This window comes from Callithrix jacchus, chromosome 3 (genome assembly GCF_049354715.1).
Source record: "Callithrix jacchus isolate 240 chromosome 3, calJac240_pri, whole genome shotgun sequence".
NCBI classification, from domain to species: Eukaryota; Metazoa; Chordata; class Mammalia; order Primates; family Cebidae; genus Callithrix; species Callithrix jacchus.
The window spans coordinates 59,363,609-59,435,697 of NC_133504.1; positions in this window are offsets into that span (position 1 = coordinate 59,363,609).

Below are 72,089 nucleotides of genomic sequence, written 5' to 3' on the forward strand. Positions count from 1 at the left end.
GGCAAGAGAATAGCTTAAGCCCAGGAGATGGAGGCTGCAATGAGCCCAAACGGCACTACTGCACTCTAGCCTGGGCAACCGAGCAAAATTCTGTCTCAACAAAATAAATAAATAAAATAAAAATAAACTTTATTGATTTTTGATCCAAGATGGCTGAATAGGAACAGCTCTGGAGTGCAGTTCCAAGCAAAAATGCAGATAGTAAGTTATCACCGCATTTCCAAATGAATTTTTACTGCCCACAGACCAGGAGATTCCTGGGAGGAAAAGTACCACGAGTCTCCAGCATGGCTGTTTCAGCTAGTGCAGCGGGTCTCCACACAAAAACTCACACAAATCAGGGCACTATTTCAACTGGCACCTGGAAAGCCTGGGAGACAGAGTCGCCCATTCAATTAAAAAATAGGGGGCTAAAACAGGGAGCCAGCTGATCTGGCTTGGTGGGACCCACTCACACAAAGACAAGCAATCTGAAATGCTCTGGATTGAGAGTTTCACAGCAAGCACAGCTGGACTCAGGATGGTCTAGCTCTGTGGGGGGAGGGCATCTGCCTTACTGAGGCAGTCCACCACTACTGAGGCAGTCCACCATTACAGAGGCAGTCTGCCATTACTGAGGCAGATCCCCTTTACCAAGGCAGTTCTAACTATACCTCTATAAACAAAACTGCAGGGAAGTTCACAGAGCCTACAGCAGCTCAGCAACTGTGCAGAGCCTACGGCAGCTCAGCAACACCTCTGCTGGCAGACTGTGACTAGGCTACCTCCCCATTGGGCAGGGCATCTCTGAAAAAAGGTAGCAGCACATCAGGAACTTATAAATAAAGCCCCACATTCCCAGGACACAGCACCTGGGAAAAAAGGTGGTTATGAGTTCCACTGCAGCAGACTTAAATGTACCTGCCCAGCAGCTCTGAATGGAATGATGGAGCTCACAGCTCATCATTTCATCTCCTATAAGGGACAGACTGTCTCCTCAAGCAGCTCCCCAACCCCGATACATGCAAAGAGACTCCTCATAAAGGACAGTTCAGGCTGACATGTGGTGGGTATTTTTCTGGAACAAAGATAACAGAAGAAGAAATTGACAGCAACCATTACTGTTCTGCAGCCACTGCAGGTGATCCTCAGGCACACAGGGACTGGAGTGGAACTCCAGCAGTACTAAAGCAGAGGAGCCTGACTGTTAGAAGGAAAATTTTTAAAAAGAACCAAATAACTTCATCATCAACAAAAACGATGTCCACTCAGAGACCCCATTTAAAAGTCACCAACTACAATGACCACAGGTAGACAAATCCACAAAGATGGGAAGAAACCAGCACAAAAAGTATGAAAACACCAAAAACCAGAAAAATCATAGATTGAAGATCAAGTTAATGAAATAAAACAAGAAGGCAAGACTAGAGAAAAAAGAGTGAAAACAAATGAACAAAGCCTCCAAGAAATATGGGATTATGTGAAAAGACCTAATCTACACTGGATAGGTGTACCTGAATGTGTTGGAGAGAATGAATCCAAACTGGAAAATGCTCTTCAGGATATTATCCAGGAGAACTTCCCCACCCTAGCAAGGCAACCAATATTCAAGTCCAGGAAATACAGAGAACGCTACAGATATTTCCCAAGAAGAGCAACCCCAAAGCACATAGTTGTCAGATTCACCAGGGTTGAAATGAAAGAAAAAATGGTAAGGGCAGCCAGCCAGACAGAAAGGTTGGGTTACCCACAAAGGGAAGCCCATCAGACACACAACAGATCTCTCAGGAGAAACCCTGAAAGTCAGAAGAGAGTGGGGGGCGATATTCAACATCCTTAAAGAAAAGAACTTTCAACCTAGAATTTCATATCCAGCCAAACTAAGCTTCATAAGTGAAGGAGAAATAAAATCCTTTATAAACAAGCAGTGGCTGAGAGATTTTGTCATGACCAGGCCTGCTTTGTAAGAGCTCCTGAAAGTAGCACTAAACAAAGAAAGGAGCAATCAGTACCAGCCACTCCAAAAACATACCAAATGGTAAACAGCACTGACACAATGAAGAAACTGCATCAACTAATGGGAAAAACATCAGCTAGCATCAAAATGGCATGATCAAATTCACATATAACAATATTAACCTTAAATGTAAATGGGCTCAAAGCCCCACTCAAAACACACAGACTGGTAAATTGGATAAAAAGTCAAAACCCATAAGTGTGCTGTATCCAGGAAACCCATCTCACACGCAAAGATACACATAGGCTCAAAATAAAATGATGGAGGGATATTTACCAATCAAGCAGAGAGCACAAAAAAAAGCAGGAGTTGCAATCCTAGTCTCTGATAAAATAGACTTTAAACCAACAAAGATCAAAAGAGACAAAGAAGGACATTGCATAATGGTAAAAGGATTGATGCAGTAAGAAGAGCTAGTGATCCTAAATATATACACACCCAATACAGGAGCACCCAGATATATAAGGCAAGTTCTTAATGACTTACAAAGAGACTTAGACTCCCACAAAATAATAGTGGGAGACTTTAACACTCCACTGTCAATATTAGACAGATCAATGAGACAGAAAATTATCAAGTATATCCAGTCCTTGAACTCAGATCTGGATCAAGCAAACCCTATAGACATTTACAGAACTGTCCACCCCAAATCCACAGAATTTACATTTTTCTCAGCACCACATCACATCTACTCTAAAATTGACCACATAATTGGAAGTAAATCACTCCTTAGCAAATGCAAAAGAACAAAAATTATAACAAACAATATCTCAGACCACGGTGCAATCAAATTAGAACTCAGGATTAAGAAATTAACTCAAAACTGCACAACTTCATGGAAAAAGAACAATGGACTCTTGAATGTTGACTGGATAAACAATGAAATGAAGGCAGAAATAAAGATGTTCTTCGAAACCAATGAGAATGAAGACACAATGTACCTGGAGAGGAAACATTTAAAGCAGTGTCTAGAGGCAAATATATAGCAATAAATGCCCACACAAAAAGTAAGAAAAGATCTAAAATTGACACCCTATTATCAAAATTGAAAGAGCTAGAGGAGCAAGATCAAAAAAACTGAAAAGCTAGCAGAAGACAAGAAATAACTAAGATCAGAGCAGAATTGAAGGAGATAGAGACACAAAAAAACCCTTCAAAAAATTAATAAGTTCAGAAGTTTGTTTTTTAAAAAGATTGACAAAATAGACTACTAGCCAGATTAATAAAAAATAAAAGAGAGAAAAATCAAATAGATGCAATAAAAAACGATAAATGGGATATCACCAATGATTCCACATAATTACAAACTACCACCAGAGATTACTACAAACAATTCTACCCACATAAACCAGTAAACCTGGAAGAAATTGATAAATTCCTGGGCACTTGCACCCTCCCAAGCCTAAATCAGGAAGAAGTTCAAAACCCTGAATAGACCAATAACAAGGACTGAAGTTGAGGCAGCAATTAATAGCCTACCAACAAAAAATGCCCAGGTCCAGAGGGGTTCACAGCCGAATTCTACCAGACATGCAAAGAGGAGCTGGTACCACTCCTTCTGAAACTATTCCAAAGAATCCAAAAGGAGGGACTCCTTCCCAAATCATTTGATGAGACCAACATCATCCTGATACCAAAACCCAGCAGAGACTCAACAACAACAAAAAAGCCTTTAGGCCAATATCCATGATGAACATAGATGCAAAAATCATCAATAAAATACTGGCATCAATAAAACCGAATGCAACAGCACATAAAAGAACTTACCCATCACAATCAAGTAGGCTTCATCCTGGGGATGCAAGGCTGGTTCAACATGCACAAGTCTATAAGCATAATCCACCACATAAACAGAACCAAAGACAAAAACCACATGATTATCTCAATAGATGTAGAAAAGGCCTTTGACAAAATTCAACAGCCCTTTATGCTAAAAACTCTGAATAAACTAGGTATTATTGGAACATATCCCAAAATAATAAAAGCTATTTATGACAAACCCACAGCCAATATCAAACTGAATGGGCAAAAACTGGAAACATTCCCTTTGAAATCTGGCACTAGGCAAGGATGCCCTCTCTCACCACTCCTATTCGGTATAGTATTGGAAGTTCTAGCCAGAGCAATCAGGCAAGAAAAAGAAATAAAGCATATTCAAATAGTAAATGAGGAAGTCAAATTGTCTCTATTTGCAGATGACATGATTACATATTTAGAAGACCACATCTTCTCAGCCCAAAATCTCCTTAAACTGATAAGCAACTTTAGCAAAGTCTCAGGATACAAAATCAATGTTCAGAAATCACAAGCATTCCTATACACCAATAACGGACTTAAAGAGAGCCAAATCAAGAACAAACTGCCATTCGCAATTGCTACAAAGGGAATAAAATACCTAGGAATACAACTGACAAAGGATGTAAAGGACCTCATCAAGGAGAACTACAAACCACTGCTCAACAAAATAAGAGAGGACACAAACAGATGGAGAAACATTCCATGTTCATGATTAGGAAGAATCAATATTATGAAAATGACCATACTGCTCAAAGTAATTTATAGATTCAATGCTATCCCCATCAAAGTACCTATGACCCTCTTCACAGAACTGGAAAAAAACACCTTAAACTTCACATGGAACCAAAAGGGAGCCCACATAGCCAAGTCAATTCTAAGCAAAAAGAACAAAGCAGTACCTGACTTCAAACTATACTAGAAGCCTATAGTAATCAAGACAGCATGGTACTGGTACCAAAACAGAGATATACACCAAAATGGAACATAACAGAGGCCTCATAGACAATGCCACACATCTACAATCATCTAATCTTTGACAAACATGACAATAACAAGCAATGGGGAAAGGATTCCCTGTTTAATAAATGGTGTTGAGAAAATTGGCTAGCCATGTGCAAAAAGCAGAAACTGGTCCCCTTCCTGACACCTTACACGAAAATTAACTCCAGGTGGATTAAAGACTTAAACATAAGACTTAACACCATAAAAACTCTAGAAGAAAACCTAGGCAAAAACATTCAGGACATAGGCATAGGCAAGAACTTCATGATTAAAACACCAACGGCATTGGCAACAAAAGGAAAAATAGACAAATGAGACCTAATTAAACTCCAGAGCTTCTGTACAGCAAAAGAAACAATCGTTAGAGTGAATAGGCAACCAACAGAATGGGAAAAAATTTTTGCAGTCTACCCATTTTACAAAGGGCTAATATCCAGAATCTACAAAGAATTGAAACAGACTTACAAGAAAAAAAACAAACAAACCCATTCAAAAGGGGGTGAAGGATATGGACAGACATTTTTCAAAGGAAGACATATATGAGGCCAACAAACATATGAAAAAAATGTTCGTTATCACTGGTCATTAGAGAAATGCAAATCAAAACCACATTGAGATACTGTCTCACGCCAGTTAGAATGGCGATCATTAAATAATCTAGAGACAACAGATGCTGGAGAGAAATAGGAACACTTTTACACTGTTGGTGGGAGTGTAAGTTTGTTCAACCGTTGTTGAAGACAGTGTGGTGCTTCCTCAAGAATCTAGAAATAGAAATTCCATTTGACCCAGCAATCCCATTACTGGGTATATATTCAGAGGATTATAAATCGTTCTATTATAAAGACATATGCACACAGATGTTCATTGTGGCACTGTTTACAATAGCAAAGACCTTCCAACCCAAAAGCCCATCGATGATAGACTGGACAGAGAAAATGTGACACATATACACCGTGGAATACTTTGCAGCCATAAAAAACGAGTTTGTGTCCTTTGTAGGGACATGGATGAACCTGGAAACCATCATTCTCAGCAAACTGACACAAGAACAGAAAATCAAACACTGCATGTTCTCACTCATAGATGGGTGTAGAACAATGAGAACACATGGACACAGGGAGGGGAGCATCACACACTAGGGTCTGTTTGGGGGGACTAGAGGAGGGACAGCAGGGTTAGGGATTTGGGGAGGGATAACATGGAGAGGAATTCCAGATATAAGTAATGTGGAGGCAGCAAACCACATTGCCATGTATGTCCCTAGGCAACAATCCTGCATGTTCTTCACATGTACCCCAGAACCTAAAGTGCAATAAAATATATCTATTTAAAGATAAAATAAAAATAAATAAATAAGGAAATAAACTTTATTAGAACATTTCGCTAACTTTTCAGTATTGATAGAATCAAACAATAATTATCCAAATGGTACTAACCTATTCTAGGAATAGGGTTTTAAAAGTGTTTCAACCATTAATGATACCACATTCTGTCATTTTGATAAAATGTGCTTCTCTAATTTCTTCCATAGATAAAGAACTAATTCACTTGAAAGGATCAGACCCAATACCATGCACAAGACTAGAAATGTTTTCTGTGTGATTTCCAACATACTGAATTTTTGTTTAGCTTTTATAACTAAAGGGCTATTTTATTTAATACAATTTTCACTTGCAGGTTATTAACAATCACTTAACCTCTTTAAAGTTTTAGCTGTTCTAAAACTAAAGAATAACTAAGATTCCAGCTATGATATTCTATAATCTGTAAAGCTCAGTACAACTCTGAAAGTTAAAAAAGCCCTTCAATCATCAACCAAATCTTTCATCATGCAACGGAAGTATGAACATTAATGATCTATTTAAGATTCACTATCAGAAATATTTTAGGTTGACAGAAAATCATCTAATATTTTATGTTGGTATATCATAGTAATAGATGATGACACAATTTCAACTGATGTGTCAAGCACAATATTTAATATTCTTCTGGGAAGTTTATTTCAAATTATAAATCAAAATCAAAATAAAAAACAGTGCTTCACTTGAAAATCATAAATATATGCCAAATATCAATGAATGGTTTATTATACAGAAGTCAAATATTGATAGATGGAGTGACTTGTACATTTGTTATAGCAATTTTCAAATCCATCCATTCTTAGAAGCCCCTCAATGTGATCAATAAGCATATTATTAGGGCAGCCAAGAACTGTAGGAAAGCTTTTTTTTTCTTTTTTCACCTCCACTATGCTCTTCTACATTTTTTGTTAGAAAGTTTTCTGTTTCCTATTTGTAATATATTTCAAACAGAGACATACATTTCTTGTAGCCTAAAGGAAAAACAAAAACTTTTGGAATAGCTATAGTTGTACATCTAGGGTACAAGGGGGAAAACACTTGCTTGCTTATCTTTTTCCCTAAACATTAAGGCAAGACCCTGTTCATATGGATGAGGTCAGAACAGCTTGAGCCTCTTGGCATCTCTATGCTGTCATTACATCTTTTTGCAAAGCAGACAATATTTATGCTTACATTCTGAAAAAAAAAAAAAAAAGACTACCTTTGATAAAAGATCTCTGCATTAGAATTACTGAATTGTCCAATCTGTGTCCTGTTGATCTTCATCACCTCATTCTGATTTACTTTTACCCTATGATTGAACAAATCAAACCGTTACCAGTACCTCTCCCACTTTTTTAATCTGGTGAAAGAGAAATGGATGCTCTGCACCTCTTAACTTACAAACATAAAAATTATAGGGTATTAAATTACATTAATTTTTAAACTGTTAATAATGCCACATGGTTCATATAATTTAAGAGGCTAAGAGATCACATTGTTGGTAACATGAAAAAGTTAATGTTATTGTTGGGGTCAAATAGAACTTCCACTTGAAAGTAACTTTATCCAACTGATCTGGAATATTAGTCTGGAAGTCATTCCGATGCTCTCCCTATCCACTAATTCTCTTTATTCTCTCTATGTACAAAAATGGAAATAATTAATTTGCACGTATGCTTTAGGCAACAGTAGAGTATATTTCAATATATAATTTTCATAGCATTGATGGATGAGAAATATAGAGGTAAAATGCCAATAGTGTATAGGAAAAGTACCTTTATTACAGAACAAAATTTCACATAAATCTTGTGAATGGGGAATTCAGTGTGTATGTCTATACATGTGCATGTGTCTCTGAAAATGATTTTTGAATGAACCATAAAGAATAACACAAAGTAGACACATAGCATGCATATAAAACATTCCACCCCACCTCTCCCATGCTGAAGAGCAAATGCATGTTGTATCTACCTGTCTACGTTAAATTTTTAGTTTTGTGCCGTGCACAGTGGCTCACAACTGTAATCTTAACACTTTGGGAGGCTGAGGCACGTGGATTGCCTGAGCTCAGGAGTTCGAGACCAGCCTGGGCAACATGGTGAAACCCCGTCTCTACTAAAAAATATGCCAGGCATGGCAGCGTGTGCCTGTAATCCCAACTACTCGGGAGGCTGAGGCAGGAGAATTGCTTGAACCCAGAAGAAGGCAGAGGTTGCAGTGAGCTGACATCACACCACTGCACTCCAGCCTGGGCAACAGAATGAGACTCTGTCTCTGAAAAAAAAAATTATTTTGGTTTTGGTTTTACCTGAGTCATCATGAACAGTTTTGAGTGCACACTAGTATAGTGGACCATCATTATTCAGGTTAATAAATTTTTCACTCACATTAGTTGGGTAGGGATGGTGGTAGAAACTTAGCTAGCCAAACTTCATTCTAAGTCTCAGGGTTACTCCTGACAGTGGATGATTCTTCTTAGAAAGAAAAAAAAAAAAAAAAAAAAAAAGAGAAAGGCTAGTGCTTGAGTAAACTTCCACAGATATTATTTTTCTAGTTTTTCTTTGAGACTCTGTATATGGATCTGTTTTGTGCTATCTGTATGCCCTCTTTCCTCTCTACATGAGGAAGCACACAATTACCTGCAGGCTGTTTATTGAAGGAAGGGGGCTTTTGTAGTACATCCAAAAAAATTACATGTATGAGGAGGAAATGTGGAGAGTTAGGAGTGGACAGCGAGAGCATCAGAATAGGCTTCCAGACTAATATTTAGTATGAATAACCCTCAGTATGGGAAAGTATTTGATATTATTAAGCACCAGTAAGAGCTACTTCTTGCAACTTTGATCTCTGTTATGTGTTTGGCCAGCAGAATGAATGGCCGGTTAAACATTTCCCTAGTGCAAAAAAGCCTTCTAATTCTAGGAAATTTCTGTCTTCAGGCTAGCTCCAATAGAAAGCCACACCAGGGGAGCTATTAAGGGGATTTTCCCCTAGAACAACCACCAAAAAATAAAATAAAATTAAAAAAATCCATTAATAAGAATTAACTTGCTTCTGAGCCAATCCCAGGATGGACTGTTTCATTTTAATACATGAAAATGTGCTTAAACATAACCTGAGATTTCAAGAGTCGGGCTTCTAGTTTTAACCATTGCCCTACAGACCAAGAGCTATGTTGGTAATGAAGATATTTCCGTGAAAAGAAAGAGGAGGAGATGTGATCATTGTGTTTCTAATTGAATAGAGAATTAATTGCCCTTTGGCTGGTGGAAATCTTAGCAAACATGATATTAGCATTTCCCTTCATAGACAACCTATGTTCCAGTCCTTTAAACACAAAGAGTGTCAAGACAGGTGGACCACAGGTACAATTCCACACCAGTTAAGTTGGAGGAAGTGGGCTTATCTGTTCATTCTAGGGAAAGAGTATTGAGATGAAAAAAATGTAAATGCAATCTGTTCAACATAAGTGCTTTAGAACTCTTTTATGTTATAAATGGAACAGGGATCTTTGCTTTCACCTGGATTCAGCAGCTGAAGTAAAAAATCTTGATTCAGTAATTAAGCAATAGCTTACAACTAAATGTCTATGAGTTGCTTTGCATTCTCTTTTTATGTGAAATGGTATTTTTTGGTCCTTTCTTCTCTTATTCTGACTCTTCTTAGTTATCCTTTTTCCTTTTCTTGAGCCTCTGCTGTCCCTGACCCTTCACTTTCTCTCCCTCCCTTTTCCTTTTTGTTGAATATCAGTGGAAAGATGGGTAGGAGGGAGATTACATACACAGTGCCTACAGTAAAACTGAAACACCAGTATTAGTTAGAGAGTCTATTAGTTTCTAGGGCTGCTGTGACAAATTACTACACACTTGACAGCTTAAAATAACATTCATTTATTAACTCATTGTTTTTGCATGCCATGGGTTTCTGTAGGCAGATTTATCACAATTTCAGAAGCCAAGCGTGCTGGGCTAATTCCTCTCATTAGTCTCACAGGACAAAAATCTAGGTGTCAGTGAGCCATGCTCTCTTCTGTAGACTCTAGGTGAGCATCCATTTTCTGATACATGCAGGTAATTGGCAAAATTCAGTTCTGGGCAGTTGGTAGGAGCATGGACATTATGGCTTGTTCTCAGCTTCTGGAGCTACCTGTGCTTGTTGGCTTACGGCCTGCATCACCAAAGACAGCAACGGTGTCCCTCACCTCTTCTCTCCTGCCTCTTCTCTTGCTACATCTCTCTCATCTATTTGCCTTCTTCTTCTTTTTTTTTCTTTAAACCATCCATTCGCCAGAAAGGAGAAGGATGTAAAGTGGGTCTGGAGGAACAAATGGAAGACATCTAGCATACAATATTCTCTCCTTTAAATAATTATTGTTAGGATAGGCATGGTGACTCAAGCCTGTAATCTTAGCACTTTGGTAGGCCATAGCGGGATCACCTGAGGTCAGGAGTTCAAGACCAGCCTGACCAACATACAGAAACCCTGTCTGTACTAAAGATACAAAATTAGCTGGGCATGGTGTTGCATGTCTGTAATCCCAGGTACTCAGGAGGCTGAGGCAGGAGAATCACTTGAACCCAAGAGGCAGAGGTTTTGGTGAGTGAGATCATACCATTGCACTCCTGGGCAACAAGAGTGAAACTCTGTCTCAAAAACAAGCAAATAAGGCCGGGCGCGGTGGCTCAAGCCTGTAATCCCAGCACTTTGGGAGGCCGAGGCGGGTGGATCACTAGGTCAGCAGATCAGGACCATCCTGGTCAACATGGTGAAACCCCGTCTCTACTAAAAAAAAAATACAAAAAATTAGCTGGGCACGGTGGTGCGTGCCTGTAATCCCAGCTACTCGGGAGGCTGAGGCAGAAGAATTGCCTGAACCCAGGAGGTGGAGGTTGCAGTGAGCCGAGATTGTGCCATTGCACTCCAGCCTCAAAAAAAAAAAAACAAAAAAAAAACCAAAAAAAAAAAACAAGCAAATAAATAAATATTATAAGGAAAAAAATTTTTAAATTTATATAAACCACGTTCATTTATAAAGGCACATGTGATTACTTACATTGGGGTCCTACTGACAGCTCAGGATAATGTCCCTAATTTAAAGTCGGCCGTTAAGTAGCTTTAATTCCATATGCAAAATCCCCTTGTCAGGTAAACTAACACATTCACCAGCATATTACCAGGAGAAAAAGGTCATCTGGACCAAAACCCTGGCTACTATACTGTGTTAATCTGTTTTCATGCTGCCGATAAAGATATACTTGAGACTGGGAAGAAAGAGAGATTTAATTAGACTTACAGTTCCACCTGGGTGGAGAGGCCTCAGAATCATGGCGGAGTTGAAAGGCATTTCTTTGTCATGGTGGCAAGAGAAAAATGAGGAAGAATCAAAGGGTAAACCCCTCATAAATCCACTAGATCTCATGAGACTTACTCAATATCATGAGAAGAGCAGGGGAAAGACCAACCCTCATGATTTAGTTACCTCCCCCGAGGTCCCTCCCACAACATGCAGTAATTCTGGGAGATACAATTCAAGTTGAGATTTGGGTGGGGACACAGCCAAACCATATCATACACTAATCTTGTTTTGTTGACTTAATGATACAGCATAGATTTAGGAAGCTGACAAGTAGGAAATGAATTTGTAAATGTTCAGGGAAAATTAAAAAGTTTAATCTGGTCTCCTTTACAAGTGTGTAGCTAATAGAATGCCTGAAAGCAAAGCTAGGTTTTCTTTTTCAAGACTCTCGTATGTGTATGTGAGTGTGTATCCAATTCAACATATTAATAATTGCTTGAGCTCCTCAAATTTTACTCAGTGGTGCATGACTCATTTGGCTTGTGCCTGAAAATAAATTTAAGGTCTTGTTTCTGGTTAATCATTACAACCCTAGAAGAGCCTTAATGATACTTTCAAGAATGGTCAATTTGGGGTAACGTGACTTTCCATATGCTCAGATCAGTTGAACTTCAGAAAAAAGTAGCTGTAAAACTTAGACATGTAATTATTTAGAATAATCAATATTAAGCTTAATTTTCTTACTAAACATTTTTATAGTGACTTTTTAATAAAGGCATTATTGCATTGGTTCGTATTCTTTGAAAGTAGTTTAATGACCACATAAATCTCTTCAACAATGTGATATTATTTTCTTATCCAGCTCTTTACTCTTGTATATGTTATGGAATTTTTTTTTTTTTTTAGTTTTCTTTAAAAATGATGAAAGGTATGCTATGTTAAATCTCATTTGCAGGCATTGAGGTTTGTTTTCCTTTAAAATATTTTTTATTCTTTACTTATGATACATTTTAATATATGAGATTATTTGTGGAGGAATTATATATACTTTCTAATTTTCTTCCAAAAGTAATTAATCAGCATTATTGCCAGTAATGTAGAAGAATATCAATTTCATTATATCTTACCAACATATGATTATCATTTTTTGAAGTTTTACCTGTTTTGGAAAGAGCCCCTTTATTTTAAGTATGGTAAACTTTACATTAGATAAGTTACTGCTCTTTAATATGATTTTCATGAGTTTTTTTTTTTGTTTGTTTTTTGTGTTTTTTTTTTAAAATCAGGATTCTGGGAGCAGAGACAAGAGTAGATGGTTTCCTTGGGGAATTTTATATAAATATCTGCCCTGGGCTAAAAATAGTTATACATCCCAAAGGAAGCTGGTTAATTCAGGCTTAGAAATGACTAAATTGAACAATGTTAGTCACAGCCTGAATTATTAAAGTACTATCCTTTATATAAAAAAAGATGTGCTTGACATTTTTTCAGCCTTAATCTGCAAAATGATTTTGGAAGAAATGAGATAATGTTTCTAAAATGTTTTTGATTTATGATGGAAAGAATCACAGAAAACTATGCTATTTTTATTTTGTTTTAAATTTAGCTAAAATGAAATGTTACATAGGGATTTGTTCCTCTGTTTGATATGAAATTAATAAGCCTAAATTCTTTTTTATTTGTTCTCCTCTCAAAAGTATAAAAAAGTAAGAAAGTAATTTTTTAAATTAGCAAACCATTAGCTAAAATAAAATATTACCTTTTTAATCAATTAACTTTTTTATATATTAAGCATTTATTCTACACCTACCCATAAACACATTTTAATCAGAAACATTTATTTATATTTAGAATATTATTCTCTACCGAATTTAGTCTCTACCAAAAATTTGGTCTCTTCCAAAAAGTTTAAAAATTAGCCAGGTATAGTGGCATGTGCCTGTGATTCCAGCTACTTGGAGGCTGAGGCAGGAGGATCATTTGAGCCCAGAAGGTTTAGGCTGCAGTGAGCCATGATCATGTCACTGCAGTTCAGCCTCAGTGACAGAGCAAGAACTTGTCTCAAAAAAAAAAAAAAAAAATTCTGACAGTAGTTAGAGTGTTAATCTTTGCTTTTACAAAGTGTTTTAGCAAGTACTTTGGACAGGGTGCTTCAGGGGGTGTTAACTTGGTACCTTTTAAACAGGAGAGTCCCCATGATGTCACTTCTATGTTAAAAGATATAAATCTGTTTCTCCCCACTCGCCAGCTCCCACAACACCTTCAGGCTTTTTTATTTAGAATATTTAATATTCTAAATAAAAGTGTTAATATTTAATATTTGGAATAAATGTGTCTGAAGTGTATTTAAATCTTCCCTCACAGCAAACTTATCATTTGTCTATCTCAATAGTCAAAGTGTGGATCGTTGTCCTAAAGTTTTCTTTTTAACTAACAGTAATTTTAGAATAGTTTTATCTTAACAGAACAGTTGCAAAGACAACACAGAGAGTTCCCATATACCCAATGATAGATTCAGGATAGCAGATAAGGGGGGTACCTGGAGAATCTCCACCCCGCCCAAGTGTTTACATCAGATCCATTTGTGTAGATAAAGGAACCACCAGAGTCTTGTCTGCAAGTGTTCACAATGGATTGGAAATCTGACTGCACACTGGGATGATGGACTGCAGCCACGGGAAGTTCACACTTTGTGCAAGGGAGAGGAGCCTGGACTCTTCGGCTCATGTGTGGTGGCCTGGTGTTCAATCTGTGAGGTGGTGGGAACCCATTGGCAGGCTTCCCTCTTGCTTTGCTGAGTACTTCCTTTCTTTTTTCCTTTCATCCAATCAGTTATATTCTCCTCACCCCTCAATGTGTCCATGTGCCTAATTTCTTCTGGTCTGACACAAGAACCCAGATTTAGCTGAACTAAGGAGCAAAAATCCTGCATTACCAATGCACAATCTCTCCAATTGTTAATAATTTATATTAGGATGGTATGTTTATAACAACCAATAAACCAGTGTTGATCAATTACTAACTGAAGTTCATATTTTACATTTATTTTGTTTTTGTCTAGTGTCCCTTTTCTGTTCCAAGATCCCACCCAGGTTACCACTGTACTTTTAGTCACCTTATCTTATTGGGCTTCCCTTAACTGAGACAGTTTCTTAGACTGTTCTTATTTCTGATAACCTTAACAGTTTTGATGAGTACCAATCAGGTATTTTGTAGAATGTCTATCAGTTGGGATTTGTCTCATGTTTTTCTCTTGATCAGACTGGAGTTATGAGTTTTGGGAAGGGAGACCACAGAGGCACAGTCATTTTTATCATGTCATGTCAGTGGTATAGACTAGAATGTAATTTACCACTGCTGATGTTAATCTTGATCACCCAGTCAAGGGTCAGGTTTCTCCAGTGTAATGTCATTCTTTTTTTTTTTTTTTTTTTTTGATGGAGTCTCACTCTGTTGCCAGGTTGGAATGCAGTGGCGCGATATCCGCTCACTGCAACCTTCCACTCCCTGGTTCAGGCAATTCTCATTCTCCTGGCTCCGCCTCCCAAGTAGCTGGAATTACAGGCATGTGCCACCACGCCCAACTAAATTTTGTACTTTTATTAGAGACACAGGGTTTCACCATGTTAGCCAGGATGGTCCCGATCTCCTGACCTTGTGATCTGCCCACCTCAACCTCCCAAAGTCCTGGGATTAGAGGCGTTAGCCACTGCGCCTCGCCAAAGTTATTCTTTTCTTCCTTTTTCCATACCATACTCTTTCAAAGGAAGTCACCATGAATATCCCACACCCTAAAGAATGAGACTTATGTTCCACCTCCTTAAGAGTAGAATAGCTACATAAATTATTTGGAATTATCCTGATTTGTCACTTCCGCCCCATTCATTTATTTATTCAATTATCTCTTTATATTAGTATAAATTCATGGATACTTTATACTTCATGTTATAATCCAATACTACTTTTTTTTTTTTTTTTTTTGCTCAAATTGTTCTCTGACCCTTGAGAACTCTTTTCTGTTGTCTCTTGTATACTTCTGGCATATCTCCATCATTGTGAGGTATTTGTGTTATTTGAACACTTTCTTACTTTTGCCTGCTGTGAGATGCTCCAGCTCATCTTGTATAGTCTCTGCCTCAGCCCTAGACTTTGCCATTTCTTCAAGCAACCCTAGAACCTTTAAACTGGAGAATAATATTAGAAACCAAGAGCTAGGGGTTTGGTACCCTGGAATATTTTCAAGATCTAAGTGTGTGCTACAGGCAGAAATTCTTGAGACCATTATCCCATGTGTATCTCTGATTAAGTCCCAAGAGTCTCCCTCTGATAGATGTTTCCAAGTTTGTACAAATACAGTTCACAAGAGTGTGATGGTGGTTTTATGATCTCTTGACACTGCTAGCCATAAATGTATACTAATAAGTCATACATGTACCATGTCCTAACTTTGTCATCTTCCTTTTCTGAACCAGAACATAGATTGTGAAAGGTAAGATTGATTAGAAGAATGAAGGACTAAGATTGCTGAATAAATATCTTAGTCTCTCAGCTGTCCCCCCAGCACTTCTCTCTGGTGCCACATACCAGAATATTCACAACTTCCAGTGTTGGCCAAACCCACAAAAGAATCACTTAGATAGCCACAGTCTACACCATTTATTTTATTAAACAAAAATTGATTGAGTATTTACCATGTGACAGGCCCTATTCTAAGCACTGTGATTACATTGCAGAAAACAGCAGAATGATGGGCCTCTATACCCACAAAAATGACATTTTTATGGGGAAGATAGGCAACAAACGAGTACACAAAGAAACATGTAAGAGACTTTCAACTAATGAGAAATATCATGAAAAGATAAGGCAATGGGGTATTCAGATGTTCAGGAAAGGTGATTTCTACAGAGATGGAAGTGACAGGAGATTTCAAGCAAATAAAAATTTTCCAGATGAGAATTTTGGGAAATAAGAAGAGCAAGTACAAATATCTTGAGGCAGAAGCAAGCTTGGTGTGTGAAAGAAATAGATTAAAAGTCACTGTGACCAGAGAAATAAAGAAACATGAAAAGTGGCACAAAAGTGAGGCAGTAGAGTAAGATAGGGCAACTGCATATGTGGGAATTTTGAAATCTATTTAAGGGTGGTTAGGAGCTAGTGGATGGTATTAAACGGCACGTGATCAAGTTTGAGCTGGCTGCTATATGGTGAGGCGATTATAAGTGGGCAAATTTGTAGCTATCATAATTTACCTATCACTTATACTGTCTGCTCTCTTAAAAACTTGTAAACCGAAAAGGGACTGAGGCACATCTCAATAGACTAAAGGCTTATTTTGCCAAGGCTGAGGATGCACTTGACAAAAATAAACATGAGACACTGTAGGATCTGTGACCTGTGCTTTTTCCAATGAGGGTATGGGGAACTTCAATATTTAAAGAGGGAAAAGCAAGCAGGAGGGAAAGAAAAGAAAAAGAGGGTAGGTAAGCAATGATGTCAGTGGTTACATTCTTGTGAGGCTCTGAGTAGTGCTCAGCAAATCTACATTTTACATGTGAGAAGAGAGTGGGGGAAAGTCAATTATTCATTTCTTTGGCCCAGTAAATCTACATTTTACATAAGATAAAGTAAGCATGTGAAATTAAAGCTCTCTGTTTCAGAACAACTGGAGGGCAGTTTTTGCAAGACTCAGTTCCCAAGCTTAACCTTCCCTTTGGCATTGTTTGGGGTCCTAAAATTCTATTTTTTTTTCGACAAACTTTACAAGTATCATTTTAATTATTACTTGAAATAATACTATGAGGTAGATATGAATTATCTCCACTTACATTCTAGGAAATTGAGGCTCAAAGACATTGGAAAGGTAAATAAAAACCACCTAGCTAGTAAGTAGACCCAATATTTCAACCATACTAAATTTCAGAGGTTCAAATTTAAAACAGAACAAAAAATGTAGTTATGCTAGTTTAGAATTGTTATATACTGTTAAATACTGAATAAAGAATGTATTTAAGTTGTGATCTAAAATAATTTTGACATATTTAACCAGTGATACCCACAATATTTTAATTGTACCTTCATTCAAAACTGATTTTACTCATAAAGCTCTAAGACAGATACATGCAGGAAGGAGACAAACTAGCAAATTGGTTTTGTTTTTTTTTTGGTGAGAGAGGGGATTGAGATGGAGTCTCGCTCTGTCACCCAGAGCTGGGATTACAGGCACGTGCCACCACACCCACCTAATTTTTGCATTTTTAGTAGAGATGGGGTTTTATCATATTGACCAGGCTGGTCTTGAACACCTGACCTCGTGATCCGCCTGCCTCACCCTCCCAAAGTGCTGGTTTTACAGGAGTGAGCCACTGTGCCCAGTCACAAATTGTTATTAACTAGAGTGTTTTCTGAAATCCTAATGAATAACTTGAGTAAGTTAGATTGAGCCATATAGAGTCCAGAACCAAGTATCAGAGGTAATCTCACCCTTCTGTATAGAGAAAGAAAGAGGAATCATTTTCTTGTTGGAGTTCCTTCTACCTGCCTATACTATGCTCTTTCAGGTGGGAAAAATCATTCTTGGAATAACTCATCTTAATCAGGATTTACTGCTCACCACCTAATGGTAAACATTTCAGAGCGGGCTTTATAGACTTTATAGGAGGAAGACAGAGGATAGAGACAATGCTCTTGAATAATGTGGACAAGTCCATGTGGCATCTTTCAGCAGGAAGACAGTTGTCTTTCCACTGACTCATAGGATTGGGGCTTATGTTAAATACATGAAACTTAGACTTTCCATACAGTTCAATACATTTTGCAGACTGACGCTGCACGTTAATGTATTAAAGACTCCAAGATCCTTGATGTAAAGTTACTCACTTTCACTTTCCTTCTTCAACCCATCCCTTTACACACACACACACACACACACACATGCACGCACAGACACGCACACACTGAATATTTTATTTTCCACATGACGCCTATTAACATACTACTGGAAGGGAATGTTGTGTACTCACCTTGAGAAATCTTGCCTTACATCACCTTATATCACTGAGGGCACAACCCCAAATCTGTCCTTTGGAGTTAAAGGTAATTCCCATTAAAGAATGCCTTCTCTAGCCAGTGCCTATTTTGGACAGTAAGATAGAGTTTATGGTTTTGCAATCCCAGCACAAACTTAGAATTTGTTAATGTTGATTGAGAAATTGTTGCATGCAGCATGAAAATTGATTAAACTGTCAGAATTTCCTAACTGTCTTGAGTAAGAAAGGGAAGAAAGTTGAGAGTGTGATCACTGTAAGACTGGCACAACAGGGCCAGAATAGACATTTGCTCTGGATGTGAAGTGACCTCAGAGAGAGTGGGAGAAAAGCAATTTCAGGCCTAGACAAGGTAGAGAGTAGTGATTCTTCCAAATTTACTGTTGAGTTTTCTCAGTTTCATAAAGTGCAAAGAATTTTCCTTTAATTTCTAAAGATAAAAGGAACGTTAACAAATAACTGAGCAAGATTCTCTGTATATATAGAATGCATATATATTTTGCATATATATATTTTAAGAGTCAAGCAAATTAAAACAATAAACATATAATGTTGTTAGGAAGAGTAGAAATGGAGCAAGAATTGTAGCCATTTTCAGTTTGGTAAATAAGAATAATGGATGCTAATGAAAACAAGATATGTGACATTCCAACGAAGTACAATAAATTAAATTGTCATGACACCATGAAAAAGATGACTATCTGAAACAAATTTTTATAATCTTGTAAACAGATATCTAATTCTTGAATTTTCTTTGTAAGGTTAAATAAACTACATTGAACTTTTCTGAGACCTAAGAAATCTCCTAATTTTTAACAGCCGGTAATTTGAGAATGGAAAGTTCCATGTCCTCTTACATTACCTAAACAACCTAAATGAAATATTTATATCCAAAGTTATTATTTGAATTTCTTAAATAAAATAGTGCATTTTCTGTTTTTCTTAATATAAAAGAGAATGTAAAGAAGACTATAGAGTTTTACTACAATCTCAGAATTTCTTTTATTTTTCTTCTTTCTACTCTGTTTATTTTTCTTTTCCTTTTTTCTTTTTGAGACAGAATCTCACTCTGTTGCCCAGGCTGGAGGGCAGTGGCATGCTCTTGGCTCACTGCAACCTCCACCTTGGGTTCAAGTGATTCCCTTGCCTCAGCCTCCTGAGTAGCTGGCATTACAGGCGCATGCCACGACGCCCAGCTAATTTTTGTATTTTTAGTAGAGATGAGGTTTCACCATGTTGGAGAGGCTGGTCTCGAACTCCTGACCTCATGATCTGCCTGAGTCAGTCTCCCAAAGTGCTGAGATTACAGGCATGAGTCATTGCGCCCGGCTATTAATTTTCTTTCTATCTAAACATAGTGAATTTGAAAGACTCTAAATAAAGATAAAAATAAAATTTCCATGCGGAATGATAATTCTATAAAAAAACTAAAAAGTATATATATATCTATATATACAGTACTCTCAGAAATATTTCTCTGTTCATCCTTCCTCCATCCTCACATTCTATTTTTCTAGCCTTTATTTTCTGAGACGGAGTTTCGCTCTTGTTACCCAGGCTGGAGTGCAATGGTGTGATCTCGGCTCACCGCAACCTCCGCCTCCTCGGTTCTGGCAATTCTCCTGCCTCAGCCTCCTGAGTAGCTGGGATTACAGGCACGCGCCACCATGCCCAGCTAATTTTTTGCGTTTTTAATAGAGACGGGGTTTCACCATGTTGACCAGGATGGTCTCAATCTCTTGACCTCGTGATCCACCCGCCTCCGCCTCCCAGAGTGCTGGGATTACAGGCGTGAGCCACCGTGCCTGGCTGGCCTTTTTTTTTTTTTCTTAAGATTCGAGGAGTTGATGGAAAGGTCTGTTATATCTGCACATGTACCCCCAAATCTAAAATTAGGAAAAGAATGAGTATATTGTAATAGGTATATTGTGTGATATTGTAATAGGTATATTGTGTGATGTCTCTAGCCTTTTCTTTGTTAATATAGTATTATGACAAGTAAAATCTTCTTACACCAAAGTATATGATGAAGTTCTCTGATTACAATCCGTTAACAGTTTATGTTGAAATAGAAGGTGAGTGACTTTCAACCTTGCCTTCTCCTGCACGGAAGTTGAAGCTTAATGCTATTTATTGACCTTTTTTCCAAAACACTGTGGTAGTCCTAAGCTTATGACATACACCGTCTTAGAATACTATTTGACAGTTTTAATTCAGTATATTTTATTTAGATCTTCTAGATTCAATAAGACTACCTGGAAAAATAAGGGACTAATATAGTATATATAAACAAACTGTAGCACGCACATGCCTTTCATAAAACCTCTACTATAGCATATGCTATAGGTTACACTATAATAATATATATATATGTATCTTTATACTTATATACATGCATATAAATATAAATATAATTTTTTGGAAAATAAGTGAATTTAATTTTTAAGATTATTTGTTCAACATATAGTTATAGGACAATTGTTAAGCAATAAGTATACACAGGTGTTGTTTGAAGTACTGAATGTCAATGAAGGAAACAAGAAACCGAGTCAGGGAAACTGATCTTTAAGAAAACACAAAATTAAGTGATGTATGCATGAGAAAAAAGATCAGTCCTAAAATCAAGAATTTTGGCTGCAATCAAGTAAGAAAAATGAAAAGTGAGAGTGGAAGAGCCAGAGTAACAGTAGCAATAGATTTATAAAAGAAGACAGAAATAATTTGTCTTTATATCCTTTTGTAAACATTGGAGAGCTGTCTACATTAAAATGAGGTTCCAGGGTGGTCCAAAGGAACATAACCAAGTGAAGCAGAATGTAATCAAAACGGAAGGCATATCTATTCTATATTAGGAAACGGCCTTGAACATATGCTTATACTAAGAAATTGGATATGATTTAGAGGTTCCATATTATTCAACAAGAAAGTTAAGGAATTTCCATCTTGCAACTGCATGGAAAAGCAGAGTGCAATGATGAGCTGTAAAGGATGTTGTGTGAGAAAAGAAACAGACCCCAAATCCTTGCTGCTTTGCCCCACTGGGATCAGCCTTGAACCAACACAGGGAAAGCCAGAGTTTCATGCCTGTGGGGGTCTGTTAATTTTTGTATATTTCATGGATACAAATTTTGCCCCTTTCCCTAGCCGGTCATTTTACAAACTCATACTTATGTGTTACACAATAGGGACCAGCCAAGTAAAGGTATGTTTACTTAGAATAATGACGTGTCTGCAGTTTTACTATTTTACGTACAAGGCATAAGCATATCATTTTTCTATCTCACTTTTTTTGTTAATCAAATAATATCAGGATAGAATCTGGACAAATATTGCTAATATCTGAAATTCTGAATTTTAAAAAATATTTTTAAGTGTAATATACACTATTTTCTATGGTACAAACAGCTTTTTTAAAAATTATTTTTCCAATAAAAATATGCAAATTTTTATAAAGAAATCCTTGGTTTAATATTTCTAGATATTAAAAGCAAATAGGTATTTGGTGTATTTTATGGTTGTATGGTATGCTATATGATTTAATCACAGTTTCTACTTTGAAAGCAATATTGAAAACATATTAATTCTTTAAACTGGTAGTTTTGGGGTTATTCCAATTGCAGAGAGTGAAGTGGTTCTTAATTAGATTTAGTAATAAATCAAAGCAGACAGGGACCCTGACTTCAAAGAACTTACAGTCTAAATGATAAGAAAGCTCCTAATTAACAAGTTTGTAAAAACTCTATAAATAGTGTCATAATAAAAAATAGTAGAAAACACAGCAAAGGAAAGAAACTAGGTGATGTATGTTAGTGACATAGAATGTTTTGATATGTAGTTATTCTCCTTATACATAATCTATTTCTTTGCATCTGGCCAAGTACATGTATAGGAAAATAATGAACACTTAAGAAGATGCATGTGCATCTTGATTGTTTCAAAATTAAGACTTTTTAAATATTAAAGATGATCAAATACTAATATGATGCTGGCATCTATGCTGAAGTTTCTAAAGGTACAGAATAATGCACATGCCTACTTAATCTAAATTTCATTTTACAGCAGAGAACTGCATCAACTTCCTGTTCATATTCAAATGCAATTAAGGTGGTGTTGGCAATCTGTAAAGCTTCATGTCGGAGTCTTACTTACCTTGGGGACCACTTATCTACATTTCACAAAGCAAACTTTGGAGTGTTTCTACTGACAGTTCTCCTGCCTGGATCTGAGGGACTGATGAGGCAGCACCACTCCCGGCAAACTGCTTGAGTTCTGGCACTTCTGTTACTCTGTCTTCAAGACCTAATCAAATCTCAAATGTGAGGAGACACGCACTGCTGCTTAAATAGCACTTGTAAACAACAAAAAAGTTTTTTTAGTTAGTTTTGTTTTTCATAAATGGTGTGAAAATATGATCTCTCATGCATCTGTAAATATTGGCATGCAATAAATATATCCAATATTATGTATTAAAATATGTTATTTCTTAAATAAAGAAGCTTTAAATTAGTTATTTCTAAAAATTACAAAACACATAATAGAAAAAATTGCCAATAATCAATACATTCCAGTCCTAGGAAAATCAATGTGCAATGCTAACCATCTCTCAGAAATGATTGTTTTTTGAGAATGTACTTGAAGTGTCATTTTAAAATAAACTCATATAATTAATTCTCTTGAGTAGGTAACTTTTTGCAATATTTTTGCTTCAATGTCTAAAAATACTGATAGTAACTAAACAACATTATTATAATTAATCTGGAAAATTGGACAAGGAATTTGAAAATTATAGATTATAGATCATATTATTTTATTTGGTAAAATTGCCCCAAGCATTTTATGTCAAGTCTACTAATAAGAAAGTCGGCCAGGTGCAGTGGCTCATGCCTGCAATCCCAGCACTTTGGGATGTGGAGGCAGGCAATCACTTGAAGCCAGGAGTCCGAGACCAGCCTGGGTAACATTGCAAACCCACCGCTTTACTAAAAATATAAAAATTAGCCAGGCATGATGGCTCATGTTTATAATCCCAACTACTTGAAAGGCTGAGGCATGATAATTGCTTGAACCTCGGGGCAAAGGTTGCAGTGAGCTGAGATGCTGTGTTGCACTCCAGCCTGGACAACAGAGCAAGATTCCCTCTCAAAAAAAAAAAATCAATATTCTTTTTAAAAGTGATACAGAAATTGATATAGTTGTGTTACTCTTAGTATGATTTGTTTCTATGTAGTCATTGTGTCTCCCTGCGTTTCTGTTTATTATATATAAAGTCTTGGGAATACTCAACACTACTTTGAACTTTAAACTTTGAACTTACTACTTTAGATTTAAAAAAAATACACCATATAGAGTGCCCAAAATGAACAGAAAAAGACTTATTTCTACATCCTTTAGAATACTTAGTGTAGTATGGTACATCTGGATATTCTAAAAGACTGTTTAATTAACTTTATTATTTTTTCTACAACTACAATGGCTCTCAGGACACTAATTCATGATTATCCTGAGTGCCTAATTTTAGAACTCACATTACTGTAATACATACTAGGCTGTCGTCTTTTTTCCCCTTAAGCAAATATCATCTTCAAAGTGGAGTAACAAAAGTTTTAAGATGATAGAAAGAAAATATCAATTTTGGTTTTGCGGGAAGATTTACCTCTATACTTAATTACCTCCTCTATCTACTCTATCTCTGTTGAACACAATCAATTTATTTCACTTCCATAGTTATTGTTGCAGTACAGTGAAGCATGACAGTGTAAAATGAAACACCAGGAAAAAAATGTAAAAGAGGTCAGACAAATAAAGAATACAAATGATAGGTGGCCATGCATAGATGTTGTGTGATATTTGCATTTTAAGTTTTCTGCCTCAGTATGACTTGGCTGGCCCTACAAAAATTATTAGATCTCATGTTGATCTTGCCTATTTATTCAAATGTAGCTTAAGAAATAGTTACACATAAATTTTTGTTAAAGGGAAAATAATTCTATTACCAAAAAGCTGGATATATGGGAGCATAATTGCTGGTTGAAAGTTGAAGGAAAGGCTGGGCGCAGTGGCTCACGCCTGTAATCCCAGCACTTTGGGAGGCCGAGGCGGGTGGATCACGAGGTCAAGAGATCGAGACCATCCTGGTCAACATGGTGAAACCCCGTCTCTACTAAAAATACAAAAAATTAGCTGGGCATGGTGGTACGCGCCTGTAGTCCCAGCTACTCAGGAGGCTGAGGCAGGAGAATTGCTTGAACCCAGGAGGCAGAGGTTGTGGTGAGCTGAAATCCCACCATTGCACTCCCGTCTGAGTAACAAGAGCAAAACTCCGTCTCAAAAAAAAAGAAAGTCGAAGGAGAATGTGATGTACTCCATTCTCTTCTGTGTCAGTGGATTAGGCTCAAGAGTTTGGCAAGAATAATATCATATAGAATGTGGCTCATCAAGATTATATTGGGAAATTAATGGGAGCATATCCAGAATGTTATGCATCAGAAAGATTATATAACATTTTAGGAAGATCAATCTGACTGTTTTGCAGATCAATTATACAACAGCCAAGACCGCACAGAAACCCGTTAGTGGATTGTTACAACTGAGATTTTAAAATGATGATAAGGCCTTGCATGGTGTCTCATGCCTATAATCCCAACACTTTGGCTGCTTGATGTCAGGAGTTGGAAAACAGCCTGAGCAACATAGGAAGACACTGTCTCTACAGAAATAAAATAAAATAATTTTCTGGATGTGTTGGCGACTGCCTGTCATCCCAGTTATGTGGGAGGCTGAAGTGAAAGGATCACTTGAGCCCAGGAGTTTGCGGCTGCAGTGATCCATGATAGCACCACTACAGTCCAGCCTGGATGACAGAGCAAGACATCTCTCTAATTTAAAAAACAAAAAGTTTTTAAAAAGACAGTGAAATTAACTATAGTAATGGTAATAACATCAGCATAACCTGTGAGTAAGTTACTCTTCCCATCTTCATTTTACTGGTGTGTAAGATGAGGGACAGAGGGGTTAAATAACTTACTCACCATTACACAGGTAGCAAGAAGCAGAGTCAGGACTGGCACAGAGGAAGTTTGAGTCCAGAGCTCTTTATACTGTTTCTCTGATGGAGAATAGAGAGAGATCATAGATCCAAGTGAGATTTGTAGGTAAGACTGGTAGGAACTGGTCACTAAAAGGATACAAAAAATGAGAGAAAACCACGGGCTAGGTATGTAGATTTGGGAATCATCAGAAAACCAAGGAAGAGAAGTGGAGAACACGTGCAGATTAGAAAGAAAACTACATCTAAGAATGATATCCTAGAAAACTACATCTAAAAATGGTATCCTAGAAACCCCAAGATTTAAAGTCTGATGGAAGAAGTGGAGCCCATGGTGATGATTAGCACAGAAACAATAATGTCATAGAGACTGAGGAAGGATAAGGTTTCAAGGAGAGTGCTGCAAACAGATCCAAATTCTACAGAAAGCATAATAAATACATCATTAAAACTGCCCATTGTTCTTCCACTTAATAACAGGTAGGTCATCAATGACCTTGCAAAATACAACTTCTGGGTGGTAGTTGAAGTTTGAGTTAATTAAGTCTAATAAGATCTAGTCATAGGCTTGAAACTGAACCTTATGAATTACATCTTGGTGAGTAGCAGGCTGGAATAGGAGGAGTATAATTATGGACCTAGAGTATTATCTAAAAAATACATATCACTGAGGAAAAAGAGATTTGTTGGGAGGGAGAATGAAATACCAGGATAAAGTAGGTAAGGAAGTATTGAGTAATATTTTGTAAAAGAAGAGAGCTGTAGAAGATCTAGAAAGTGGAAAGTAACTGATAAAAGGACAATACACTGAAGAAGCCAAAGGAATCATGACACCTGAATTATCTGAGAAACTTGTACTTCTGAAATTTATACCATATGGGATTGGTCACACACTGTGTCTTCTCTCAGGGATTTATCACTTTTGAAAAATAAATTCCATTCCTTTTCTGTCTTTGTACTGTCTCTTTGGTGTCTCCAAACAAGGTCTATCCTAAAATAGCACTGATTCTCTCTCTCTCTCTGCATGTGTGTGTGAGTGTGTGCTGAAAATGTGTGTGGTTACATGAGAAGAATTTAAACTGTGAGTGTTAGAATGAGAGGATGCATTTTATAGCATATCCTTTAAAAATAATAATTATTTGAAGTCTGTTTCCAGAGTTATAATGGTTTGAGCCACACTGTTTTCTAAATACTCAAATTTGGTATGCAGCTTTATGACAGGAAGTTGGCTTTCAGAGCAGGAATGTATGTAAACAAAGAAATGTGACTCACAGGAAGGTTTAGTTAAATCAGATCCCGAAGGCTGCCTCCATTCTGAGCTTCTTTCTGTCTTGATTATTTGCAGATGCTTTACGTGAAGCTAGAGATGAAACCCAATAGTTAACCTCCCTAAAACTCCCAAGGCAGTTCACAGTTAGCCCTGAGTGTTGACCAGCTAAACCAAACAATGAGAAGGAAGTAGGAAATTTAATGCCACCCTGTTTCAAGATGCATGAAGTACTGTTTTCTCTCTCAGGAATCAAACCTCAAGACTAAACTTTTTTTTTTATAAAAGACTAAAAAATCAATTAATACAACTGCCTGGAATCATCACTATAAACGTGAAGAGTTGAAAGCTATTTGTTCCTTTGACATTATTATAAAATCACATGCTGTTGAGCCTCAAATACTATTGTCTTGTGAGAAGTACACATCTCTGCCTTTCTTGGCTGTAAAAATACTAAGATACCAAGAGTTACAAATTGTCTTATAATAAGTCATGGAAATTTTACAGGATAAAGTAGATACAAAAAGAAAAGAAAGGCATTTTTGTTTGCTTGAAAACTCTGTCTTTATGAATGAAAACAAAAAAAAAAATCTAATTTCTGGAATGCTTCTCAATACAAAGATGGAACTCTTTTCTCCTGAAATCTGGTAGCTGCTTTATTTTTCCCAAGCTAAGTCATTGGAGGGAAGGCCCAGGAAAGTAAACCTGTTACTATGTTACATTTTTAGAACTCTGGTTGTAAGCATCCTTGTGCTAATGGAAGAGTAGAGAAGCAAACTGTGGGAGAGCATGCTGGGAGAGGCCCACCCAGCAGAGGGGCCAGGGGCAAAGCCCACACTCCCACTTCTCAAGCAGTGTGGGATAGGATCCTGCAGGTGCCCACCCTAGAATTGACCTTAGGATGGAAGCAATCAGAACCAAGTTTTGCTGAGATTGCTGCAGTGAGAAATTTCCACTTGAGACCATACATATCCTGGAGTTCTGCTAGGAGAACGTAGGTAAACTCTCAAGAAACTACCAATGCCCAAGGCCACTGCTCAGAGTGAGCTGCCATATCTCTACATTGAGTCTGTAAACAAAATACTAGAACAGTGGGGATGGTCAGTGGGTGGGGTGAGAGAGTGGGATGTTGCAGCTTGCAGATAAGAAAGGATCTGTGTTTTCCTTCTCCTTCTCCCCTCATCAATAACTGAGAAGCTGATACCAAGAAAAGAAGATAGGAAGAAGGATGAGCACCACATCAAATCCATCCTATGGGTTTGATTAGAACTTCAGCTCATACTTAACTGAAGGAAAAATAATATATTTTAGAATATAAAATAAAGTTTTAAAATGAATACGGATGAGGAAAAACTAAGATGAGACTGAATAATTGAAAATGGATGAAAGTAATCAGATTAGGCCAAAGAGTTATTAACAAAAACAGTTTTTATCCACCAAGAACATTAGCTTCAATTTTGCTTAGATGTGGGCAGTTAGTGAAAAAAAAAAGTTTTGTGTTTATAACCAGTGACTTGAGATTAAGTAAATTCATAACATAAGACAGCTCAGTTTTGGAAGCAATGGCTAAAATTCCTATGGCATCTTATTTTTCTTTTTGTTTTCTGTTGATTGAAATTGAAAATAATGACTTCTTTATTCCCAGATAGGTAATGTCTATGTCTAGACAATTCCTGAATCTTTTGGGATGATCAATATGGATATTATCTCTTTAAAGAAAATGTACTGCATTTTTTAGTGCTAGTGTTGCAGCCTTTTCACTCCTGCTGTTCAGCGAGTGGAAGGGAGTGTTACAGCTCTTTTTCTCCTACCACCAGCAAGTTCCGCTCCAGGTTCTTGTCCCACGACAAGAAGATTAAAGGCAGGCAGACATGGGACAGTGAACAAGGCAGAGTCAGAGTCATTACAGAAAAGCTCTCAGCAAAGAGAGGGGACCCAAAACAGGGTTGCCAGCTATGAAACTGAGTCCAGGGGTTTTTATGGACTGGGAAGGAGAAGAAGTGTGCTGATTGGTCTGACAGCCATCTTGGAGAAAGCACCACTCAGAAAGAGGTATGATAGTAAAAAGGAGCAGTTGGAAGCAGAGGTAAAGGGTTGGCCCAAGACTTTGGCCTGGGACCAATCAGGGGCTGAAGTGAAAGCTTGGCCTGGACCCTTGGCCCAGGATCCATCAGGGGCCAAAGTGATGATTCACCCCATATAAATGAAGACTTCTCCAGCAGCTAATCTCAGAAAGGTAGGCATGTATAAAATAGGTGAAAAGCAGAAGACTAAGACAGGCCAAGGAGTCAGAAATGTGTCCAAAAGAAAGTGGAATTTGTTCATCTGGGTTCACAGAGTAAGTGTTTCCTTTCAAGGACACAGGCTCCTTCTTATCTGGGGCCCACAGTTTGATTTTCAGGCTGTTCTTGGTTTTAAGGAGTTTTACCCTAACTGACTGCTTGACCAATTTCTTCCTTCCATCTCTCTCACTAACATTTTCAGAACTCTCAAAGCCTTTGAGTTTATTGACAGTTAAGACCTCATACTCCACTCACTCTGCCAACCATGAATTTATTTCTAGTTCCATATACATATGAATAGAATAACATGAATACACACATCTACACAAATGCACACGTATTCGCTTTCTTCCTCTCCCTCATACGCACACACACACACAGTTTTAATTCCAGCTCTTCTCTACAGTGTCTCTGTAGTGTCTCTACAGTGACAGTCCTTAACAGTACAAGGGGGTCGATATATGTGGTATCATGTAACCTAACCACAATGAGCAGTGGCCTGGCCTGACCTTAGGTGTGCTTTTTCTATCAGGAGAAAACTCTACCACAAGAAGACAAATAGCTTCCTTACTGAAAAGAGGCCTTTACTATCTGAGCCAAATTTTATAAAATTAGGTAATTTTTCATTCCTAGGAGATATTTTTCATAGAAACAACTGGAATATTTAAGATTGTATAATTATCAATCAAATCTGAGGAAAGTGATCACATACTTATCAGCAGTGGCTAGATATGTGAGCCAACAAAGCTTAGCCTCAAATGTTTGTTTCAGTTTAAATGACAACAATGTCAAAACAACATTTGTTATTTTAATAGTTTTCTAGAAGAAAATATTTCATTTCTAGATTTAAGTTTCATTTCTAGGTTTAAGTTTACTAAGCCTGTAATTATCTAAAAACCATTTTAGTTTTTTTATGTGATGGATAGATTTTTATTTTTGGTAAACATATAAAGTCTTTTAATTTAGCTTGAGCATTTGTAGGTGAGTTCTTAATAGTAAGAATGTCATAATCACGTAGACTTTCATTGTGAGTATTTCCATCTCCACTAGTGAAACCTATGGAGAATAGGCAAATTGCTAAGCTTGGGAAATAGTAAGATTGTACATAGAGTGTAATGGGGGAAAAGTTTATATTCAGATGAAAAAGAGATAATAAAATTGAACATGAACACATGATTAACTCCCACAATACCTCGTGCTGTTAAAACTAAGACCTGGGCCGGGCACGGTGGCTCACGCCTATAATCCCAGCACTTTGGGAGGCCGAGGCAGGTGGATCACGAGGTCAAGAGATCAAAACCATCCTGGTCAACAAGGTGAAACCCTGTCTCTACTAAAAATACAAAAATTAGCTGGGCATGGTGGTGCACGCCTGTAATCCCAGCTACTCAGGAGGCTGAGGCAGGAGAATTGCTTGAACTCAGAAGGTGGAGGTTGTGGTGAGCCAAGATCATGCCATTGCACTCCAGTCTGGGTAACAACAGCAAAACTCCATCTCAAAAAAAAAAAAATCTAAGACCTGGGGAGAAGTTATTTTCCTGGGGTCACCCAGTAAAATAGAAAACCAATTCTCCTCCTTCCATGCTCAATGTTCTGTTTTTTGGTTTTCTTTTTCCCTGGCTTAAACAGCAAATCATCCATTCAACCCGGCATTTAAAAAGTCTGCTGGATTTGTGTATTTAGTGAAGAGCGGGAGGTTTTCTGAGAAGGAAAATTAGCTTTATGAAACCTTGGATATGACTGTGGAGAAGGTGTTGAAAGTAATGATAAGTCAGGGTTTGTACTGGGAAAAACAAGTAAAGAAACACGCTGTAAATTCTCAGCACTCTTGTGTAAATAGCACTTAGGGGGCAAAGTGGACTCACTGCAAATTCCTGAAAAACTTTTTTTTTTTTGAATCAGAAATTTGGCAGCAGGATTTTTGACTCTTGGAACTAAAGCATTGTTGAATAGTGAAGACTGGAAATGCTATTTGAGTCATCAGCATAGAGGAAATATTTAAAGCTATGAAAATGGATGAACTCTCTGGGAAAGTGAACTTAAAGTGTCATGGGTAACTACATGGCCATAGAGAGTCTTAGACATATGGGATAGTAGGAGGGAGAGAAGAAATCAAAAGAGATAGAGTAGGAAGAAAACAGAAACTGAAAAGGGACTCAGGTTTGTGCAGTGTCAGAATAACAAATGAAGAGATTATTTCAAGGAGGCATCTATTAGGTTGAAATGATGGAGAATTAAAATAGCCTCTTGGATTTTGTGGAAAAAAAAAATTGTGTGCTTCCAGACTCAGTATTTTCAATAAACTACAAATGTTTGAAAGCGGAAAAGTGAGTTGTATTCTGTTTTTTCATTTGACAAGTATTTATTGAGCAGCTACTCTATGCTAGGCATATTCTATTGATGCTTTCATGTTATATATGACTCATTCCTTGGAAAATCTCCCTCATCCTTGAGTTTTACAGCATGTTTATGTCTAACAAGTATATAAACACTCCCTGCCATGCTTTTCAATGATGCCGTGATATCTTTGGATTATTTAGTGCAAGAAACCTCCAGACAAAATGATCTTAGATGCTTTCTATTTTTGGAATGTATTTTGGCCCCAGTTGGGAAAACAATACTTAAGCATCTTTATTAAATTTCTGTTAAATTAGTTGGAAGAAAAATGATTCTGGCTTATAGGTGAGAAAGTTTCCATTTATATTCGTACATTTAGAGTAAGAATTTTAGAATGAGGGCTTGGCTGTATGTCTTTTATAATCTCCTTTTTTGGTTTGGTAAAATATGACAGGCTAGTAGCATAAGAAGCAAAGCTCAATTTGCATGAATATCCCTTTAATCCCTGGAACAAATACCTTTATGCAATGGATGCTTCTTAACCTCCAGGTCAGTGTTCTCAAGAGACACTAAAATTCTTTTGAAAAGGAATGAATAAGAAGGCACGGTGTGTGATCATAAGCAATGGGTAATTTTTAATCTATCCAAGATGATTTTACTCACTTGTCTTTTGGTCCAGACTCTTCAGAGACTTAGGCTGGGCTTTTATGCCAAAGAATGTTCAAGTTATTTCCTCGTTCCACAACTATTTATTGAGCACATACTAGATGAATGGGGCTAAAGAAGTGACTTGGAGACACAAGCTTATTTTTTAATGGCCCTCATTTTCTAATGTGTAGAGTTACACAACAAATGACTACTTTTGGGTATTTGAAGTACTATTAAGAAATATAAGGAGATAAAAGTAAAGAAGCGTGTATGGGACTAGGTAATGACTTATTACATATACAGTGTGATAAGCAAAAGAATCTCTGAAGCAGTATTAGCGAGCCCGGACTTGAATGAGGAGAGCAAATGAGCAATGAAAAAAATCTGGAGAAAAATGTTTCATAAACAGCCCAGCCTGGTCAACATGGTGACACTCTGTCTCTACTAAAAATACAGAAATTTTCTGGGCATGGTGGTACATGTTTCCCAGCTCCTTGTGAGGCTAAGGAGAATCCCTTGAACCTGGGTGGCAGAGGTTTTAGTGAGCCGAGATCGTGCCACTGAACTCCAGCTTGGGTGACAGAATGAGACCCCATCTCAAAAAAAGAAAAGAAACAGCAACATCAGTGCCCTGCAGAGGGGATGAACTAGGGGCACAGTGGAGAAACAAGAGACGGTATGAGGAGGGAGTGATAGAAATCAAGTTAAGAAGTACTAAAGTCTCAATTATTAGGGCTTGGTCATTCATTGGAATTTTACGCTCAGGGTGATCAGAGGCCACTAGAAGGTTTTGAATAAGGAAGCGATACTGCCTGATTTTATTTTTCAAATATTGGAGAGTTACTTCGTGTAAAGTAAATTTGAAGTGGAATAACAGTCAAAGGAGAGGAATCAGTTACGAGGCCATTACAACTGGATCAGAGACAGTCAATTGGAAAAAGGTGGTAGCCATCAAGGGCTTCGGTGATTCAAGTCAAGATGGCCATTATAATCAGTAGCAGTAAATTGAGAGCACAAGCCTTTACTAAGGGTCGGGGGCATAGATTTTATTTCAAATAATAGAAGAGTAGTTTTTCTTACTTCAGTGGGGTGGAGATTAGGCCAAAGCAGAAAAAGAACCATAATGTGAACACGGGTTATAAAGTAAAACAGTGATGGAATGTTGATCATGGGAGAGGCTATATGGACATTTCCTAACTTAAACAATCGTTACGGGTTTTCAACTTTAGGATGGTGTGAAAGCAATATGCATTTAGCACTGTCCTCGATTTACAGTGGAGTTAAGTCCAGATAAACCCAGACTAAATTAAAAATATAAGAAGTTGAAAATGCACTTTGGACTTACTGTTTTCAACTTAGGAGAGGTTTATCGGGTTGTAGTACTATCCTTAATCAAGGAGCATCAGAGCATGTGTAGGGCAGAAGTTACATGGGAAATCTCTGTACCTGCCACTAAATTTTTCTGTGACTCTTAGACTGCTATAAAATATAAAGTGTGGGTATGCATGTGTTCAACAAAGTTCTCTTATTTTAATGCTAACAGACACAAAACAATATGACTTCAGATGATGAAAAAACAGCAGTAGAATCGAGTAGTACTATGACTTCTTGATTTTACAGACTTGAAAAATAAGGACCATTTTGTAATGTTGTCTTTTTTATTTCATCAACTAAGGATATTTTAAAACAATAAGAAGATATTGTTTCTTCTAAAGTTTACTTATTCAATTGAATTTTTCTACTTCTGTTACAAACTTAACCCATTATCTTTATTTTCCTTGCTGTTCATTGGAAAAATAAAAGCTTCATCTTCTTGCCTGCAAACACTGATTACTTGGTTCGAAGATTACTTGATATATTAGTTTTGAAGTCAATTTAGTACTTGCAGAGTTACCCACAGCGTTGCTTTTACATTATTTTTTATAGTACAATTAGGGTTGACAGATAATATATGGAACATCCAGTTGAATTTCAGACAAACAAGAGTTTAGTATTGTAAGTGTGTGTTCCAAATAGTCGTACAACTACTTGTATTTTAAAAATTTTCTAATTTACACAGAATTGAAATTTAACTGTATTCTGTATTTTTACTTGCCAAATATGGCTATCCTAACCTGAGTTCTTTCAAGAAGCTCATATGTGCATTTTCCTTTGTGGTTACTCTGAATTGCTTACTGTCAAAATGTATCTATACTGTCACGAAGAGTATCTGTATGCATTAGAATTTTCAGACTTCTACAAAGATGTTTATCCTTTTTCTTCAACCAATCTCAGTTTCCTTATCAGCATTTTCTGGTTTAAAAGTTCTGCAGTGTATTTACTGGAGTGGAAGCATGTTAACTTCTAACCCCTGTCAGAGACACGTACAATGGTGCATATGAATTGATGCATCTGAAGCCTGTAAGTCAAGTGCTACAAGGAAAGGCATCCTTAATTCTTTTTTAATAGGAATATATTAGTAGTTTGAGCAAGCTAGCACTTGGAATAATACATTCTCTTTCTTCTTGGATTCTGTGTCCACATCATACACCCCCTGCAAGGCATGAAATGACTAGCTGCATGGTTTTAAATAATTGGGATGGAGTGAGTTTTCTTAACTCATGTATGCATGATTATTGTTCTGTTGCTTTTGGTATTGCTTTGAATATTTTTCTACCTTACATTAAATGCAAATACAATAGACCCCTTGGAGATATTTCCAGCTAGTGAATAGCACAAGACTTATAATTCTTGAAAGGAAATGCTTCTAATCCAAACCCACTTCTGCATTTTTATGTCTGATTCTATTTTCTGTTTTAAAATGGCATCGTAAATGATCTTCATACAGAAGCAATCTTTATCCCTATTCAAAGCTGCTGTTTTTGCTGCAAAGGAGAAGAAAGGCTATTCTTTAAATTATACCTTTCATCAACCTGAAATAAACACAAGTAGTAAGTCTGGAAGTCTTTGAAAAGAGGGACAGAGACACAGAGCAAAAGAAAGAGAGAAATTTTATTTCCTTGCAGTTTGCCGAAGTTAATTACCCTGAATATTATAAAGGAAGCTGAAGCAGCTGGCATGGATTTTTGACAACCACATTTAAATTGTTTATAAGAAACTCTGTCTGGTAAACACGGATGTTTTAGATGCAAGAAGAGATTATGGCATCTGAAATCTGAGAAAGAAAATCAGAAACATTGGGTATGCTCAGAGAGTATGCAGTAGGATGCCAGGTCATTTATAAACAGAATGAAAATCAGACAGGTCAAGGCCAGGCCTCTTGAACAAACATTAAATATTTGCACCATGTTCAATGTGTGCAAATCTTAGATGAAACTCATTATAGTGATCTATAGCGAGAAAGGCCCAGATATATCATCCTAAAAAGAATATATTAATATAAATTTCTAATATCCTTATTTGGAAATGCATAATAAAGAAAAAAAAATTATGGAAGATATTCACCACCAACAAGAAAGTCATAATTCCAGTCCTCCAGAATAGGTTACTTCTGATTTGAAAAATAAATATTATAACATCTCATTTAATAGTTTATGAGAAATTCCTTATATTGATATACCATTTTCACCATTTGGGGGAACTTTCGCTTTTTCAATTCAGATTTTCCTAAAGAAATAGAACACCGTGAGAAGATGCAATCTACTATGACACAAGATTGTGCCATAGAGTAGACAGAACTTGGGTTTCCAGGCACCCATTTATACATGTCTTATGTGTGTTGAGTGTCTGCACTTACGTATGTTGAGTGCGGAAGAGGTAATGGAGAAGGTTAAACAAGTTCCTACCCGATTGTGTAGAGTTCTTGGTCTGAAGGCCGATCAAGTGTGAATTTAGTACACTGACTGTGACCTTGTGTAAATTATTCAAGTTCGACCTCAGTCTGTTCTTCTAAAAAGAAAAAAAAAAAAAGATAGATTTATAACATTTATCTCAAGTGATTTAATTCTCAAAATCAACTTTATTGCTATATACATCTTAAAAAATAAAATTTAGGTCTTTTTGTGATGACTTTTGATATATGTATGCAGTAGCATAACTCCCAACCTAAGCATGATACAAAATATTTTCTTTTCCATAAAAAATTCCCAGTTGCTACTTTGTAGTCCTTTCCTCCTGAAAACCCAGCCCCTGGTAAATGCTGATCTTCTTGTCACTGGAGTTTTCATCTTTTAAGAATTCACAGGAAGGCAATTATACATTACATACACGTTGGTGTCCAGCTTCCTTCACTTAGAAAGCTTTTAAAATTTACCTTTGTTGTTTTGTGTGATGTCATTATTCCATCATATGGATATTCAGGTGTGGTTTTGATAATTAAGTAGGAAAGTTTAGGTAAAGGCTAGTGAGCAGTTTCTGATTGGAAGAAATTACTGAAAGACTATTAAATAATAAATGGTTATCTGGCTTTATTTTCTCTTGAGATTTAAGGAGTTATATCATATTTAAGAAGTAAAATTTCGGGCTAATGCACAAAGGCTTCTTTATAAATAAAGTGAGAAATTTGAAAGTTTAGATATGATCCAGAAAATTTGAGACTGCCCTTGATTGAAATAGCAGGCATGTTCTTTAGACTGATTATCCAGTCACATGTCTTGTCTCAGTTCTATTTTCACTCTGTGTGTGTAGATAATACCACATTTAGAAATATATAATCTCCCAGGGTCAGGTTTTATTGTCACAGACATGACAATTTACGCTGTTGCAATGTCAGCAATCAAAGACTCTGTTAATGGCATTGTAAAACTTGGCACACCATTTTTTTTTCTACAGGGAAGAAAATTAGGAAGCTTAATTTCAATATATAAATAGAACTCAGAAAAGTGACCACAGATAAATCTAGAAGCTATATTCAGAAAGAGGTTTCATTTTCTATGTCTTATTCACAAAGAGTATATGTCTCTGAAATTAACTCATTTTTTATGTGTGATCAAAATCCAAAGCAATATTCATATTACAGTTTTCATAATCCCCAAATTATAGTTTCTTCGGTGCCTAGAACTGGAAGGATAAATTTGGAGGGAGCTTGATCTGTAATGTTTTCCTTATTGAAAGAGAATGTATACTAACTGAGAGTTTAGAATTTGGATTTGGATTTTGCTTCTGAGCACTGGTGATCAGGATTTGCAGTTTGCAACCTCAACTCTCAAATAAATCCAGGATTTATTATTGAGATCAGTAGACTGCCTGCAATGCAACCCTTAGGCCTGCTACTTACACTTAATTCTACTTAGCTGAAAACAGCTTAATCAGAACTTGTGGGAATGCCATTGCCTTTTGTATGTTAGAAATGTACTCCATCATCTATTGCATTTGTGCCCCAAGCATTGTTTCTCATGTTAGTTTTACTATTACTGTTATTATCAGAAGTTTTAGTCCCAAATTTTGATTTTTAACACTTAGTATACTACCCCTCTGTCGGAGACAGTGATCATTATTGTGTACCAGCTCAGCATTAGTGGAGGACCTGCATTAGAACACGTGTCCTCTTTTAATCCCATCTCCTCAGTGTATAAAAGAGAAGAGGAACATCAGTAGGCTGAGCAATGGCTGTCATTTGCATCAAGGAATAGAGCCAGCATTCATTTTTTATTTCAAGATAGATCCATTTCATCTATTTGAAAAGCTGCTATTAAAAGGCTTGTAATCCAATGCTTGCAGCTGAGAATAATATAAAATAAAATCATCTTTTCACTCTTTCAACACCAGCATGAAGAAGTGCCAAGAACTCTTCTCTCGTTATTGACACTATCATCAGTAACTAATGGGAAGTTGTTGGTGATATTTATTTCATATACTTTATGATTTTATAATTTTCCTTTGGCTCGGTTTGTGGACAATGGAGGTGAGTTGTGAACAAACTGTAAGCTTCAAAGAGGCGTAATTACTATGAAAAAACCGATGAGGAGAGATCTTGTCTCTGTAACATGAACTATCTTCATAATATAAAGCTCTTTGAGATGGCTTGCCATGATCTGTTGATTAGCAAAGTAGTCTTTCTATTATTTCATTTCCAAAGACATTTTCTATGAATACATATTGTATTTTACTATCATTGGATTTCTTTCAACTCATCATCACACTTTGTTTTCTTATTTTCGTTCTACTTCACATAGGACAAATTTCTTAGGGAAATCAGTGGTAAGTGGCTTTGAAACTATTTTAGTTTCATTTTACTATGACGATAGTAAAATTTATATTTTACATTACAATTGGCTACACAGATATATGCTTAAATTAAGTAAAATTAAACATACAAGTTAAATGAAAGTTAGGAAATAGTTTTACAAAACAAAACTTACCCTAAGTGTGAATAATGCACTCTGTTATTTTATATTCCATTCTATTTAGTTTTTTCAAAACGGCTCTTTATGACCCACTGTATTGATCCCACAACTCACTAATGTTTTGCAAACCATTTATTGCAAAACACTGATATAAGTGATATATTTGTATCATTGAACAGATTTGTGGAATCTATGTAGACTTGTAAAATTTGAATTCAGACTTTTAAAATATAGCCCCCCCATAATATATACTCTGTCCTTCTTTTAGTAGGAAATAAAAATTGTTAATTTTATTTTACTGTTGTCACATTGATATGTATATGTGAATACACGTGCATACATATAATGTAAATTATATATGTATGTGTGTGTTTGATTTCATCTGGATGTTTTTATCATGTACTTGTGTTATGCCTATAAAAGTATAAATAAAAGTGAATAACTTGAGCTGGATTACTTGTAAACTTCTGTTTAGTTTAAAAACCAGTCATTCTGTTACTTATCTTCAGTAAATTATAACCATGTAGTTATCTCTCTAGTAGAGGTAGCAGAATTGCCCAGCTCCACGGGCTGCTTTTTTTTGATGGGGGGTTGGGAGTGGGGGGAAAGAGTCTTACTATGTCATCCAAGCTGGCATGCAATGGTGCGATCACAGCTCTCACTGCAACTTCTGCCCCTGTCACTCAAGCAATTCTGCCACCTCAACCTCCCGAATAGCTGAAACCACAGGTATGCACCACCATGCCTAGCTATTTTTAGTAGAGACAGGGTCTCACCATGTTACCCAGGCTGGTCTTAAACTCCTGAGCCTAAGTGATCTGCCTTCCTTGGCCTCCCAAAGTGCTGAGCTGAAATTATAGGTGTGAGCCATTGCACTTAGCCTCCATGGGCTTCTTGATTGACTGTCATGAGATGTTTAGGGTTTATATATATATAAATATTTTTTTTTTTTTCCTTGTTGAGACGGAGTTTCACTCTTGTTACCCAGGCTGGAGTTCAATGGCGCGATCTCAGCTCACCACAACCTCCGCCTTCTGGGTTCAGGCAATTCTCCTGCCTCAGCCTCCTGAGTAGCTGGGATTACAGGCACGCGCCACCATGCCCAGCTAATTTTTTGTATTTTTAGTAGAGATGGGGTTTCACCATGTTGGCTGGGATGGTCTCGATCTGTTGACCTCGTGATCCACCCGCCTCTGCCTCCCAAAGTGCTGGGATTACAGGCTTGAGCCACTGCACCTGGCCCAGGGTTTATATTTTTTAAATATCCAATCAGAGCCAATTTGTGGTACAGGTGATGGTTTGGAAAAGTGCAAGCTTTGCTAGAATCCAACACATAATCTCTACTTAATGTCTAGCTAGTAGCCTCCAACTATTGCCTTAACATTATTTTTTTAAATTTCTTTCTTTTTTTTTCAGTAAAGAGACCCATGTTTCTATTACTTGAGTCTGAACCTTCTTTATATTTGAAAGTGAAATGTGAACCATTATACACAGTACTTTCCTCGACTGAATTATTTTCTTTTTTTATGTCTGTATTTAGAGATTTTATAGGAAGATGCAGAGATTTCCCAAATTCCTCTTGCCCTCACAAATGGATAGTCTCCCCTATTATCAACATTCCCCACAAAGGTAATACATTTGTTATAATCAGTGAACTCACATTGACACATCATGATCACCCAAAGTTTAGAGTTTACTTTCAAAGTTTATAGTTTATAGTTTCAAGTACATTCTTGATGTACATTCTATGGGTTTGGACAAATGTATAGTGATATGTACCCATTAATATACTATCATACAGAATATTTTCATTGCTCTGAAAATCCTCTGTATTGTATCTATTCAACCCACCCCCAACTCCACCTCATCAATCACTGATCATTTTGGTGTTTCCATTATTTTGCCATTTCCAGAATGTCATCTAGTTGGAATTATATAGTATACAGTGTTTACAGATTGACTTATTTCACTGAGGAATGTGCATTTAAATAATGTTTCTGGATATCTTTTTATGATGTAATTGCTTATATCTTTTTGGCTCTGAATAGTATTTCATTGTCTGAATGTACTACAGTTTATTCATTCATTCATCTACTAAAGACATGTGGTTATTTCCAACTTGTGGCAATTATGACTAAAACTGTTTCAGACATCTATGTGTAGATTTTTTATGGACATGTTTTTTTCAATACCTTTGGGTAAATACCAAGGAGCACAATTGCTGGATCGTATAGTGAGATGTTTAGTTTTATAGAAAGCCACTACTGTCTTTCTGTGTTGCCGTACCATTGCGCATTTCCACCAGTAATGATTGGGAGTTCCTATTGCTCCATGTCGTTGCTACCATGTGGTGTTGTCAGCATTTTGATTCAGCCATTCTAACAGTTATTTTAATTTATGTTTCGCTGATGACATATGATGTGGATCATTATTTAAAATGCCTATTTCCTATCTTCTTTGATGAGGTGTCTGTGAAGGTTTTTGGTCCATTTTTTATTCTGGCTATTTATTTTTTAATTGTTGAATTTTAAGAATCTTTGCATATTTTGTATAATAGTCCTTTATCAAATATGTCTGTTGCAAATAATTCTTACCAGTCTTTAGGTTTTTGTTGTTCTCTTGACATTGTCTTTTGCAGAGAAAAATTACAGTACATTAAATTTTCAAGAACAAGTATTAGTTAAGAGATACAAAAATGTGGTTTACCCTTAATAATAATTCCAATACATGGATAAATTTCCCTTGTATGTCCTTTTAAATATCCTTTTCAGTAAGTGATATGTAATTGAAAGTAATGAGAAGCATCATAAATGTAAACCTCCCCTTAATCTGTCACTGCAAACTCTTAACATTCTGTTCCCAGAAGTTTTGATGCAAAAACTTTCAGGTTTTCTTATAAATTATGCTTTAGACATGATGGATAAGATGTCTCTATTAAATTGACTGATCCCTATTCAAGGCCTAGAATTTATTGTTTGACCAAATGCATATACACATACAGCAATATGAACTTTGGGTTTCTGTGCTGTATTTAAGCCTGCTTTAGACATCAGAGATTCTCATTATACTGTTGTGAGAATTACAGAGCTGAATTACTGAATTACAGAGCTAAAGAATAGCCTTTTGTTGGGAGAAATGGAGCTTAAAAGAAATAGCTAAGTGGTTATGCTTTGCACTGTGAGACACCAGATTTCATATTCAGTACCATGAGATGGTCTTTCAAAAGCCTTCATTTCATGTGCCTGTGCAGTGAGATAGCCTGTCTCACACAGGCTAGAAATGTCCTGGGAAGCTGTGAGACTGTCAATGTACATACTTATACCTCTCAGTCTGTGAGATCAGAGAAATCAAGTTCAAATAGAAATGTATATTGAATATTTGTTCATGTAGATGACTTGAGGGTAAAGTTTTGAATCGTTGTTTTTATAGCATTGGGCCCATGAAAACTGTGTGACACGCTTGGGAGTCTAAAACAGTAGGAGAGAGGCTGAGCACCCACATATTGTGATTAAGTGATGTGTTATTACTCATAACTCTGTAAACTGCACCAAGATAAAGAATAACCAAAAAATAAAATAAGCCAATAAGCTGCCTTATTGGACAAGTAAATGCCTAAGAGCTAAAGTTTATTTTCATCATGAACAATTCACCTACAATGGCGACTCTGTCCAAAGTGAAGGGGATGTGTGAAGTAAGTTGCAACAAGAATTCTAAATTGAGCTACTTTAACTTTTGAACACATTCCAGAATTTGCTTAACTACCTTTTCCTTTCCAAAACATTCCTGCAGATGCGAAAGCATAAATAAGCAATAAAATTTGAAACTCCATAAGTGTATTATGAAATCAGGAAGTGTCAAGGTGGATTCAAGTGTTAAAAAACATGGAATTGTGTGATTTCACTTATGACTATAAAATCTAATAAAATAACTGCTGTCATCTAATTAATTATCTAATTAGTTAATTAAAATAATGTTAATTCAAACAGAAAAAGATTTAATTCAAAAATCTGGGGACTTAGAAAAATCAGTAAAAGGCTTAAGGGAGTGAAAGTTGGGGTGTGAGTGGGATGTCACAAGGTGTCGGTTTGGATGCCTCACTTTTGTCATAAGAGTCAGAAATGTGTTGCTTCCACCCCAACTTAGAATACTGTAGGAAACAGATTCCAATGACAAAACTGACCAGTAATCTCAAAACTGGGTATTGGACAGGGGAAGCGGAGTTCTTCTGACTGTGATAAAACTTCAAATCTGGCCAGGAGTGGTGGCTCAAGCTTGTAATCCCAGCACTTTAGGAGGCCAAGGCAGGCTGATCATGAGGTTAGTAGTTCAAGACAAGCCTGGCCAATATGGTGAAACCTCATCTGCATGAAAAATACAAAAATTACCTGGCCATGGTGCACGCACCTGTAGTCCCAGCTACTCGGGAGACCGAGGCAGGAGAATCGCTCGAACCCAGAAGGCAGAGGTTGCAGTGAGCCAAGATCACGCCACTGCACTTTAGCCTGGGTAACAGACTAAAAACAAAACAAAACAAAAACAAAAACAAACAAACAAAATCTCCACATCTACCAAGCCCATGTGCCCACTGATCTCTGCAGCTAGAACAAATGCCATCAGGTGGCAGCATGGTTGGCATATTTGTGCTTGGTATAAGAAATATACCAACTAAAGCAACTACTCTTAGAACCACCCTAGAAGAAAATTCTCTAAAGCATTATCTATCTTATCTATGTTTTAAGAATAAATATCCTGGTCAATAATGTATGAGAAAAGTATCTTATTTATGTTATAAGAGTAAATATTTTGGTCTATAATCTATGTTAGTTATTTTAATTGGATGGAAAAACTCTTAAAAGAGTTTTTTATTACTGTATAAAAAATTACCACAAACTTAATAGCTTAAAATAACTCACATGCTATCTCACAGTTTCCATGAGTCAGGAAGGAGTCTGGGCACAACTGAACTGTATCCTCTGCCCAGGATCTCACACGACTGCACATAAGGTGTCAGCCATCATTGAGGGCTAATCTGGAGACCTGACTGGGGAAGAATCTACTTCTAAGCTTATTAGATTGTTGGTAGAATTAATTTTCTTGTAGATGTAGAACTCATGAGAGCTTGCTTCTTTTTTTTTTTTTTTTACTTTAATTTTTGGAGTTTGCTTCTGTTTTTATAGTTTTTTTTATTAATGTTATACTTTTTTATAGTCTTTTTATTATTATTATACTTTAAGGTCTGGGGTACATGTGTAGAACATGCAGGTTTGTTACATGCCATGGTGGTTTGCTGCATCCATCACCCCATCTTCTACATTAGGTATTTCTCCTAATGCTATCCCTCCCCTGGTCCCCCACCTCCCTGCTCTCCCTCCCCTAGCCCCCCACCCTTTGGCAGGCCCCAGTGTGTGATGTTCCCTTCTCTATGTCCATGTGTTTTCATTGCTTAACACTCATTATGAGTGAGAACTTGTGGTGTTTGGTTCTACCTTCTTGTGTCAGTTTGCTTCTTTAAGGCTTGTGTCAACTCAGAGAAAGCCTATCCTTGCTTTTAAATGGCTTACCTGATTAAGTCAGACCGACCCAGGATTAAGGTTCTTAATTACATTATTTATCCTTTGCCATATGAAGTAATAAATATGGGAATTATATACCATGATTCAGCTCATGATTCATATTCTTAGGTTCTACTCACATGTAAGGAGAAGAGATTATAAAAGGGCATGAGTCATTGTGGAGAATTCTTCCTACCATAACTTTAAAAGAGAGATTTTACTTTACTTGGATTTTCTGTCTCATACTGAAGGACACAACCTTTCCAGGGTTATTTTTCTACTCATTGGCTTTATTGGATTACTAGTATAATAAATTTCTGAATGAGAGGTATAAGAAATACATTTCTCCAAAGCAGAGTGATCATTTAGATTGGTATAATTTAATTCCATGATCTTAGATTACATTATTCTAGAACTAGAAGTTGTTGTAAAATGCACCTTGCCATTTTCTGTCATTAAAAAAAAAATAAGCTGAGAACCAGAATATGAATTGTACATTGACATAGCTAAAATGTAGGCATCTCCCTGGGTAAAACTTGTTGGAAGTATTTATTTGTTATAAAAATAAGGAGAAAATTCAAGTGGTTACAAAAATTGGATGGCCTAGGATTTTAGACTCACTGCTTTAGATAACATAAAGTTGTCACTTGACTCTCTATCCTGATGAGGACTTTGGAATATAGGTTGAATATACCTTATCTGAAATGCTTAGGACAAAAATTACTTTCGATTTTGGAATTCTTGGATTTTGGACTATTTGCATATATATATATATATATATGGATATCTTGGGGATGAGACCCAAGTTTAAACACAAAACTCACATATGTCCGATATATATATTATATAAATAGTGAAGATACAATTTTCTACAATATTGTAAATAATTTTGAACATGAGACAATGTTTTAAGCATGAAACAAAATATTTGTTAAAACAAATAATTTTAACAAAATTTTACTGATTTTGAGCGTGTGTATATTGAATCATCATAAAGCAGAGGTATCACTATCTCAGCCCCCCATAGGGACAATCTGTGGTTCTTTGGCATCACCATCAGTCCTGACTCTGAATTGATATGCTACTGATGAGCAATCATTTTTGTACACTTATACATACATAAGCCCTTAAAAGCAAAAAATATGACATATCATGAATACAGTGAAAAAATAATGTGTTCAGGATAAGTAAGCAGCACAGTCACATCACCAGATGCCAGCATCAGCTGTTAAACAATAGCAGCAAGAAACAGCAGGATTTCAATCTCTACATATGCTGTGTTTTGATTAAAAGGTTAGTGTGCACTGTATGTGTTCAGGTGAGAAGAAACATCAGAAGCAGTTGAGAGACCAGGTTGTGGGTCCTCAAGGGATGAACAGAAGTTCTTTTGGATAACATTTTAAAATGGTTCCTGCAAAGATATCTACCTCATTAACAGTGGTTTGCATATCAAGAGTCTCTTCGATTTTACAAACTAACATGATTTGTTGTTCTGTTATAAATGCATGCTGCTCTTGTTCTTCAGTAAGCCCACAATATGTTTTCACCATGTTGCCTACAGGCACGTTTTCTGCAGGGTTAATGACGTCATCATCATCATCTCTATTATTATAATCACCTGGATTCAAAACCATTTCAGCCATTTCACCATCAGTCAATAAATGAACACTGGAGCCTCATGATCCATCTTAAAAACTTGAACACACACTTCTTTCAGCTTAATAATAGACTCTAAATCAGGGGTGTCCAATCTTTTGGCTTCCCTGGGCCACCATTGGAAGATGAATTGTCTTGGGCCATGCGTAATATACACTAACAATAATGACAGCTGATGAGCTTAAAAAAAATGCAAAAAGACCTCGTAACACTTTAAGAAAGTTTATAAATTTGAGTTGGGCTGCATTCAAAGCCATCCTGGGTCTGTGGGCTGGAGAATGCACAAGCTTGCTCTACAGGTGTATTTTTTGCATATATAAGGTCAGACATCATTATTTTTTCTCACTTGGCATACAAAATCCTTCAAAGTCACCACCTTGGTTATCATTATCACTGAACATAGTCACACCCCAGAGGTTGTGCCAGGCATACACAACTGTCTTTATTCACTGTGTTCCAAGTATTGGGAACAGTATAGATGGCATCTTTCTTGCTAAACTCCTTTTGAAAGCCTTCCACACCCTCACCTCTGTTCACTGGAACTAGCCTGCTGTTTAAGAAAATGTTTTTATATTTTCTCTTCATTGATCTAAGCATACCCTAGTCGCATGGATGAATTATGAAGTCACATTTGGGAGAAAGTACATGCCATAACCATTATTTTTATGGTTATGCTGAATGTATGAGAATTTATTATGAGAATTTTAGCTGTAGGATGAGAAGAACAGCTGCTAAGGAATAACAAAATCTTTCATTTATCATCCAGTCCAGCTTTTCTGCATGAGACCATGAGTCACTGGTAAAAATGTTCATGAAACCAATTAGAAAGATATCCCTGGTGATTCATGCCTTTTTGCTATCATAATAATGGACTGGTAAAAAAACTTACTCCTTGAAAACAATGAGATTGAAAACTTTTCCCTATTACAGCAAGTTTACAGTAATACTAATACATGGGTGCTGCATTAATATATTCTAGCACAGTTTTTTGGTTGTTGCCATTTTTAATTACTGTAGGGGCTCTTTTATCAACTATAGTCCATGTTTTTCTGGAACAATAATCCCCAAACAGCAATATTTTATCAGCCTAATAGCCTTGTTCTGGCATCAGATTTTCATCAGCACAACCTTGGCAAACTTATCAGTGAATTTCTCAGCCACTCTGATCAACAGCTGCTTTATTGTCACAAATCTTTAAAAATGTAATGCTGTGTGTTTTCTTAAATTTCTTCAACCATCCTGTTGAATGTTCACAGTTCTCTTCAATTTTCAGTTGACTGTGATAGATCTTGGCTGTTTTCATGATCAGCATACCATTATATCATATGTTCACCATTTTGCTGATGGAGCCACGCTTTTAATACATGATTGAGATCTTCATTCTTAGCATTCAGCAGTGCTGTTCTGTTTTTCACTAACTTCTCTTCATCACTTTTAACATAGAACATCAATGGTTTATCCTTCCATTTCTTTGGGTCATACCTGGTGGACATTCCAACACCATACTCTTCTGTAAGATGTTTCAGGCTTATACTGCTATCTAGTGTTTTCCCTGCAGCTTGACTTTCTGTGCTGTAAATAAACATAAATACTTCCTTTTTTCTATCACTGTTACCCACAGGGGTATCTTCAAGACCCACAGGGATATCTGCAAAATGTATTCAGCATTATAACACAGAGATGAAAATAATCATGAAACAAAAACAAGAAACAATGAGTAATGCATGTACGTCTTGGCACCATATGAAGTATCATGGGGAACCTGCCACTGAGGCATCTGGCCTACACAATGGGTGTGCTTATGTGGGAAATCTGGGCATGCATGGAAAAGATATATCACAGCTGAAGAGGGCTGAGAGGATCTTTTTTTCCTTGGGGATGATGAATTAAATGTGTGTCGTGTGCCTGAATTTGGACTGTGATCTGTTACATGAGGTTAGGTGTGGAATTTTCCACTTGTTAAGTCATTTTGGCACTTGAAAAGATTCAGACTTTGGAATATGTTGGATTTCTGATTTTCAGATTAGCGATACACTACCTTTACAGAGCAGTAAAGCTTTTAGTAGGACCCTTGGCCAAATGATTAATCTCTAACTCTGCTATCCAGGTCCTATTAAATGTCTAGCAGAGAGAAATCATTGTTATAGGATGATATCTTAAAGAGACATGTTGCCTATTTACTTAATATTATTTTAGACATACAACTCTTTCATTAGCTTGTTAGGTAACTACAAAATTATTTTTACTTAATTACTTTCACCTATCCTCTGTCTTACCAGGTTTAGGTCTTTCTGTTTCCACAGATCAATGTAAGGACCAGCCCTTTAGGTCCTATTTCTGTAATTTATTTTTAAGAAATTGACAGAGTTATGCATATTACTTAGTGCCTCCTGGATAATACTTACCCTAACTTTTTTTTCAAATTTATAAGATGGCAAACACACATATACACGCACCCCTGACACCCCAATTTCCATAGGAGAACCAGCGTATTTTATTGCTCATAATGAGTTATGATAAACAGCAATTTTTCATCTTTGCCTTGGTTGCCAGAATAGTTAGAACTATCATTACCTTCCTAGGTTGAGCCACTGCTCTGATGTGCCTGGGATTGTTGGTTTTCTTGGGGCTTGAGACTCACTAGTAAAACCAGACAGTTTCAGGCTAATTGGGATGGTTGTTTACTTCTTCTAAGAGTAATGTATGTTTGTCTTTGAAATCTTAAAAACTATACAAAAATAGAAAAAAAATTGTAAATAAACAATCTTAGAGGGAAATTCTATTTGACTGATTGGATTAAGGAACCAGAACTGAGGATGAGAGAGAATGACTAAAGGAAAGAGTTTGAAAGTCATTGATGTGGATGGGGCAGCTGAACAACAGATGGTCCCTTTATGTGCCATATAGAGAAACGAAGGAGACATAGAATAAAGTAGTAGAAAAATAAAAGAAAATAGTTTAGGAAATAGGAAGGAAATGTTCCATTTTCATGAGTGGCTAAAGCTCTTCTATTTCTTTTTAATTTTTTTATCAATATTTTGTGTTTCTTGATAAATTTTTTATTTTTTAAATTTATTTTTATTATTTAATGAGACTGTCCATTTTAAATGGTGTTAAAAATTAATCAATTATGTAGGTGATTTGTTAGGAGAAAAAGTCTACACTAAGATATTAATCTACAAAATTTTGGCTTGAGTATTGTCACACTAAAGTGACAAAGCTCTGAGTAGAGATGTTTTGGTTGGAAATAGTGCAGAAAGAATTCCAGCCACTGCCACATATTGCAGAGTACTCCCTGGTGCCCCTGCATCACCACTTTCTCAGCCTGTACTATGCCAACATATTGTTTTTCTGTCCAAGTAATTTTCAGTAACACCCACAGAATCCCCAGGGGTGATTGCATCTAACATAACACCTGGCAAAAATTCAACTTAATGTGAGCAAAATGGCATCATAGAATACATGCTTCTGAATAAACCTCTTGCTTCAAATTCAGAAAGAGAAGAAAGGAAATAAAGAAGTCCATGACTATGAGATTAAGATGTCTTTAGCCACTAATTTTAAGACAAAATAAATAAAGACAACATGCATATTTTATAACATGGTTTCAGCATCACTAAGAAAAACAAAATTATACAATTCTACCCAGAGAGCAGTGTGATAGCAGCCGATTAATAATTAAAACCAAGTCTTTTTAAAAATGAGCTTGTTCTATCAAATTCAAGAAGCATTTAAGAAGTCTGTCTTAGGTTTCAGGAACTGTGCTAGCTCCTTTCATTTACATTATTATTTTTAATCAGATGAATTTCACCAAACACAAATGTCTTATAAGTTTTAAATTTCCCTTTGTATCATAACATTATTTATACACTGTAAGTTCACCATTCCACTTAGTTTATCATTCAGTGAATGCACCGTTTTTTTGATAGAGATATGAGAGAAAGGGAGCTGAAAGTTGTCAGAACAGTTATACCATTTTGCTCAGTTTCTGATTCAATAAATTGCTCTGTCACATGGAAAATTGGTCACCTAAATGTAGATTTTTTTATGCACAAGACTTGATGCTCACAAATCCCATTACTACATAATAGGATCAATGAGGCCTCATTTGAAAATGTGCCCCCTGTGGTCTGAGCTGAATCTTGTCATGTGCATTGTCAAATGAATAGTCCCACTGTTGGCTCCATCTCCACAAGCTGACAGCTCAGCCTTGGCTCTGGCATAATGTGGCTTTTTCTTTTGTTTTTGTTTTAGGTAGAGTTCTTAATCACATTAAAAGCTATTATAATTCCCTGGCCAATCAGACAGCTTGCACTTGGTGTGGCCATTCTTCCTGAGTAATAATGCTTTATGAGTAATAGCTTTCCATGACATTGATGAGATGACATTATCCTGGCAACATAGTGCCTTTTGTCCAACAGTTGATGCGGCCTTCTTCACCATATATAAATCTGGAACACATAGGAAAGTGGTCAGAGTTAGAAACAAGAAAACTTTTTCTCCACCTGTTATTACTTACGATGTTGTTCTATTTATCCTATGCTTTGTGAAGGCCACCCTTAGTATCAACCCACTTTTCTATTTCTTATTTTAGAATGGAAAACAAAAGCACTTTAAAAGAGTAAAATCTGCATTCATATTATGCTAAAGTTTCATGTCTAGTATAATGATTAAGAAAATGGCCTGTGACATTAGGTGACTGGTTTTGAAACCAGCTCTTTCTTTCATTACCTGTATGACCTTTAGAAAGCCACGCAAACTCTCCAAATAGGAGTTACCCATCTACACTGTATAAATAATAATAAATATCTACATCCTAACATGTTTCAAGAAGTCAAGGAAATAATGCAAGATGACTTACTATGCCTGTCACATATTAAGTGCTGGTCAAATGATTGCCATTATTTTTATTAGAAGGCATAGAAAAGTAATTTAGTTTTCTATGCATCTAGAAAATTATTAAAAGTGTTATTCATTATTCAATTATTAATTGAATTACTCTTAATAGTTATTACCTTTAATAAAGGTAATATTAATATCTTTATTGAAGGTATGAATTGTTATTTTAAAACAATTTAAAATAAATTATTCTGTGATAAAGTGCATTTTTTAAAGAAAGGTCACACAAAAACACTTGCAAAGGAAATGTAGAATCTTACATTATTAAAAATATTTTCATTTTAGCACATTTATTCTTGTAACATACACTTATTTTGTTTCCATGGATTTTTCTTAAACTCTTGTAGTAACTGAAACTTTAAAAAATTAATATTCCTGAAGTAAACTATGTAATGACATATTATTCAGAGATACTTATTTACTCTAGGCACACATAGATACATACCTAAGGGTCCTCTATAAAAGTAACATATGGAAAGATAAGGAAATAATTCCTCCCAAAATTTCCCAGGGGAACTCAAATTATATCCATCAGGAATGAAATAGAAGTCTTAGAAGCACACAGAAAACACCTGCAGGATTATGAAACATAGGTCATTTTTGTTTTCTATGACAATGTAAAAATCACACATTTTTCAGAGTTCTAACAAAACATATGAAAGAAACTGATACTGAGCACCAATTCTGACACACTAGACCTGTGGTAGTTTCAGACACAGGTTGATATATGTATCTTAGAAAGCACTCCAATTCTCACAGCAGCACCAGTATTTTCAAAGAGCTCATGTCTATATCCTCTACAGCCATACAAAAAGAGCACAACACCCAAATCTCATGGTCACTTGTTTCAAAAAGCAAATAAACAAAAACAGAGATATAAATATTGCATAATACAGAGACACCAAGTCAGCCTCCTTCTGGCTCATTTCTGAGAGGTAGACACTGACCAGGACCAGGGGTTATAGGTCCTCATGTGACATTTGCACATGTTTGCATATAGGATGCAGGAAACACAGTCAAACAAGAACACCTACCTTCATTCTATGCTTTGTGGTTTGAAAAATAACCGCCATACTATCCTCAGCACCACACACACACCTAGTACCAGAGCTTTGGTTTGTTGGTTTATTTCTTCCTAGGCCAGGAGGAACTTTGAGCCAATCGTTTTCTGTTTCTGCAGAGTAAATTCTATGGGAAGCCTCATTACCAAATATTCAAAGATTCCAAAGACTTACACAAATGAAAGCATGGTTTATATTCAATATCATCATTTCTGATTTACCTCCAGCTGTTATGATCTCTCTCCCAAGTAGATGGAGAAGATAGCTAGATTTGGGTCCCAGGCAATAACATGGAAGTTGAGGACGAATCATATTAGATAGCTGTTGAAATCAGTGAGAAGCAGGAAAAGAGGTGTGGAGGAGTGAGAAGGTTTCAGAAAAGAGAAAAATGAAAAATGAAGAGGAAATGGAGAACAAAAGGTTTCCAACATTTCTAAAATAAGCAAAAGTGACCATAATTAAGTGGGTTCATCAGTAAATTGGCATGATTAATCTTATATAACAAAATTATTTTGAATCAATTGAGATAATAGATTGAGCTAATAAATGTGAGAACATTTGATGAAAATTCAAACAATATGAATGTGAAATTTTAGTTGTAAATTATTATAGCTACTTTACAAAGTGAAAAGCCTAGGGACACAGAAAAGGTTTAAATTAGTAGGATAGTAATTATTCTGTACTTCATCATTTCAAATTCCTTTTCTGATGCAGAAAAGGAGAGGGTAATGTCTGTGGTGCAGGTGTTAAAAATGTCATTTGCCTAGGATGTCACATGCCTCTTACTCTTTCAGGTCTCATGTAAATTGCCTCAGTATCTCTTCAAGTCTTACAAATTCTGTACCACTACAATTGCCCAAAGATTCCTCAACCCACTAGCAATTGAGTTTTTTAAAACCCCACAGGCTGTACTCACCTACTTGATAAATTTTTCAATTTTCTGAGCTAGCTTCAGACAGTTTTTTTAGTCTTTTTTTCTCCAGTTGGAGACTATGCTAACTGTAGCACGTTGCATTACTGACTCCAATGCTTCACCTATTCTGGTATGCCTTCTCTTTTCGATGTGACTCTGTAGTTCCTTCTAGAATCTGAATAGAGTATATTTTGTTTCCACTGACTTTGGGATTGGCCATGTGGCTTACTTTGGCAAACAGAATATGGCAGAAATGATGGCGTGCCACCTCTGGGTCTATGCCTCAGAAGGCCTTGCAGCTTTCAAGTTGGTTTCCTAGTCCTCTGCCATAGCCTTAAGAGGAGCTTTCCTTGGATATCCAGCTTGTCCAAGGGGAATAAACGACGTGGAGAAGAGCTATGTCAGCCTAGGTTAACCATCCCCAAGATATCCCACAGATGCATGAGTTAAAACAATATTTTTTGTGTGTATGCTATTGATAACGAGGCTGTATGTGATGCAGGATTATCACAGCAATAATTAACTGGTACACTAAACCTCCACAGTTAGTCATCTCTTTTGGAGCCATGGGAGTGAGGGCAGCAACACAGTCTTCAGGCTACCTTCCTCTTGGTTACTCTATCTATCTCTTTATTTTCTCTATATTAACATACACACTTCCCTAATCAGTCTACAGATTCTCTTTCTTTTGCTTTGTTTTAAAAAACATTCACTTGACATAATAGTGGAGAAAATACATAGTCTATTTTAAGGTAAACAATGAAAGAAACCCTTGTATTGGAATATTTGGGTCTCCTTACACCTGAACTAATCTGTAATTTAAATCCAGTTTAAGGTTATTCAAATATGCAGCCACTAAAACCAAACAAAACAAAAGAGACTTGCACCTTACTGTTACATCAATAGTCCCACCTCTCGGCATGATACATATTCAGGTGGGTTGAGAGTGACTACATTGCATTCTTGGATGAACGTAGATATGTTTCTTTGGAGCTAGGCAGAGGCAAGTTACTACAGCTAGGCACCAACTAACCTTGTAAGCTTGGGAAGGATAAGAAGCTTTTTCAAACATCTTTTTCTTTTGTTGCCAAAATGTAGATAATATCTATGTTCTCAGTTTACTATGAGTACTCAATGAGAAAGACGTATTTGAGATCATTTGACAAGTTATAGGAGTCAGTAAATGGCAGCCTCCTTTCTTTTTTCCAACCAAATGTGTATCCCATAGTATCTCTATCCTTATTACAGTCCCCTTACATTTGTTTAAATAAGTGACATTGTATTTTACTTAGGTGTAGTAGTACTAAAAAGGACAATTTACCATAAGTTATAAGGGGTTTATGATGATGTCAGATGGAACTGTGTGAAACTAAGCTGAAGAAGCCTAAGGCACATATGATCTCCCAACCCCTTCTCGGTGTCCATGCTCAAGGGATAAACCCATTAAATTTTACTTTGATTTTGGATTCAACTGAACCTGAAAATTCGAAATAACCCCCACAAAGGTATGCCAAGTTTATTTTTCAAAATTTTGGTTGAGAATCTTTGTTTCTCATCTGGAACAGAGGCTGGCTGAGAAGCTGATACTCCTTTTCTTGGCCATCATCTCTTGAAAAGCTCATGATCTTCAATTGGCCTTTGGATCCAAAGACAGACTTTTATTTTCCCATGAAAACACAAATTGGTAACATTATCTTGGATACTCACCATAGGCAAACAAATCGGGCTAACTTGTTTGTATTAAAAAATAAATATTAAAATATTCAAAAATACGTTAGGATAATATTGCTTGTTCTGATAGTTTAAAGGGGTATTAAAATCTATGAGTTTCTTTCTCTCTCTTAGAGTTTTTCCCAATAAGCTGCTAAAAACATGAATAACTGTATTTCAAGAATTTTCTCTTCTGTATAATCCCCGCTTAGATGTTTTCAGACACTAAAGAAGTTTTCAAAGATTAACCTTTGGAAAATGTCTTTTTAGAAAGGAATAAACAAAAGAAAATGAAAACGATGTGAAATTTCCCAGAGAAACTTCTTCTAATTTACACTAATGGGTATGCAGGTCATATGGAAAATTAAACACCAAAATCTAAGTTTTCAGGGCAAGAGAATTTATGCATACAAATCCTATTACCAGTTAATGGGATTTGTGTGAATCCCCAGTGACCTATTTAGAAAATTTACCCCCTGCTGTTCAAGATGAATATATCATGTGAACTAAACCTGAAAACAGAGCCCTACTGTTGGCTTCATCCCCAATCTGTCAAGCAAGCCCTCTATGATGTTCACAGGGTTCTGGCAACAATTTCAGTATGTATATCTGACAGTGCAAAATGACGTCTGTATTTTCTCATTGAAGTTATCTGAAATTTGCTTCAAATACATTTTTTCAGTCTTTTTCCTTCCCTCCTTCCACTTCCTCCTTCTTTTTCCTTTCCTTTCCCTCTCTCTCTTTTTTTCCTCCCACTTGCCTTCCTCCTCTTTCTTGTTCTTGAATTGAAAGGAAACAAAGCAAGCATTAATGCATTGATATTCTCTTTGCCTGGATTTTGTTGAAGAGATGGAGGTTTGTGTTACAACTGAAGAACATATAGCTGATGTGGGTTCAGAATCCTCTCTGCGATGTACCTACACAGAATTCAGAGAATTCTTTGTAAGTCAGGCCTATCAGACATTGAGAAACCAAACCTCTCAGGCAACCAAAAATGTAATGTTTGCTGTGAGTGACTTTGCCTTCCTTCTTGAGCAACACTCCTTCCCCCAACACCTATTCTCTCTGGGACCAGGACACTAAGTACTCTCATCTGTCCTCTCTCTGGACACAGAATCACACTCCAGATGGCATTGCTCCATCCTTCAAAATGACATGTTTCTTCCTACCAGCCAACAAAAATACCCATTTACTTAAAGTGTAAATTTCAGCTTCTTTTTTGGAACATACAATCTGAACAAAACAAAACAAAATCAAATGAATGCATGATTGAATTATCTCTCCTTAAATATCTGAATTCTCGATGTTTTTTATCACTAAAGTATTAAACAGCTTGATAATGGTGAAACACCAGATAATATCACAGGAAATGTGGGGTAAGGAATGACTTTGGGCAAGAATTTTTTTATATCACTCAGATCACTCAGATCTTTAATCTTGCAGAGGTTTACCCTTTTAAATGATTCCTGAATGGGTAAAACTCAAAGAATTTGAGATTGAATTAATGTTAAGTAAACATAATTATTTACAATACAATAAGATTCTTATATAAGGTATTTTTAACTTTTCAGTAGCTGGAGTCTTTAAAACATATTGAAATCACAATTAGTTTGTGTACATAAAATTTGATTATACTTTTATTATTTTATTTTATGTGGAAGCTCACTTTCCCTTTAAAATTTCAGGTTGTAAAAGCAGATGCATTCAGTACACAATTTTTGATTGCTTACTATCTATCGATACATGTATCTCTCTCTCTCTTTTTTAACTGTTCATGAAGCTTCTTTTATTTTTGTACTTGTTTAAATTTCAACTAAGAAGACAATAATTTTGCAAATTTAATCAAGAAACTAAAATAAAAATATCGTAAACAAATTAGGCTGGAAGAGTAATACAACAAACATGATTTATATTGTAAAAATATACTAATTTATCCTAAAATATACTGCTGAATTTAGCACATTATAATTATTAGTTTATTTACCCATCTTCCTCACTATTAAGTTTTCCTTTTTTAACTTTAATTTTAGATTCAGAGGTACATGTGCAGGTTCGTTACATAAGTAAATTGTGTGTCATGGGGTTTTGATGTACAGATTATTTAATCACTCAGTTAATAAGCATAGTACCTGACAGTATTTTGATCCTCACCCTCCTTCTACCATTCACCCTTGAGTAGGCCCTGGTGTCTGTCCTTTCTTTGTGATCATATGTACTTGATGTTTAGCTCTTAGTTTTAAATGAGAACAAGCAGTATATGATTTTTCTCTTCTTGTGTCAGTTTGCTTAAGATAATGGTCTCCAACTCCATCCATGCTACTGCAAAGGACATGATTCCATTCTTGTGTGTGGCTGTGTGGTATTTCATTATGTATATGCACCATATTTTCTTTATCCAGTTTACTATTGAGGAGCATTTAGGTTGGTTCCATATCTTTCCACTGTGAATAGTGCTGTGATGAACATATATGTGCATGTGTCTTTATGGCAGAATGCTTTATATTCCTCTGGGTATAAACCCAATAATGAGATTGCTAGGTTGAGTGGCAATTCTGTTTTAAGTTGTTTCAGAAATCGCCAAACTGCTTTCCACACTAGCTGAGCTAATTTACATTCCCACTAACAGTGTATAACCTTTCCCTTTTCTCTGCACCTTGCCAGCATCTGTATTAACATCTTAATGATAGCCCTTCTGTTTGGTGTCAGAGGATATCTTATTAGAGTTTTAGTTTGCATTTCTCTAATGATTAGCGATGTTGAGACCTATTTTATATGCTTGCTGGCCATATTTATGCCTTCTTTTAAAAAGTGTCTGTTCATGTCCTTTGCTCACTTTTTTATGGAGCTGTTTGGCTTTTGCTTGTAAATTTAAGCTCCATACAGATTCTGGATATTAAACCTTTGACAGCTGCATAGTTTGCAAATATTTTCTCCCAATCTGTAGGCTGTCTGTTTACTTTGATGGATAGTGTCTTTTGCTGTGCAGAACCTCTTTAATTAGGTCCCATTTGTTCAATTTTTGGTTTTGTTGCAATTTCGTGGGATATCTTCATCATGAAATCTTTGCCTGATTCTAATTCCAGAAGGGTATTTCTTAGGTTGACTTCTGGGATTTTATTGTTTTGGTTTTTACATTTAAGATTTTAATCCATCTCAAGTTGACTTTGTATATGGTGTAAGTAAGGGGTCCATTTTCAGTCTTCTGCATATGGCTAGTCAGTTATACCACACCAGTTATTGAATAGGGAGTCCTCTCTTCATTGCTTCTTTCTGTCAAATTTGTCAAAGATCAGATGGTTATAGGGGAGTGGCATTGTTTCTGGGCTCTCTATTTTGTTAGTCGATGTGTCTGTTTTTGTACTACTATCATGCTGTTTTGGCTACGGTAGCCCTGTAGTGTACTTTGAAGTCAGGTCAAGTGATGTCTCCAGCTTTGGTTTATGTTTGTTTGATTGTTTGGTTGGTTACTTTTTTGTTTGTTTGTTTTGTCTTTTTGCTTAGGATTGCCTTGGTTATTTGGGCTCTTTTTTGGATCCATATAAATTTTAAAATATCATTCTAAAATTCTGTAAAGAATGTCATTGATAATTTGATAAGAGTAGCACTGAATCTATAAATTGCTTTGGGCAGTACAGCCATTGTAACAATATTGAATTTTCCTATCTGTGAGAAATATTGATTCTTCCTATCTATTATTCCTATCCATGTTTTCCCTTTCTTTGTGTCACCTCTGATTTCCTTGAGCAGCATTTGGTAATTCTCATTGTAGAGATCTTTCACTTTTCTGGTTAGCTGTAGTTCTAGCTTTGGGGTTGGTTTGTTCTTGCTTCTTTAGTTCTTTCAGCTGTTATGTTAGGTTGTTACATTGAGATCTTTCTAACTTTTTGATGTGGGCATTTCGTGCTATAAATTTCACTCTTAGCATTGCCTTAGCTGTGTTCCAGAGATTCTGGCATGTTGTATCTCTGTTCGCATTAGTTTCAAAGAACTTCTTTATTTCGGCTTTAATTTTATTATTTAACCAAAAGTCATGCAGGAGACAGGGAGAGGTGGACAACACCTGTAATCCCAGCACTTTGGGAGGTTGAGGCAGATGGATAACTTGAGGCCAGGAGTTTGAGACCAGTCTGGCCAACATAATGAAATCCTATATCTACTAAAATTAGCTGGGCATGGTGGTGCATACCTGCAATCCCAGCTACTTGGGAGGCTGAGGCAGGAGAATTGCTTTAATCTGGAGGTGGAAATTGCAGTGAGCCAAGATTGCGCCACTGCATTCCAACTTGGGTGACAAAGCAATATTTTATCTCAGGTGGGGGGTGGTGGCGGTGAGATGTCATTCAGGATAGGTTAATTTAATTTCCATGAAATTGTAAGGTTTTGATCAATTTTCTTAGGCTTAGCTCCTAATTTTATCACGTGATGTTCCAAGAGAGTAGTTCTTACAGCATCAGTTCTTTTGCATTTTCTGTTGACTGTTTTATGTCCAATTATTTGGTCAATTTTAGCATATGTGCCATGTGGCGATGAGAAGAATGTATATTCTGTTGTTTTGGGGTGAAAAGTTCTGTAGATGTCTATCAGGTCCATTTGATTCAGTTCTGAGTTCAGGTCCTTAATATCTTTGTTAACTTTCTGCCTCAATGATCTAATACTTTCAATGGGGTGTTAAATGAAGTCTCCCACTATTATTGTGTGGTCATGTAAGTCTCTCCCTATGTTTCTAAGACCCTGCTTTATCAATCTAGGTGCTCTTGTGTTGGATGTGTGTATATATATATATTTTGGCTAGTTAGTTCTTCTTGTTAAATTGAGTCCTTTGCTATGATGCAATATCCTTCTTTGCCTTTTTCTTCTTTGTTGGTTTAATGGCTGTTTTGTCTGAAATTAGAATAGCAGTGTATTAGTCAGGGTTCTCCAGAATGACAGAACTAATACGATATATGTATATATGAAAGGCAGTTTATTAATGAGAATGGACTCACACAATCACAAGGTGAAGTCCCACAATAGGCTATCTGCAAGCTGAGGAGCTAGGCAGCCAGTAGTGGCTCACTCCGAGTCCCAAAGCCTCAAAGGTAGGGAAGGTGTCAGTGAAGCCTTCAGTCTGTGGCTGAAGGCATGAGAGCCCCTGGCAAATCACTACTGTAAGTCCCAAAGTCCAAAAGCTGGAGAATCTGGAGACTGATGTTCAAGGACAGGAAGCATCCATCATAAAAGAAAGTTGAAAACTGGAAGACTCAGCAAACCAGCTTATCCCACCTTCTTCCACCTGCTTTATCTAGCCGTGTTGGCAACTGATTAGATGGTGGCCACCCACACTGAGGATAGGTCTTCCTCTCCCAATCCACTGACTGCAATGTTAATCTCTGGCAGCACTCTCACAGACACACCCAGAAACAATACTTTGCATCCTTCAATGCAATCGAGTTGACAATCGTCACAGAGGCATGTTTTCCCTTTGCTTGGTAAACTATTCTTCAACACTTTACTTATGGGTGTCATTGTATGTGAGATGGGTCTTTTGAAGACAGCCTACAGTTGGGTGTTGCTTCTTTATCCAACTTGCCACTCTGTGCCTTTTAATTAAGGCATTTTGCGTGATTAGTCTCAAAGTAGTATTGATATGTGTGGATTTGTTCCTGTCGTTATGTTGTTAGCTGGTTACATGAAGACTTGTTTGTGTGATTGCTTTACAATGTTACTGGTCTATGTGCTTAAGTGTGTTTTTCTAGTGGCCGGTAATGGTCATTCTTTTCCATGTTTAGCACTCCCTTCAGTATCTCTTGTAAGGCAGGTCTGGTGTTAACAATATCCATTAGAATTTGCTTCTCTGAGAAGGATCTTATTTTTCCTTCACTTATGAAGCTTAGTTGGGCTGCACATAAAAATCTTGGTTGAAAACTTTTTCTTTCTTTTATCTTCATTGATGTCCTTGGAGGTTTGATTATGGTATAAAGTGTGTTTAGTCAACTGGCTTCACTTCAGGTTGATTTTTAGAGAGCCAAGGCTCAGCACAGCCTCCCTGGGCTGTGTGCTTTAACTCCAGGGGGCTGGTATTGGGCCCCCAGTTTTTTCCTCTGAACCTTCAAGGTTGGAAACCTACTGAACTGGAGGGGCCAAGGTGTTCTGCAACCTCTGGCCACAACATTTCAAAGGGTGGTTCCAGCCAAAGTGCTTCACTAGGCAGTGGCAGCATGATCTATGCTCATTGGCTTGTGCTAGAAGCAGCAGCATGGGGGCACATTCTCCAGCTGGGACAGAAAACTAGCAAGCCCAAGCTACTGGCTTTCAAGCAGACCCTGCAGTGGTGGCAGTGATGGTATGGTTGGAGGGCAGACAGGGCCACTGATGTCCATGTATGCATTCACCCCACAGCAGTGTTGGTGCAGGGGTGGGCACAGTACTGGTAATTGTGTGCATCTTTGTGCCGGTGGTGGTGGTGGTGTGCAGGAAGTGTGGCTACTGGTATCCCTGGAGATGTTCATGCCAGTGGCGATGGCAGCCCAGGGCAGGGAGGCAATGCTGCTGGTGTTCATACATGTGTTTGTGTTAGCAATGACTGTGAAGCAGTGTCACCCACATACTGGCAGGGAAAGGGAGGCAAATTCTGCCTATGTATATGTGAGCCAGCAAAGTGATGGGTAGGCTTGGTTGTGGGCAGGTGTATGCCAACAAAGTGCCATGGAGGAGGCCGTAGTGAGTGGAGGGAAGGTCTAGGTGGACTGGCTCCTGTCAGTGGGGTCTATTCTGCTGGAGCTCTCTGACAGCAAGGCACTGTCTGCCAGTGTAGCAGCTATGATGTAGGCTCACCGGAGGTGCCCTGATTGGGCATCTGATGCTGCACTGCAAACACTCATGGACAGGCTGAAGCCTCAGGAGAGGCTAGCATACAAAAGGGTGTTCAGGTTGGACTAGTCTGATCTCACTAGCGAGATCCAAGATTGCCCTTCTCTGTTCAGGTCTGACAATTCCAACCAACCTTGGAGGATGGACATCCCTGGCTATGCTCTCCTGCAGACAGTTCTACACCAAACCCTCTGGGCTCCACATAGGCTGGAGTTCTACCCCTACAACCTCTCAAAGCAGCTATCCCTGCCAGCTTGAGCATCCATGGGGGTCATCCGGTCCACTGATGCTAGGATTTCAGAAGCTCATGGTGAGAGAAGGATACTCCTTGCCTCCTCAACTCATCCCTTCCCCAGAAGTCAGTGGGGGCCAGGAATAACTCCTTATGTGTAGTAACCCTATGCAGGGTTCCCAGCTTTCTCATCCTTCAGCCCAGCATCTGTGACCTTCCTCCTTTCACTCTCAATGCCTTGTCTCCTAAGGTCTGTTTAGAATGCACCAGTCTTCTTGGTATCCTGGTCCCTTGGTGGTCCCATGTTCCTCTGAACCATCAGATGTTCCTCCAGCTGCATCTAGTTGGCCATCTTGCCTCCATCTCCTTATAGATGTATCTCTATGACTTCTCAGTTTCATTCCTTTAACTCTGAATGTGCATGAGGAATCACTGGACTCAACTGTAATCTTTAAACTTTGTTTTTTGAGCATTTTATAAAGATTGATATTTTATAACTCTTAGTCATTCTTAAAGTTTTCCTAAGTTCAAAGAGAAAAAAATGTTAACAGAATAAAGTTTATTATATTTTTAATTGCCATATGGATTTGTCAACTCTTTCATTTTTTAACACATGATACATTTTGAGATATTAATAACCTACTTTTTAATATTCCTTGAAACATTTTGCTATTTCATAAACCTAGGAATTATTTTTTCTGTACTCTGCATTACTCATCAATTACTTTCAGCTATGCTGAAAAGCCTAAGATAATAAGAATTTTTTTAAAAAATATGATGAATCAATTTAAAGATAATTAAAAAGTGAAATAAATTGTTATCCTTCAGCATATTAATATGTTGCCAAAAGTACTGTGTCATCTTTTAAAAAGGCATAAAATAAATTCTTCTATATTTTGTAGTCAGCTCAACCTTCAGTAAACACAATAAAAATTCTGAAGTTTTGTTTTCTGCCTAAGTTAGCCAAGAGCAGAGGAAAATATTTCACAGTAATGAGATAAATAGGAAGATGAACACAAAGGAACATAGAATAGCATCATGGATTACATAGGAATAAAATGGTTCCCAAAAGCAAAAATTTTAGACTTGTTTCTCAGACTGATAGTACTTTACAAGAATTTTCTTAAACTCAAAATTGATGACTAAGCAATATATTTCTGAGGCCAAAGGTAATATGGTTTGCTTATCCAGTTAGTCAATCAACAGGAAGAAGGAGTTCATAATATACAAATTTTTCAGAGGAATCTAGACTACCCCATTTTACCAAACTGTATGACTACAGTATTTTATGTAGTTTTCTATGTAGTTTTATTTTATGTAGTTTTATGCTGTTTTCTGCCAAAATTTACTTGACACACACAATTTTGCTATGATTAACTTCTGATGAATATTGTAAGAAAAATTAAATTTATTTGATTTAAAAGTTTTGCAGATTACTTTTAAAAACTTAAAAAAATTTAAAAAAATTAAAGCATTCATTAGACCCAGATGGTAAATGGTTATGACTGTTTTCCCTAGAAAATTGAAGGTTAAGGTGCATAGATTCTAAATGAGGGAGTTTACATATTCTAAAGAAAACTTTCTGGCAAATCTAATAAAAGTGCACTTCCACATCTTGCCTTCTAATGTTGGCCAAGAATAGAAAAAACTCATAGGCTGATTGCTGCTATCCTTGAACCTACGGGATATGAGAAAAGACATGGCAAGGAGCCAAAAGGAGAGGGCAAAGATCCTGGAGTGACCTAAATTATCTCTAAATGTATTTGTGTTTCACATATAGCTCCCCGTATTTGTTTCATGTGGAACATATTACTGTCCACTTTGGCACTGGAAAGACAAATGCTGCTGATCAAATTACCAACTAGTTTGGTTTAAGAAATTTTCAATAACATTTTTTAGACCCTACTCCCCAGTTCATCCCAGGGCAGCAACATCAGCACTTATGACAGCAAAAGAAAATATGAAAGGATCCTTTGTTGTTTCATGAGCATGTGCCAAGCCAAAATTCCCATTGTGCACCTACACATCCAATTATCAAAATCACCATGTCAGGTCAAACACAGTGTACATATTTTTTTTATTTGTTGACTTGTAATTACTTACATTTAGCTCATACTTTTATCTAAGAAAACAGTCATAAAAATTGTTATGGGTCGTACATATATCTGTAGGCCACAATTAATCCGTTAAATAAAATTTATCAATCTAATTAAATTAACCAGAAAGCCCTACCAAGTGGCAGAGGTCTAGATAAACTCATCCTTTTTACTGTGTGGTAGCAAAACACATCCATCACCTTCCCAGTGCCACTCACATGTGTCAAGCACATTCCGTCATACAGATAGCCCAGTTACGTTGTGTCTACTTGGTCTCTGTTCATTAAGCTCTCTCAACTCTGAACCCTTAGGAGGAGGAATCAATTTTAAGTTTTGGGGCTATACTACCTCCAGTCTGGCCCAATCTCTTAGTTCCTTTATACATTTCTAACCTTATTCTTCATGAGTTCCCAACAATAAGCCCAATATTGAAAGCTAGAAGTATTTTACTGCTCCTTCTTTGGGAGGAAAATTGAAATCCCAAGATCATGTATTTTGCTACTCTCCAATTCTCTAGGTTACTTAGCCAAATTATTACTGAATTTTATTTTGTATTTCCAGCGAACTTCTGTAAAAGAAACGATACAGAAATAAAACTCATATATAGGAATGTATACTATAGCAAACAATACAGATGAACTCGATTTTTCTAATTTAAGAAATGATTTAGAGAACCTATTATGTATTGGGTTCTATGCTAGTCTCTTGAGAAAGATGAAAAATAATACCAATGCTCAAAACAATACAGTAGCATATGATAATAGAAGTTTTTATCCGACTTCTTTAGCATTCGATGGGATCATGAAGGAGGAAGCATCAAGCTTTCATGAGAGTTCAGTTAAGGATTCACAGGGAGGATTACTATTATTGTCACTTCTGTTCTAATCACGTATCTATCAAGTTGTTCGACTTTCTTTTTCACCTAGTAATAGTCCAGTATCCTCTCTTAACTGGGTTCGTGATGTTTCCCTTTGTTTTTAGACCAGAGCCATCTTCTGTGAAAATCACTCTAATAGTTCTCTTGTCCCTTGGAACAAAATCATTATTTCTTTGCAAGTTTACACTGTCTAGCCTCACACTTCCTTTTTAGAAAAAAAAAGAAGTGTCTATAATTTTGGACCTTTTCCTGACTAAACTGCTCTTGCTCAGTCCATCTAAATGTAATTGTTATTCACTGTAACTTTTCTCTTCCTTAAAGAAATCCACATGCCCTGTCATTCCCATTTCCTTTCAATAACCTCCTTTCATCTAAGCCTCCATCCCTTGCAGCAGTTTGAGGCCTGCCAGTTTATCATTAAGTAAACCTTCTAAACCCATTTTTGTGTTTTATAACTTTTGCAACACAAAAGCATAATCCTCAATAATCCTAAGTAAAAGATGATTACTATTTATAAACTCTTCGAGGTTTATCCAAATACCACCATTTTTTTTAAACTTCCGTGCTTTTGATAGGCAAGCTGAATGAATGTTGATTCACAACCATTTGTGTGAGTATTCGTTTCACTTTTCAAAGAAATGTAGTGCCATATGTAGAAAAAAAAAGTTGCACAAAAGCAGCTAATTAGTAAGAAATAACCCAGAGGAAACAAGCCTGGAATTAGTGATGGCTGCCAATCTAAAGAAGCAAATGTCATTCTACCATTAAATGCCTGAACATTCCTTTCTCTTTCTGAAGGTCTCAAGATCGAAAGAAACAAATGCTGCAAAGGTAAATAGAAATCCGTGTAGCCACAGCATATGTTGTTTGTGAAGAACAGACCCGAACAACCACATTGGCATCAGACTTGAGCTTTTTTAATTGGAGACCAATTGTGTCTAACTAAAGATGCCTTAATGAGACAGAGTCACAAAACGGAAGGTGTATTAACACAAAGCTTGTTTATGAGTCAGCTGAGGATCCTTATTTTCATAGGAAGGGTTCCATGTTTTGTCATTTTCTGCTAAAACTACATGACAACTGAGAAATTTGCAAATAGAAAAATAAGAATAAGTTACAGAACTGTCAACAGTGCAGAATTGCTTTCTGAAAACGTTATTTAAAAATTCAAGCAAAACCACTCACAAACGTGAATATGCAAAAATATGTCTTCTCTTTCATTTGTGTTTTCTTGATATTAGGTTGTAAAATAGAAGATGAGAGGCTTCCTTCAACTAATGAAAGTCTTTAGCCCATCTTGTCAAGGCCATATTAGCATTTAATTCACTAAAAGCATTTAGACAGATTTTGGTATTTCCTCTTCAACACAGAAAAGATTCAAAACCACTTTCATTCAGTAAAAGACAAGCATATAGTTTAAGAGACAAATTAAACACAACACCTTTATCTCAGTTACTACTCAAGAATGCTTGCTCTAGTGTGGCCTTATGTGAACAAACAGCCTATGCAAGGGATTTCACCTTACTTACTAAGTCTTGGAAGTAAAGAGAAAGTAAGACTCTAAGAGGTAATGGGAATCACTATAAATGTTTTTGTCATTCCCTTTATCTTTGCCTTTCTCAACTTCAAGTACATTTCACCAAGGTTTTCTCTTTTACAGTACTATTTCTGCTCTGCTTCTCTATTCCGGGAAAATCATCATTCTAAACGGAAAGGAAAACTGGTTTGTTTGTTTGTTTTTCACCTTAAAGTCTGGCTGAAACAAGTTTGGAACTCAGAAGTCTTTAGAAAAGGAAGGTTTAGCAATCCCTAAATTTTTCATTGAATTAACCCTAGGCAAAGAGTTTGCTTATTTTGGAGAATGTAGTTCTTAACAAGTTTGGTTGGGAAGGGGAAAGGGCGAGTGTGGGGTGTTCACTTTGACTTTACAACAGGCTCAATTTATTTAACTCAAGACAAAAAGGCATTGGTCCGTTAGTTTCTAAGCCAACACACACACACACACACACACACACACACACCCAAGCACACATGTGTGCATGATGATAACAAGAAAGCAGTATGTCACATTACTCTTGGAAAGATCTACTTTAGAGTAGGACCATAGCAACTCTTATGAACTGCTTTTAAAATATAATTTTACCATTTGTAGATACGTAGTGAGACAACATAGTTAATTTTGTCTTGTATTTGTATGTTCTTCTGTTACATAGCACTAAATATTCGATTGTAAAAATATTATTCTGTATAATAATGTATAATTTTCATGCCAAATAGACCCCTATAGAAAAATATGATGCCATATACTTATTTGTATATTCAATATAGCATAATGCCTTGTGATATATAGGTGTTTAATAAATGAGATGAGATGGCTCTGAATTTAAGCGATCATGTTAAGGTTGGGTATAGACATTTAAAAGAATCCCCCAACCACTGCTTCCATTAACAAATTGTGAAATCGTGCTTTAATTAGTAGTTTGATTTTATCATAGAACAAATACTGGCTAGAATTCTATGATGCCACAACTTCTTGGCTATATTCAGCAATAAAATGCATCAAAGCAGATGTTAATTTTTAACCCATACTAGTTGATATGTATATCACACAATATAGTTTTAAAATGCTTTATTTTTCTCTACTTAGAACATTTTATTTTCAAACTGTACTATAATTTACTGTGGAAAAAGTAAAGACCAAAAGATAGGATAAAATCAAAATCAGCTGAATTGACTCTTGTTTAATTAGCTGTTAAACCTGCTCCCAAGTGAAGATGCCTACAGAAATAGTAACATTTTCCTAAGAAATGAGAGTCCTCAAAATGAAACCACGGGTCCTACTAAAGCTAGTTATTAAGCTCAGGAAATACCAATTATTTTTGTTGTTGTTTTTTCTTTCAACTTCTAAAAATTTAGAGATGGTTTTGAATTCCAGTTTGGCAACTACATGCAATTCCCCATCAATGTCACTTATTCCTATGCCTTTAATTTTTTTAAGTTATATTAGATATTTCCTCAAATTTTTTTTTCTGAATGGAAAAAATTGTGATTTTTCATTAATAGTTTAGTTTTGTACCGTTTTTCACATACACATGCTGACAATGTACAGAATAGAAATTCTTTTGTTTGCCTTATAAGCTCTTTTTTGACTGCTGTTTTGTTTTCTATTTTCAACTGTATTAGATTTTATGGACAAGAATGTGCTATTTTTTAAATAATTTATTACAACATATTTATATGTCAATTCTAATAAATAATTTTTAAAATTAGAAATAAAGAAATATACCACATTGCTGTTTCTCACTGCAAGGTGAGAAACATAAGTTTCTTCTTCTTGCCAAAATACCATGTCTAATATTTCTAAAATTACTCCGTTCTGGCCTCTCTATGCGTTTTTAAAAGCTTTCTGAGCTAACATTCTTTCATTTAGAAAAGATTCATTCGTCACAATATGGAATGAGGAAGATGGTAGTTAAGCATTTATATACAGACACTCTAGCTTGTGCACTACTATTATTGGACAGTGAGGAGCCTTTATATTTTTCTTATTCACACTTTCACTTTCACATAAACCAACAGGTGGCATATTTTAGAATTTCTTCTGCAAGCTAATCTTGTCATTATTACTGATTTTAGTATTTAGTTTCCAAGTATTTCAGTGTCATTTGTACATTTCAAATTAATTGTTTAACAATGTAGAAAAAACAAAAGCTAATGGCAGTCACTAATATTGGTGTGGTTTTGTCAGGTTACTGTTTGCTCTTCACAAATACTAGTTGATTTAATTCTCACTGAAATTGTTGGGCAGTGGATTGTTATTATTTCTTCTTGTCCAAGTTGAGTTAACACATTCAGACAATGACATCTAGTTACATATGATTCTACTGACCCAGTACAAACAGCGTTAAGTCAAGTACTTGTGATTTGTAACTATATTATTTAAATATTTTCTCATGATCTCTTCTGTCTCTGAGTTACTATATTAAGAGAATCCAGTAAGTCTCAGAAAAGTAGGGAAAAATACATTTGATGTCTAACCTTTATTATCATACTTATATGGTATGATAATACTTCATTTATAACACTTTGTAAGTACTCTTGGCCGGGCACAGTGGCTTACACCTGTAATCCCAGCACTTTGGGAGGCCAAGGTGGGTGGATCACCTGAGGTTGGGAGTTCGAGATCAACCTTACCAGCATGGAGAAACCCTGTCTCTACTTAAAAAAATACAAAATTAGCCAGGTGTAGTGGGGCATGCCTGTAATCCTGGCCACTAGGGAGACGGAGGCAGGATAACACTTGAACCTGGGAGGCAGAGATTGCAGTGAGCCAAGATCGTGCCATTGCACCCCAGCCTGGGCAACAAGAGCAAAACTCCATCTCAAAAAAAAAAAGGACTTCTCATAAATACCAAAAGATGTAATTTTTTAAACTTCAATTTTTCAACATATGAGCATAATTATTTTGAACTTTTCTCTTTTATACCTCATTCATCATGTAGCTGACCATGACTTATAGAACATTTAAAAAATTTTTTTTAATTTTACTTTAGGTTTGGGGTACATGTGCAAATCATGCAGGGTTGCTGCATAGGTGCATACATAACCAGGTGGTTTGCTGCCTCCATTCCCCCTTTGACTATATCTGGCATTTCTCCCCATGTTATCCCTCCCCACCCCCTGCTGTCCCTTCCCTAGCCCCCAGTGTGTGATGCTCCTCTCTCTGAGTCCACCTGTTCTCACTGTTCAACACCCGCCTATGAGTGAGAACATGCCTTGTTTGGTTTTCTGTTCTTGTGTCAGTTTGCTGAGAATGATGGTTTCCAGATTCATCCAAGTCCCTACAAAGGACATAAACTCAAAGTCTTCTATGGCTGCATAGTATTCCAGGGTGTATATGTGCCACATTTTCTTTGTACAGTCTATCATTGATGGACATTTGGGTTGGTTTCAGGTCTTTGCTATTGTACACAGGGCTGCAATGAACATACATGTGCATGAGTCTTTATAGTAGAATGATTTATAGTTCTGTGGGTATATACCCAGTAATGGGATTGCTGGGTCAAATGAAATTTCTATTTCTAGATCCTTGAGAAATTGCCACACTGTCTTCCATAATTGTTGAACTAATTTGCACTCCCACCAATATTGTGAGTGTTCCTATTTCTCTACATCTTCTCCAGCATCTGTTGTCTCCTGAGTTTTTAATGTTTGCCATTCTAATTGGCATGAGATGATATCTCAATGTGGTTTTGATTTTCATTTCTCTAATGACCAGTGATGATGAGCATTTTTTTATGTTTGTTGGCCCCATATATGTCTTCTTTTGAAAAGTGTCTGTTCATATCCTTCTCCCACTTTTGGATGGGTTTGTTTGTTTTTTTTTTCTGTAAATCTGTTTTAGTTCTTTGTAGATTCTGGATAGAAGTCCTTTGTCAGAAGGGTATATTGCAAAAATGTTTTCTCATTATTTTGGTTGCCAGTTCACTCTAATGATGGTTTCTTTCACTGTACAGAAGCTCTGAATTTTAATTAGATCCCATTTGTCTATCTTGGCTTTTGTTGCCAATGCTTTTGGTGTTTTAGTCATGAAGTCCTTGCCTATGCCTATGCCTATGTCCTGAATAGTTTTGCCTACGTTTTCTTCTAGGGTTTTTAATGGTATTAGGTTTTATGTTTAAATCTTTAATCCATCTGGAGTTGATTTTAGTGTAAGGTGACAGGAAGGGGTCCAGTTTCTGCTTTCTGCACATGGCTAGCCAGTTTTCCCAACACCATTTATTAAACATGGAGTTCTTTCCCCATTGCTTGTTTTTGTCAGGTTTATCAAAGATCAGACAGTTGTAGGTGTGTGGTGTTGCCTCTGAGGCCTCTGTTCTGTTTCATTGGTCTATGTCTCTGTTTTGCTACCAGTACTATGCTGTTTTGATTACTGTACCCTTTTAGTATAGTTTGAAGTAAGGTAGTATGACGCCTCCAGCTTTGTTCTTTTTGCTTAGAATTGTCTTGGCTATGCAGGCTCTCTTGTGATCCATATGAAGTTATAAGTGGTTTTTTTCCAGTTCTGTGAAGAAGGTCATTGATAGCTTGATGGGGATAGTGTTGAATCTATAGATTACTTTGGGCAGTATGGCCATTTTCATGATATTGATTCTTCCTAACCATGAGCATGGAATGTTTTTCCGTGTGTTTTTGTCCTCTCTTATTTCCTTGAGCAATGATTTGTACTTCTCCTTGAAGAGATCTTTTACATTCTTTGTTAGTTGTATTCCTAGGTATTTTATTCTCCTTGAAGCAATTGTGAATGGGAGTTCACTCTTGATTTGGCTCTCTGTTTGTCTGTTATCAGTGTATAGGAATGCTTGTGATTTCTGCACATTGATTTTTTTATCCTGAGACTTTGCTGAAGTTGCTTATCAGTTTGAGAAGATTTTGGGCTGAGACAGTGGGGTCTTCTAAACATACAATCATGCCATCTGCAAATAGAGATAATTTGACTTCCTCCTTTTCTAATTGAATACCCTTAATTTTTTTTTTCTTGCCTGATTGCTCTGGCTAGAACTTCCAATACTATATTGAGTAGGAGTGGTGAGAGAGGGCATCTTTGTCTAGTGCCGGATTTGCTAATACATGAAGCCTAGTCCCCCCTCTTTAATGGTCGGTTGTGTCTTTTCCTCCACAGGGCTGGATCATTTAGGCTTCAGCTCAGACTGAGGCACCGGCTGCCTAATCCGCTAGAGTTAGTGCTTCAGCCCTCTGGGGTTTATGGGGGAGGGTAGGGACCAGCCCAGCCGCACAGTCTGTCTCCCTGCTTTCAGCTTCCACTTTCTCTGATCATGGGGTAGGGGTCCGCCAAGCTGCTCCATCTGTCTTCCAGCTTTTAGCTCCTTCTCTCTCTGGGCAGGAGTAGAGGCGGGGATGACTCGGTCCACAGGCTCTCCTGGCTGGCTTATGGGCTTTTTGCTTATATCTGTGCACCAATCCGGGACACTGTCGTGGATTATTATTCAACTCTGCGCCTGTAATTCCCAGCGCTTGACTGGCAAAGATCCCCTGTTCTCTGTATTGCTGAGGCTTTGGGGGAAGCACTGTATCTGGACTAGAGTGCCAGAGGGGGAGCCTCCGACTCACTGGTCAGATGCACTTTCTGGGTGAAACCACACCTCTCCCCACCTCAGTCTGTCCTGCCTGGCTTTGCTCACTGTCCGATCAGACCCGTTGAAATACACCTGGTACCTCGGTTGGAGCTAGGAAATCTCTCGATTTTTGTGTCTCTCTCGCCGAGTGTTGTGCACCGCAGTTGTGTCTATTTGGCAATCTTGACTCCATCCTGAGTTATAGAACTTTAAAAATGCCAGAAGGATTAGAGATCATCATGCTTGTAACTCATTCTTAGAATAAAATTGTGCATAAAGCATTATCATACGTATATATTACATAGAGGACAATATGGGTTTTGTTTCATAAAACCACACACTCATAGTGGTGTAGAAGGAATCCCATGCTATTTCCATGATCTTCAGTTTTTCTTTTACAAAATTTGTAATAATGTCATCTGCTCTACCATTTTTAGTTTTTTTTTTTTTTGAGGATTTGATGTCCTGAATTGTGTAAAATAACTTTGTAAACTGTAAAGTGTCATAAAAATATAATCTTGTATGGAGAATGTTTACAATGAGAAATCTGAAGTATGTTATTTCTAGACAGCACATGCATTTCTGGAAATTTCACTCATAAAGTAGATAAGAAAACATAATTTTTGTGTCAAAAGAATGCAAACTGCCATTTAGTAATGAGCAGAACTAGGAAAATAGTACCGTCTACTACCATCCTAAAGAAACTTATTATATCTGTTAAATGTATTTTAAAAATTAATGAGAATGTTGGAGTTTATATCCCTC